Source organism: Schistocerca piceifrons, chromosome 8 (genome assembly GCF_021461385.2).
Source record: "Schistocerca piceifrons isolate TAMUIC-IGC-003096 chromosome 8, iqSchPice1.1, whole genome shotgun sequence".
Classification (NCBI taxonomy): Eukaryota; Metazoa; Arthropoda; class Insecta; order Orthoptera; family Acrididae; genus Schistocerca; species Schistocerca piceifrons.
In genome coordinates, this window is record NC_060145.1 from 249634982 (window position 1) to 249707070 (window position 72089).

The 72089-nt window shown below is 41.9% G+C and overlaps 1 protein-coding gene across 1 annotated transcript; it reads right to left on the reverse strand.

Annotated features, from left to right (window-relative positions):
- Positions 1–28637: 28637 nt before the first annotated feature.
- Positions 28638–44622, reverse strand: LOC124711290 (endocuticle structural glycoprotein ABD-4-like). Its single transcript, XM_047241294.1, has 3 exons — positions 44560–44622; positions 36288–36427; positions 28638–30558 (listed from the first exon to the last, which is right to left on the reverse strand). Exons 1-3 carry the CDS (start codon positions 44569–44571, stop codon positions 30285–30287), a joined length of 426 nt encoding a protein of 141 aa, XP_047097250.1. The 5' UTR covers positions 44572–44622; the 3' UTR covers positions 28638–30284.
- Positions 44623–72089: the final 27467 nt, after the last annotated feature.

A 72089-nucleotide genomic window follows, 5' to 3' on the forward strand; every position in this document is an offset into this window, starting at 1 on the left:
TGTGGGCTTCGCGACTATCTTGACTACAATAATGCGTTGACTATGCTGTTTGCAGTAGCTTACCCGCACTCCTATTTTTTTATTCATTATTAAACCTACTCCTGCATTACCCCTATTTGATTTTGTATTTATAACCCTGTATTCACCTGACCAAAAGTCGTGTTCCTCCTGCCACCGAACTTCACTAATTCCCACTATATCTAACTTTAACCTATTCAATTCCCTTTTTAAGTTTTCTAACCTACCTGCCCGATTAAGGGATCTGACATTCCACGCTCCGATCCGCAGAATGCCAGTTTTCTTTCTCCTGATAATGACGTCCTCTTTAGTAGTCCCCGCCCGGAGATCCGAATGGGGGACTATTTTACCTCCGGAATATTTTACCCAGTAGGACGCCATCATCATTTAACCATACAGTAAAGCTGCATGCCCTCGGGAAAAATTATGGCTGTAGTTTCCCCTTGCTTTCAGCCGTTCGCAGTACCAACACAGCAAAGCCGTTTTGGTTAATGTTACAAGGCCAGATCAGCCAATCATCCAGACTGTTGCCCCTGCAACTACTGAAAAGGCTGCTGCCCCTCTTCAGGAACCACACGTTTGTCTGGCCTCTCAACAGATACCCCTCCGTTGTGGTTGCACCTACGATACGGCCATCTGTATCGCTGAGGCACGCTGAAGCTACGAATTAAATAACGAGAAATCAGCTACCTCGGGTGTGGGAGAAAATGAGCCACTGTCTTGATATTTGTCGTGTAACACATAGTGCTCTCATTGAACGCAAAATAATTTGAACTTTTCTCTTTCCAGGAACGTTGGAGATACGTTTCTATCTTTTGTACTTTGGAAGCAATAAATGTAAGATATCTGTTCAAAAATGGTTCAAATGGCTCTGAAAACTTTGGGACTTAACTGCTGAGGTCATCAGTCGCCTAGAACTTAGTACTACTTAAACCTAAATAACCTAAGGACATCACACACTTCCATGCCAGAGCAGGATTCGAACCTGCGACCGTAGCTGTCGCGCGGTTCCAGACTGAAGCGCCAAGAACGGCTCGGCTACCTCGACCGGCTATGAAATCTGTTCCTTCTTTTTGAATAGCCCTGTATGTTCTAAATTATAATAATACTGTTGATACAAAATTATTCATACCGACAATGTGAAACGAAATTATTTAAAACATATTGTTGTGTCTTAGTGACAAGCCATGGACACACTGAAATCTGCCGCATATAATATTACTAATAGCCTCTATGCAGATCGACGATTTCACCACCTGTATGGTCGAGACTGATCATAGAGAATGTAACTTTTCTCGTACGAAGGTGTGCTGAAAAGTAATGTCTCCGAATTTTTTATTCTCTTTTCGATATTGGTTGAGGTATTGCATGTCATGCATATTAGTTGATCCACTTTCCAGCTTTGCTGTTGCAAGATGCCCTCTGCCGCTAGTGTCCGAATTGTAGCGCAAAACGTGGCGCAGTGTAATGTAACTATGGTGGTGCCTGAGAAACAGCGTGCTGTAATCGAGTTTCTAACCGCAGAAAGCGTTCACATATGGAGCACCCTCTGCTGCTGTATAGCAGTGCCAGGCCACACGCTAGTGAAGCAACATCTGCAACAAACCACTGTCGTCGATCATCGTCCATACGTTCCCAACGTGGCCCCAGCCAAATTTCATCTGTTTCCTAAACTTAATGAACATCTTCGAGGACCTCACTTTGGCAGTGATGAAGCTGTGCCTCCGTCAACAACGTCAACACATTCTGCAATGACGGTATCAACAAATTGGTCTCTTTTGGGAGAAACGTTTTCGTCGCCAGGAATACTATTTGGAGAAACAAATATGCAGAAATGGAAAACAAAGTCATAGAATGTTAATAAAGTTTGTTTTATTTGAAAAGCTTCAAGAGTTTTCACATAAGAAATCGAATGCATTACGTTTCAACAAGCTCTCGTGCTGTTGGAAGCAGTATGAATTTAACGCCTTAATTAGGCAACCTGCGTAGCTAGATGGGCACCGTTGCAGGCTGATTCTTAGGCGCAGTTCTTAATTTTTAATAATCTTTTATAATTCCATCAGTCATATCTATATGAGATGACATTACATTCTATCACTACGTAGAGCAAGATGATATATATATATATAATTTAAACAACGACTGTATTCATTCTCGAGCAAATTATTACTATTAGCAGCAATTGTTTGTCGTATACTTCGTCGGTTATGTTCTATTACATCCAATACGATCGTACTTTACACTAGTCTTACGTTACGCATATGTAGCCATGTAGCCGAGCGATTTGGCCGCCTGCAAGTGGTAGGAGGTAAGATGAATTTGTCCGTTGGGGGCCTGAGGTCCAGAGCGTGGCTTGATCGCCACGGCCAAAGCGCCACTGCTGGACAAGCCGCAGCAACCGCTCGCTACAGGGGGCAGGCGCAATGGTGTCATAAAAGGGGCGGACTTGGGGAAAATCCTGGTATACGGAGTTTGGACGACGCGTCGGTCGCTTAAGAGGGCCTTCTATGCTCCCAGCAATGGTGGGTTCTGAAACAAACTGAATAATGGCTTGTTACAACTATTTGAATGTCTATAATAATTCACAGTCAAGTATTAATGCAAATCTGAATACATCTGTGATCTCATAAAAATGAGGCGTATTCAGTGAGACAACAGTACCCAGTACCAGATTATAGCATTGCATTATAGGTATCATCTCCGACAGCTACGTATCTGTATCTATTTTATGTCTTGATTTATTATGCAAATGTCTGTCAGAACATCACACCTTCCACATTTACACAGCAAATGAATACAACATGAATACTTCACATTTTCTCATACTTTTCTATATATTTAATGTACGGTTCACTCTTTTGCTAGTAACTTTGTTTAAATATTTATTACACTTGATAATACAAAATCATGTTAATTTAAAAAGTAGTTAGTCGCACCTGTTTGCTGACACCATTTTCGTAAAAGAGTGCCAAAACACGCTTCTGACAGCAGGTCAAAATCATTTTTCAAACAATGTTTAACGACAGTCTGCTGTCATTTATCACGAGCACACTCGTACGAGAACATTGGCTTACTTATTTGTGATGGTTCAAATGGCTCTAAGCACTATGGGACTTAACATCTGACGTCATCAATCCCCTAGACTTAGAACTATTTAAACCTAACTAACCTAAGGACATCACACACAGCAATGACAAAGGCAGGATTCGAACCTGCGACCGTAGCAGCAGCGCGGTTCGGACTGAAGCGCCTAGAACCGCTCGGTCACAAAGGGCCGGCTACTTATGTATGAACGAACCTTTATTTATACAGGTTGATTTTTTCCACCGTGTACAAACTCTAGGGATTGATTAATATGAGGATACGGAACGAAGAGAATCTAACGAACTTATGCCCGGAAATGTATGGTTTCGACGCTAGAGACCATTTATTCAAACACAGCTTTGTTGCAGACAATGCGGCGTAATACGCGCTGTACTACGCAGCTACAGTTACTGTATGTGTTGAAAATGGTTTCGATGTTTCTCAACGTATGCATGTAAGTACCGTACCATGTTCTGTCTCACACGTTCACATCCGCCAGGCTGCATCCGAACAGTGTCAGAGGCAGCATGAATACGCTGCTCCAGTGTCTCCACATCTGGAATGGGCTCTGCATACACGATACCTTTTAGATGGCCCCATAACAAGAAATCGCACTGGTTGGTATCCAGTGAACGAGCAGGCCATGCAACTGGGCCCCCTCGTACGATCCATCGACCAGGGAAGACACGAATGAGATGCGTCCGGATGTTAATGGTGCAGCACCATCATGTAGCAGCTACATAACCCTTCGAGTGATCATTGGTACTTCTTCCATCAGGGGAGGTAAAGTCACCCGCAAGAAACGCCGATAGTTCCGGCAGCTTAGAAGGAAGACTGGTCCCAAAATACCGTCGCCAGTTATCACGGCCCACACATTCCAGATGCACCGATGCTAATGATTCGCTGTTACCATGCCAGTATGTGCATACTCTGTACATGCTGGTTCTGCATACTATCCCACAAATGACTGTTACGAAAGTCGACGATGTCACTTTGCGTGGCCTCATCTGTGAGTAGGATGGATCACACAAATCCCGGAATTGTGGTTGCCCGGTGAAGAAACCAGTGGATAACTGCTCCCGATGTAAATAGTCTGTCGCTAGTGAGCCCTGCACACGCTGTAAGTGATAAGGGTAGTAATAATGGTCATGCAGAATGTTATACACGGTGTCTGGTTTCTCCTGTACTGCCAGCCAAACCGACTGGCACTGACCATGCGGCCGCCTTTTACAGTGTTAACCGCATTTTCCTCAAAGTCTGGTGCCCCAACATTTCGGGTAAGTTCTTCATTTCTCTCGCTTTCTGAAACGACCATGTCTTAAACGATGAAACATTTTTGCAAACACTGAATGGTGTGGTTGTTGTCGGCAGGGATAGGCCTCCTGATATGACATTGCTCCTCACCACCCGTTCCCATTTACCTTTCCGTAAGTAAACACCACGTCGGCAGCCTCTCGATTTTAATACGGATCCGTTGTGTACAACGCTGTATCACATCCACTGGAAGGTGAGTCTGCAAGAGAATTTAATCGGACACAACATAACTAGTTACTTTGGCAGGAGAGGGTACTAGGGCATGACGTACGAGGAACAGTACCACCCTCTAGAAGGAAGCCATGCATACTGTAACTGTGATTGCTTGGTACGGCGTATGTTACACCGCAGTCTCTGTAACAAAGTAGGACTGAATAAATGGTCTCCAGCATGGGAACCACGCATTTCCATACATAGGTTCGTTAGACCTTTCTTGTTCCGTATCCTATCCAGTTAGGGATTTGGCAAAGGAAACACTTACGGGAAACACAGTGGGCTAGAAGATCTGGTTTGGAAAGGAATGTGCAGATTCCCTGGAAAGGAGGAAGGAAGCCAGGAACAAGTGGCTGAAGGGGACAAATTTGGCAGAGGCCAAAGCACAATTTGAGGAGCTCCGAAAGACTGCACAAGGAACTCTGAGAAGAGCAAAGAGGAAATATGTAATGGATATCATTATTGAAGAAGAAAGAGACTTCAGTGGGCAAAAGACTAGGGAAATGTTTCTGAAGGTGAAGTACCTCTGCAAAAGTCACCAGCCCAAGCAGAAATTTTCAAAAGATTCCCATGATAAGATCCTGACGAACGATAGCAACATTGCTGATAGATTGAAATAGGTTCGACAGCTGCCAAATTGTGGTGAATCCGAACTGCAGTTTGAACTCCAGAACCCAATTACAGCGGATGCAGATTATACTCCACCTATCCTGTATGAGATAAAAACCAGATCAGCCACCTTTAGCAGAATAAGAGCCCAGGTGAAGATGGGATACAAGCTCAAATGATACTGCCAGGAGGAGAGAAACTTGCAGAAAGAATAAACCGACTGATATTGCCAATATTGACCAGAGAAGAACTAACAGCAGAATGGAAAACAGCTCTGATTTGTCCAATGCACAAGAATTGCGACAAACTGAAATGTGACAATTATCGAGGAATCGCCCTGCTTAACGTTTGGTATAAGATCCTGTCCAATTGTCTCATACTTAGAATGTAGCCAGTGGCAAAATCGTTGATTGGGGAATACCAGGGAGGTTTCGGGCCAGGGCGGTCAACACTAGATCACATCTTCAATCTCTGGCAGCTCACTGAGAAACTGGGACAATATGGTTAAGATTTCCATATTTTATTCGCTGATTTTAAGATTGTATACATAGCAAGAGCCCGCTTAGCTGTTTAAGGGAGTTTGTCATGGCAAAGAAACTCATGAATCTGATAAAGATCTGTCTGAGCGACACACGTGCAAAGGTGAAGATGGCAAATCGCGTAACAGAGAAATTTGAAATTGTGACAGGCAAGGAGATGGTTTTTCCCCTATCCTGTTCAACTTTGCCCTCGAGAATATCGTACGCGCGACCTTCCAAGAGAACGGGGGGATTGAAATCGAAGGAAAGAGATTGGCATACTTAGCCTATGCAGGGGACATCTGTATACTCTCTAGGTCTGAAGAGAAGTTGGACCAAATGATCAGAGCACTAAAGGAGGCTGCCAACAAATTTGGGCTAAACATAAACGAAGCCAAGACAGAGTACATCGTTATGACGCTTGGTCAAAGCCAGACTGCTGGTCATCTACAATCACTGCAGGTGGGAGACCAGTCCTATAAGAGAGCGCTTGAATTTAAATACCTAGGGACACTTTTCACTGAGAACTCGTCATGTGAAGCAGAGATCAGTGCCAGAATACAAGCAGGAAACCGATCTTACCACGGCCTAGCACAACGGCTTCGGTCGGGCTATCTCTCGAGACAGTTCAAGATTCGACTACACAGAACCCTGATCCAGCCTGTTGTTCTATATGACTGTGAGATATGGAGTATCCAGAAACAGGACTTCCATAAGCTCCTCGTTTTTGAGAGAAAAGGGCTTCGGAAGATCTTCGGTCCGGTTCTGGGTGCAGACACAGGGGAATAGAGGATCAGACACAACCCAGAGCTTGACCAACCATATCAGCAGCCCAATATAGCAGAAACTGTCAAAGCCAAACGAATGCAGTGGGTCGTCAATGCGGCCCGGATAGAAGATCAAAGATGGCCAGGGAAGCTCCTGGATTTCACACCAACGTGTAAGAAACCCCGAGAGAGTCCCAAAAAGCGTTGGAGGGATGGTCTCCATGAATATTTAAACCAAGCATCAATAGATGTGGATGGATGGCTTATAGCAGCAATGGACAGAATGCAGTGAAGGAGAAAACTTGTAGCACAGGGCCTGATCACGTAGAAGAAGAAGAAGAGCCTATCATTGATCAATCCTTAGACTCCGTACACAGTAGAAAAAATTGCCATGTATTTACTGTGAATCGCCTGCAACCGAATTTTTATAACATTACTTCATTTAAATATTGTTGTAATTTATTTGCGTAATCCAGAAATCGGTCAGATTGTGTCAAATGATGTGTTTAAGACTTAATAAATATATATTGTTCGTGGGAACGGCCTTCAGCCAATGAAAAAGCAAACAGTAGAGGAGCGCTATGGGAATCAAGTGGAGACTGGTACTTCTCGAATGAAAAGTTCTACTGAGCGATTCTGGACACTTTTATATTTGTGCTCGAAGAAAGACAGACCTGTATCTACAGATAAGTTGTATTCCATCATGGAGGTGTTTGCTTGTAGACAATGAACGGCTGCTACCGTACTTTAACTTCAGAAGGGTCTTTATGTTTCGAGAGGTTTGAAGGTGCTCCAGAAGAGGACTCGCTTTTTTCCACTTGTGTTAGGGAAGTGAGGATAGACAATGCGTTATTAATGTTCATACCACGTGTTATAATTTGTAAATCATCATGTTTAACTCTGAACTGTTTGAAGCCGGTAAATATTTCGGTGAAGTGATTAAAAAATGAACTTTTTCGCGTGCCTTTGATTGCAGTTCACTTTGAGGGTATTGCTACCATTCTTGGAACACTCTCATTGTAACTATACTGTATTGATATGGGTATTTTCTGCTTGTATTTTAAATGATTGTTGCAGGACCACTTTCCCTTTATTTGAGATGTTCTTTCTTGAATAAATGTAATTAAACATAATTCCCTGTAGTCTACAAAGATTACACACGTCGAACCCCTGTTACTGAATTATGTATTTATGTTTTATTTTGTATTTCTATTTATTTTATTAACGCGCAATTCTAGCCAGTGCATATTGCAGGTTTATTTGACTGCAGGATCACAACTACAGGTTATTAACTGCGGGTCGTGGACAGATGTGAGTGGCTCCACCCTATGACTACATCGAGCTATTCTCTTTAAACAGAGTCGTGAACAAACAAAGAACCTAAAGTACGAACAACCGCAGGCAAACATGCAGCAGGTTTCCCTGTATCAGGTGGTAGTTCACACAACAGACTACAGAGATACAGTTGGCAACAGGGATAAATTTTCATTGGGCGTCGTGATACTCCAGCGGCCATGGATTTACATATCTATTGTCATTTTTGTTTTCTAGTTCAAGTTGCGGAGTTTGTGCTTGAATTTATACGGAATCTTAAACTATTAAATATTTTTAAAAGAGGTAGTATGGACGAAAATAAGACAAAAACGTCCAGTTAACATGGCCTCTAAAACGCGTACCTTAAGAGTGATGAGCTGTTGCTCATTTTCGCTGCTGTGAAATACATATTTTCTTCTGCAAGCTCTTTGCTATTACGAATGGAGTAAACAAACGAAGACATATCCCTCAGTAACTGTCCATGGATACAGCGCGTAGTAAACATGTGTTAGTGTTATTGCTGTAAATAGTATTCACCTTGTTGGGTAAATGCAGAGCAAACTTTAGTTCTGAGAGAGCTTCTTCGTGTTTTGATAAACTGACGAAATGCTTTTACAAAGCAGTTTTATCTTTGCCCTTACCAGTATAATGAAATCATACTGTTCCGCACGGGAAATGACAGACATAAATTTCTGTTTTGGACTAATGGAAGCAACCGTAAATATCGCGTTCTGTGCATTAAAGCTCTGATGTTTCAGTAACAAGTTGTCATTTGTTTATTGCGTTTCATTGGTTGTTCGTAATAGCAGTTTGCAGTAGAAGAGATGTGTTTCACAACACTTAAGGTATACATTAGAGCATCTTGTTCTTATTTCGATAAATACTCGTCAAAATATGGAATAATTTTTCAACAGCCTGTACAACTGAAATTTTCAACATTAATTATCACTGTGATTTGTTGGCCCATTTTACCTAATCGCTTAAGCATGTTGCATTCAGAGATGTTCAGTATGATCATATGGTAGTTGTGTAGGGGTTTTTTAATGGAAAAGTTGTTGCTTCTTGTAGAGAATAGAGTAAAAGATTTGTTAACGGCAGCCTACGAAGTTCAACAGTGTTTTCTCCTATTTTCACTGAAGACATGCAGGGTGAAATATTCATATCTCATGTAAACATACAAATGAAAAGAGTGTATGTGAAGTACAAGGTGCTACTCACTTAGAGGAACGTAATACTTCAGCAAGGCCATTGGCAAATCGAGGAGGACTTCTTATTCCGTTATTACTGATGGCAAAGGGGACAGAGGAACGGACAGAGGTTTAGAGCACTCTCTTGCCCTTCGCGTGGGAATCTTCATATAAAGGACGGAACAATCAGCAATGATCTACGGCATGATGTTACAGAAGGCAAAGGGAACCACTGCAAAAGACACATAATGTGCAACCACAGGACATATGGACTGAAATTTATGAAATGTCATGATGGTCTCTCCGTGGATACAAGATTCCTGAATTGCCCCCATTTGGATTTCCGGGAGGGGAAGCCACGGGTGAGCTGACCATATTGAATAAAAAACGAAAGGATAACGTTCCACAACTCTGTGTGTGAATTGTCAGGTGCTTGAACAGGATGCGGAAGTTCGAAAATGTGAAAAGAAAAATAGTGGAGTTAAAGAAATGAAATGGTCAGATAAGGTAATATCAAGAGTAAAAGAAAATGGTAAGCGAGAGTAGGATTCGTTATGAATTTGAAAGTAGGGCAGAGAGTCAATTACTGTGAACAGTTTAATGATAGGGCTATTCAGGCAGCAGACCAACACCGACAACAATGGTTCAGGCATACATGCGGACATAGCAGGTAGAAGAAGAAGAGACAGAGAAAGTACGTGAGAAAAATATTGAACGGGTAATTCAGTACGTAAAGGGAGGTGAAAATCTAATAGTCATGGCGGACTGAATAGCTGTTTTAGCGAAGGACTAGAAGAAAGGGTTACGGGACAATATGAGTTTGGTACTAGAAATGAGAGAGGAAAAAGACTAATTGAGTTCTACAATATATTTCAGCTCGCAATGTGTTCAAGAATCACATGAAAAGGAATTACATTTGGAAAAGGCCAGGACACACGGGAAGATTTGAGATGCATTAGTGAGGCTCAAGTTCCGAAATCAGATACTGCATCGTAAGGCGCACCCAGAAGCAAATTTATACTCAGATCACCATCTATTAGTGATAAAGAGTAGGCTGAAGTTGGAAGTACAGAAATACTAAGGGGAATACAGAGATATTCCTGAAGATCTTCAATTCTGTAGATACTATGATAATTAATAGCAGCGTAGGTAGTTGAAGATGAAAGGACATCTCTAAAAAGGCAGTCACAGAAGTTGGAAAAAATAACATAGATACAAAGAAAGTAACTGCGAAGAATCCATGGGTAAAGGAAGAAATATTTCAGTAGACCGATGAAAGAAGGAAGTGCAAAAAGGTTCAGAGAAATTCAGTAATACGAAAATACAAGTCACTTCGGGATGAAATAAACAACAAGCAAATCCGAAATGGCTGCAAGAAAAATCTAAAGAAATCGAAGAAGAAACATTTGTCGAGAAAACGGACTGAGAATATACAAAATTCAAAACGATCTTCGGTAAAATTAAAAACAAGGATGATAACACTGAGTGTGCAATGGGAATTCCACTGTAAAATGCAGAGGAGAGAGTCGGTAGGTGGTAAGAGTACATTGAAGGCCTGTACACTGAATGCATCTATAAGGGGAAGACTTTGTCTCGTGACGTGACAGATAAAGGAAGGGTAGACTATATAGAAGAAATAGATCACCCCGCATAAGAATCAGAATTTAAAACAGGCAGAAGGGAGGGATAACATTCCATCAGAATTTGTAATATGATTGGGCGAAGTGTCACCAAACGATTCTTCATGTTGGTGTGTAGAATATACGGGTCTGGCGATGTATCATCAGACATTCGGAAAAACTTCGTCCATATAATTCTGAGGATTGCAAGAGATGACAAGTACAAGAATTATCACACAGTCAAAACAACAGCTCATGCATTCAAGTACATGACGAGAACAATAGGTGGAAGAATGGAAAAGAAAATTGAGGATATGTTAGATGACGGTCATGTGTAATTTCAGGGAAGTTAAAGGCACAGAAAGGCATTTCTGTAGTTGACAATAGAAGCATGACTAAAATAAAATAAAGACATGTTGATAGGATTTGTTGACTTGGAGAATGTGTTCGACAATGTGAAAAGGTGCACAATGTTTTAAATCCTGAGAAAAATAATGGTAAACGATAGCGAGAGACATGTACTATACAATATGTACAAGAGCCAAGCTGGAACAATAAAATTGGAAGACCAAGAACGAAGAGATAGGATTAAAAAGGGTGTATGACACTGATTAGTCTGTTGTCCCTCTTGTTCGGTCTATACATCGAAAAAGCAATGACGGAAATACAGAAAGGTTCAGGTGTGGAATCAAAATTCAAGGTGAAAGAATATGGTTGATAAGATTCGCAGATAACATCGTTACCTTCAGCGAAAGTGAAGAAGAGTTACAGATTCTCCTGAATGAAATAAATCGTCTATTCAGCACAGAATATGGACTGAGAGTAAATCGAAGAAAGAAGAAAGTAATGAGAACAGCGAAAAACTTCGCATCTGGATTGGTGATGACAAAGTAGATGGAGTTAAGAAGCTCTGATATCTAGAATATGGTCTGAGAGTAAATAGAAGAAAGACGAAGGTAATGAGAACAGCGAAAAACTTAACCTCTGGATTGGTGATGACAAAGTAGATGAAGTTAAGAAGCTGTGATATCTAGGCAGCAAAGTAACCCACGACCTACGGAGCCAGGAGGACATCAAAAGCAGACTGGCACTGGCAAAAAGAGCATTCTTGACAAAGACAAGTCTACTAGTATCAAATATACCCCTTAATTTGAGGAAAAAAATTCTAAGAATGTACGTTTGGAGCACAGCATTATATGGCAATGAAACACAAACTCTGGGAAAACCGGAACTATAGAGATTCGAAGCGTTTGAAATGTGGTACTGCTAAAGATTGATGAATATTGGGTGGAAAGGTAAGGTAAGGACTGACGAGGTTCTCCGCAGAATCGCCGAGGAAAGGACTGTGTGGAAACACTGGCAAGAAGACGGGGCAGGTTAAAGACATGTGTTAAGAACTCATGGAACGACTTCCATGGTATTAGACGCAGCTATGGAGGGTAAAAGCTGTTGAGGAAGACAGAGACTGGAATACATACAGCAAATAATTGAGGATGAAAGTTGCAGTGGTATTCTGATACTCGGACGTGAAGAGATAGACACAGGAAAGGCATTTCTGATGGCCCCCTCAAACGAGTCAGATGACTGCTGCCCAAAACAAAAGAAAAAAAGGTCGTTCAGCATGTACCGGTGACCCACATGCAAGAGTATAGCGAAAATTCCGTGTACACAGCCTCCGTGCTTATAAGTTTTAGCGGACTGTACTCATACTGGAACGCGATGGAGGTACATGATTAGATACTTGCTTTCGAGTGATTGCAAATTATGGAGTAATGACATTAATGCTGCTTACTAATGAAGCAATATTCACTCGTAACGTATAAATAACAATGGTAACTCAGGTCAGTGGTCTGTCGGAAGTTAACAGTCTTGGTGGAGGCATACACTACGTGGTCAAAAGTAGCAGGACACCCACAAAAACATACGTTTCCCATATGAGGTGCATTGTGCTGCCACTTATTGCCAGGTACTCCATATCAGCGACCTCAGTAGTCATTAGACATAGTGAGAGAGCAGAATGGGACGCTCCGCGGAACTCACGGACTTCGAACGTGGTCAGGTGATTCGGTGTCACTTGTGTCATACATACGTACGCGAGATTTCCACACTCCTAAACATCCCTATGTCCACTGTCTCCGATGTGATAGTGAAGTGGAAACGTGGAGGGACATGTATAGCACAAACGTGTACATTTTGACCTCAGCTGTTGAAAAGGGTCGCAGTGTGTAATAGGCAGACATCTATCCATACCAGCACACAGCAATTCCAGACTGCATCAGGATCCACTACAGGTACTTTGGCAGATAGGCGGAAGGTGAGAAAACTTGGATTTTGTGGTTGAGAGGCTGCTCAGAAGCCACACATCACGCCGGTAAATGCCAAACAACGCCTCGCTTGCTGTAAGGAGCGTAAACAGTGGAAGAACGTTGTGTGGAGTGACGAATCACGGTACACAATGTGGCGGTCCGATGACAGGGTGTGGGAATGGCGAATGCGTATTTAGTGCCAAAATTCGGAGGCGGGGGTTTTATGATGTTGTCATGTTTTTTCATTGAGGGGGCTTGCACCCCTTGTTGTTTTGCGTGGCACCATCACGGGACAGGCCTACATTGATGTTTTAAGCACCTACGTGCTTCCCAATGTTGAAGAGCAATTCGGGGTGGCGATTGCATCTTTCAACACGATCGAGCACCTGTTGATAATGCACGGCCTGTTGCGGAGTGGTTACACGACAATAACATCACTGTAATGGACTGGCCTGCACAGAGTCCTGACCTGAATCCTATAGAATACCTTTGGGATATTTTGGATCGTCGACTTCGTACCAGGCCTCACCGACCGACATCAATACCTCTCCTCAGTGCAGCACTCCGTGAAGAATGGGCTGCCATTCCCCAAGAAACCTTCCAGCACCTGGTTGAACGTGTGCCTGAGAGAGTGGAAGTTGTCATGAAGGCTAAGGGTGAGCCAACAGCATATTGAATTCCAGCATTACCGATGAAGGTCGCCAGGAGCTTGTAAGTCGTTTTCAGCCAGGTGTCCGGATTCTTTTTATCACATAGTGCATTTTAATGAAACTTTCCCTGTAAATGTATAGCGTGGTGCATGAGGTGCTTGACTGTGCCTTTTGGGTAATCACACTGCCTTGGAGGGCCCCGCTAAACCGTTACTGGAAGAGGTCTCGTTAGCTATAAGGCACACGATGCAGCACGTTCTTGTCGTCTAGTGTCACTTCATGTAAACCAAAGAATTCCCGAAAGACGGATCGGCAAAAATGGTGACGTCTCGTAACCACCAAGGTTCCATATTTTACCCTTTGAAATTTTTTGCTGTGGAGTTGGTTCAAGGGAAAAGTCTGCAAATAAAAGGTAAACACAAAAGTCGTACACTTCGTTCTGTTTTCCCATCTATAAAGAACTATGCGTGGTGTTACGAAAAATTTCGAAATTGCTCTGAAGTCGAAAACGGAATTTGTCGAAACCAACTTTGAACTTAATTATGCGACTCTGCTTAACAGGTTCTGTGAACACTTATTTCAGTTGCATTCTAACAGCTGTATCTTTGTTGTTGATGCTGTTGCAGAGTTCTTCAGTCTGAAGACTGGTTTGACGCACCACTCTATGCCACTCTATCCTGTGTGAGCCTCTTCATCTGTAAATACCTAATGTAGCTTATATCCTTTAGACTCAGCTTACTGTAGACATCTTTTGTTCTCCTTCTGTTTGCTTCACCTAAGTATCATCATACTTGGTAACATCATATTCAAACCAATAAAAACGTATTTAAATGCCGTGAAAATATAATAAATCTTGCTGCCTCAAATACCGTAACACTTATTCTGACAAAAAGAAATAATATGCCTAAGCAAAACGTCTAAAATGGCCTGCCATGAGCCATACTCAAAAACACAAAAAGGCAAGAAATCGTCCAATACTCAAAAGAAAACTGGTCAAAACTCACCACATCTTGTGATGTGGGTGGTGGGCTCGAACGTCATTCTGAACAAACGAAGTCCGCTATTCTGACACCAAATGCAGTGGCACTTCTGCCACCAAATGAAACAGTAACACGAAATGTAGCCTGAAGAGGTAGAAGGCACCATATTAAGACTCATGGGAGCTTTCCAAGTGATTTATTGTTTCCAATTACAGTGTCACCGTTCCTCTCGATCTGTGTCACTGGGTCCCACAATGCTGAGGACACCACTTCGCTGTCTTTGAAACGGCTTGGCGCGGAACGGCTGCCTCAGCGATCTGTGCACACACTGCTGTGTGTCAGCCTTTACGCCAGCGGCGTTGCGTCGTCGTCAGGATGCCCGCAGTCGACTCAGTGGTCTGCGTCCCTGCTGACTCAGCGCCGCTCAGTGTCAGCCGCAGGCGGCCAGCTGCGTGCTTCTCCCAGCATGGCTGAGATCACGGCGACAACAAGCGCCCACGATCCGGAGTCCGAATCTGCAGCCCCCGCCTCGGAATGCATTCGGCGTGTGTTGGAACCCAGCATGAATCCCTGTGGTAGCGAGCCATGGAGGGCCCCGCTGCTGGCTAGCTACAGACCCCGCGTCAGCCTCAGAGGGTCGAACCAGCGACCTGCCATGGACTGGAATGCTGGCTCCCATCTGCTGTTGCATGTAGCTGGTGGTGTGACACGCCTTGTCGTCCAGGAGAGCTGCCGCACTTGAGTGGCTGTGCGCCTCTGTTTTGCCATACGTGCTGCTTCGCGACATGTATTCATAACACGCTAGGTTGGCCAGTGTGTCCCTTCTGCCTGTTAACTGCGACATGCAAAACTGCTACGTATACTCTTTCAGCAATTTGACGGCCCTGTGGCCTCTATTCTACTTCACAACTGTTGGTAAGCGTAAATCACTGCAATCCTACCCGCACCTGGCTGTAACTCGTGCTCAGAATATTGCACAGAACTAACTGTTCCTATCCTAAACGGTGGTGCCGCGACAGTATGGTAGCAGCAGTAGAATGGTTCGACACTCACCTTCAAATGTCGGTTCTCCAAATTTTCTCAATATTATTTATCGAAAAGAACGTCAGCTTCCCTCCAGGTATTCCCATTTGAGTTCCTGAAGTATCTCCGTAACACTTATGTGTTGTTCCAACCTACTGGTAACAAATCTAGCAGCCGACCTGTGAACTGCTTTGATGTCCTCCTTCAGTCCGACCTGGTAAGGATCCCAAACACTCGCACAGCACTCAAGAACGGGTAGCACTAGCGTCCAATATGCCGTCTTCTTTACAGGTGATCCACTCTTTCCTAAAATTATTCCAATAAACCGATGTCGTCCATTCACCTTCTCTACCACATTTTTCACGTACCCGTTCAACCTCATATCGCTTTGCAACGTTACATACAGATATTTGAATGACTTAAGTGTTTCAAACTGGACACTAGTAATACTGTATCCGAACACTGCGGGTTTGATCTTCCTACCCATCCCCATTAACTTGCATTTTTCCGCATTTAGGGATAGCTGCCACTCATCACATAAATCAGAACTTTTTTCTAAGTCGTCTTCTATCTTCCTACAGTCACTCAAATTCGATAACCTACCGTACATCACCGCATCATTAGAAAATAACCACAAATTGCTACCCACCCAGGCCACCAAATAATTTATATGTGTATAGAGAACAACAGCGGACCTATCGAACTTCCATGGATCACTCCTGACGATATCGTTGTCTCTGATGAATACTCGCTGTCAAGGACAACACATTGCTTTCTATTATTTAAGAAATATTCAAGCCACTCACATATCTGTGAACTTATTCAGTATTTTCGTTTCTTCGTTAACAGCCTGCAATGGGGCACTGTGTCAAATTCTTTCTGGAAATCTAGAAATATGGAATTTGTCTGTTTCCCTTCACCCATAGTTATCAGTGTATCATGTGAGAAAATGGCAAGCTGAGTTTCGCACGAGCGATGCTTTCTAAAACCATGCTGATTAAGTTACTCAGTCTCAAGAAAGTTTATTATATTCGAACTGAGAATATGTTCAAGGATTGTACAGCAAACAGAAGTTGTGGATATTAGTCTGTTCTTTTACATTTCTTATATACTGGAGTTACCTCTGTTTTCTTCCAGTCACTTGGGACTTTGTACTGGGCGAGAGATTCACGATAAATGCAAGCTAGGTAAGGAGCCAAAGATGTACTTTTTGTAAAATCTAACTGAGATTCCACCCAGACCTGGTGATTTATTTGCTTTCAGGTCTTTCAGTCGTTCCTCTACGCCTGGCATGCTTATTACTATTCTGTCCATACAGGAGTCTGTCCGATGATCAAATGACACTATGTTGGTACAATTCTCCTGTATGAACTATTTCTTGAACTTGAAAATAAAAACTTCGGCTTTCGTTTTGCCATCTTCAACTGCCACAACAGACTGATCAACGCAGGACTGAATGGAACCTTTAGACCCGCATAGGTATTTCACATATGACCAGAATTTTCTCGGATTCTCTGCCAGATCTTTTGCTAAGGTGTGACGGTGTTAATTGTTGTATGCTTAGCGCATAGATTTTTTTCCTAGATGCACGAATTTCTAATAAACTTCGTCTGTTGTTATTTATGCGTTCCCTTTTGAAACGAGAGTGCTATATCTGCTTCCTCAGCATGCGCCGAATTCCGTTATTAAACCGTGATTGGTCATTTCCATCCTTCATCCATTTACTATGTATGTAAATCTTTAGATCACGGTTTACAATACGCTTATACTTTGTCTATAATTCCTCTACATTGATCTTACTGAAACTGATAGCAATTAACTGTCTAAGTCACTGCTATCTGCTCTATCTAGTAGAAACACTCTCCTAGCCTTGGTTACAGATTTATTAACATTCGTAATCATAGTTTCTGTAATGACGTCATGGTCGCTAATCCCCGTTTCTATACTGACATTGTGGATAAGGCCCCACTTGTTTGTAGCTACAAGGGCTAAGACATTTCCATTGTTTGTGGGCTGCCGAGGTAGCTGCTCAAGACAACTTTCAGAAAACGTATTCAAAAGTATTTCACACGACTGTCTGTCTGTACTCCCCTCCCCTGCCCCCCCCCTCCCCAACAACGAATCCGTAGACTCCCAGTCTGCCTCTGGAGGTTAAATTTGCCTCCAACTAGTATTGCATGGTTTGGATATTTACGAGCTATTGACTGTAGACTTTCTTTGAATGACTCTAGAACTGCCACCGCAGAATCGGGTGGCCGGTAAAAAGGTCCACCAATTACTTGGTTTCACCTATACCTGTTATACTCGACCAGATGACTTTACTATCACACTCTACTTCGACCTCAATAGAGACAATATTCTTTCAATAGCAATGAGCACTTCCCCTACTATGGCCTCTAATCTTTCTTTCCCATGTACGTTCCACGACTCGTTAAATATTTCAGATCTTTCCACTCCAGGATTCAGCCAGCTCTCGGTCCCAAGAATAATTTCAGCACGAGGAATTTCCTGCGGGCAGTAAATTCTGGAACTTTATTACAAATGTTTCGACAGTTTACTGATAAAATTGTAACAGTCGAAGTGTCTTTATTCAGAACGTCGTTTGACTTTCTCTCCTGCACATCGACTGCCAAGTGTTCATCAGAGCACCTCGAGGTAATCCCTAGCTTAAAAAACGTGCTGTTCACTCCACTAGTACTCTGCTACCCGAGTAGCTACTTCCTTTGTGTTGTGATCGCGAGACCTATCAAGGGAAGTCCCACAAATCTCCACACGATAACGCAGATCTAGAAATCTGCAGCCAAGACCGTCCCTGGCAGGTAGGAAAGCTCCTGTCCCTGCATGCAGACAACCTGAAAGACAATGGTGACAATGTTCCAGAACATACATCGGCTTCCTACTAACTTCGTCTTTCTGTTTTATTTACAACGTTATTAAAGTGAATGTACAAACAGACCGTGTGTGACTTATAGACAAGACGATCCATTAAGTGCTTATTTGTGCTCTGTGGAAATCCTTCCTCGAAACATGTGCAATGGACAAAGTGGATCTGTGGAGATGAGCACTGTTTCCCAGTGGATGGACCTTACTGCGAAAAGATTGTGATTAGCAAAGGGGACTCATCGTCAGCTGCCGTTTTCCACTTGGTCCCGGCGGAGGTTCGAGTCCTCCCTCGGGCATGGGTGTGTGTGTTTGTCCTTAGGATAATTTAGGTTAAGTAGTGCGTAAGCTTAGGGACTGATGACCTTAGCAGTTAAGTCCCATAAGATTTCACACACATTTGAACATTTTTTTTCCACTAGGAAATTACATTCTTCCACTAAATCGATGCCTCCTTCAGAAAAATAACGGAGAGGGGGCCGGGGGTGGCTGAGATTAATGCATGCGGATGACCATTCTGAAGACTCCTACAGACTTCTCGAGAAAGTAATGTTCTTTTCAATATGCCGCAATTCGTCAACCAGTAGGGCAAAACTCTGGGAATACTTGTTGGACACATTACGTTAGTGATCAAACATAATAGCTTTTAGGGACCCTTAGGATATCTCAGCGGAAAGCTAGCACCCTTTTACGAGGAATCAAGGGGAGGATAGCGGTTCCGGGGTAACCATCTGCTGGCTGGCACTGATATATCATTAGCCGATGTGATGAGGAAACTTTCAGAGCTCTGGAAGCGCAAGGGACAGAAGACCTGGACACAAACCGGAGAGTTGAAAAAGACCATTTTCGGCAGAGTGAAAATATTCGGTGGTTACATTCGATAGACGTTTCCCATGGAGACACTGATAAGTGACATTTTATCTCTTGAGAGACTTCATGTTGTGATTTGGTAGGCCTCACTTGTTCTTAGTGTCGATCCGATCCTGTGATCACTTTACTTATTGTTGTTCTGATTCCCATTCTAGTCTTTACTGGATTTGATTCCAGTATAAAACCTATTCTCATGAGCATTTGACTTCGTTTTCTCTTCAGAAGCCTCTCTTCCATTTCTGATTTGGCGCTGCTTTTGCAGCACAAGTTTCGAATCTGTTGCCACTGAGTCATTCTCTTGCGTACTGTCATCCAGACCAAAACGGATTCTTTGGATGCTGCCTCTGTGGTGAGAAGCACCAGCCAAGTGATGGGATGGGAGCAGGACGGGAGGAGGATATGGACAGATAAAGAGGGGTAAGAGGAGATAGGCAGCTAGAGAGGAAGATATAAATGGGCAGAGAGGGGGAAGAGGAGGACAGATAAATGAAAGAAGAGGAAACATAGCGAGAGAAGAAAGAAGAGGAGATAACCAGTGAGAGGGGGGAGGAGGACAGGGGAGTAGATGATCGAAAGAGAGAAGGGGAGGAGGCGTTAGTGAGGAGAGAAGAGGAGATGAACAGTGAGAGGGCGAGAGGAAATGGAGAGAGGACGAAGGAGGAGATCGACACAGAGTGGGAGGAGGGTAAAGGACGGAGAGATGGAGTATAGGAGATGGACAGAGAGAGGAAAAGGAGGAAGGAGGAAACTGACTAATAGAAGATTGGAACAAGCACCTAGTCGCGCAATACAGGGTACTCAGCTAATTTAGAAATATGCTGGATGAACATTAATGAAACCGATGAACTGCAGGAACAGAATCCTGACTGGAAATGGGGGAAAATGGTCCTATGAATATGTATCCGGAAATGGACAGTTTGTGTGATTTGACAACACATCATCTCAGAACACAGTACAGAGCTGCTTCACATTCACGTCACAACAGCGGTTCAGTATGGACTCCATGGGATAGGAGGTAACAGCACAGCAACAGATGTTATGCAGGAAGAACAACCGTACTTCGGCTTACAGCATGTTGGCGTGCCACTTGCATGGAGCTTTTACTAGGGTTCGTCTAAATATCCGCTACAAACCGGTTTTCGAAACCGGGCGATGCACAGTCCGTCGCCTTCCTGCAGGTTCATCTGTCTGAACGAACCCATGATCACACAAACGCCCAAAAAGGGCTTTAAATGTTGTGTCATGTGGTTGGTGTCTCTGTATAGCCGTGCTGCCTCTCGGCCGCTCCCATCTGCTTGGTCGTACACAAACACCATCTCGGCTTGTTCCCGACGTGAATACCGCACCATTCTGCTGCTTACAGAACACTGTGTCAATCACACAGCCCGCAACACACAAGGAACATACGACGTGTAGTCACAGGAATCGTCATTCGACAGCGCCATCTACCGTGGCAACGAAGCATTTTCGGATATGCAGTCCTATGGAGTCCACTTTGAACATTTGTTGTGACGTGGATTCGATGCAGCTCTGCACTGTGTCCCGGTAAGATTTGTTGTCGTCGCACACACACAGTCCATTTGCGGCAGGAAACTGTCCCCACAGTTTGTCGGTTTCATTAACGTTCACCCTGTATACGACACATACATAGGTGGCAAACTCACGAGATTGCGATATGCATATACAGATGCTAGTATCTCGTGCATAAGGTATAAAAGCCAGTGCACTGCCGGAGCTTTCATTTATATCCAGGTGATTCAAGTGAAAAAGTTTCCGACGTGATTCTGGCAGCACAATGTGAATGGTAGTTGGAGACAGAGGCATAGGATATCGTTACGGAATCCGGTATCCCGAGATCCACAGTGGCACCGAGATTATTAAGTTTTAGGTATTACCTTTCAAGACGGAGAACACAGTAGCCGAATGCAGTGGCGTTTGCATAAAGTTGTCAGTGCTAATAGACAAGCAACACTGCGTGAAATGCAGAAATCAATGTGGGACGTACGGCAAATGTATCCGTTAGGACAGTGCGGCGGAATCTGGCGTTAATGGGCTGTGGCAACAGACGACCGACGCGAATCCATTCGCTACCAACATGACATCGCTTGCAGCGCGTATCCTGTGCTCGCGGCTATGTCGATTGGACCCTAGACGACTGGAAAACCGTGGCCTGGTCAGATGAATCAAGATTTCGGTTGGCAATAGCTGCCGGCCGGTGTGGCCGTGCGGTTAAAGGCGCTTCAGTCTGGAACCGCGTGACCGCTACGGTCGCAGGTTCGAATCTTGCCTCGGGCATGGATGTGTGTGATGTCCATAGGTTAGTTAGGTTTAATTAGTTCTAAGTTCTAGGCGACTGATGACCTCAGAAGTTAAGTCGCATAGTGCTCAGAGCCATTTGAACCATTTTTTGGTAATAGCTGATGATTGTTTTCGAGTGAAGCGCGAACCCACAAAGCAATAGACCCTAGTTGTGGACAAGGCACTGTGCAAGCTGGTGGTGGCTCCATAATGGTGTGGGCTGTGTTTACATGGAATGAGTGGGTCCTGTAGTCCAACTGAACAGATCATTGACTGGGAACGGTTACGTTCGGCTACTTGGAGACATGTCACCGAGCCACGATTGTTCGAGATTGATTTGAGGAACATTCTGGATAATTCAAGCGAATGAATTGACCACCCAGATTGTCCAACATGAAGCCCATCGAAAATTTAAAGGATTTAGTCGACAGGACAGTTCGTGCACAAAATCCTGCACTGGCAACACTTTCGCAATTATGAATGGCAATAGAGGCAGCTTGGCTCATTTCTTCTGCGCGGGACTTCCAACGACATTATGATTTCATGCCACGTCGAGTTGCTGCGCTACATCGTGCAAGAGGAGGTCCGACACTATGCCACGAGATGTTCCATCATTGTTGCCACCATAGTGTAATGTCTGTCCTTGCATAATCCTTACGTAATCTATATGCGCCTCAACATTATGATCGAGAAGATGCCAGAAGTGGAGTATCTACACTACTACGATCAAATGTGCGTTGTGATGAAATACAAATCGATCATTTGAACGTTAATGCCTTCGGGCTGTGATTGTTAGAATAATCGACACAGAAATTTCGTTAGTATCACAAACGTGTGGTTCCTGAAGAGGAGCAGCAGCCTTTTCAGTAGTTGCAGGGGCAACAGTCTGGATGATTGCCTGATCTGGCCTTGTAACACTAACCAAAATGGCCTTGCTATTCTGGTACTGCGGACAGCTGAAAGCAAGGGGAAACTACAGCCGTAATTTTTCTCGAGGACATGCAGCTATCCTGTATGATTAAATGATGATGGAGTCCTACTGGGTAAAATATTCCGGAGGTAAAATAGTCCCCCATTCGGATCTCCGGGCGGGGACTACTCAAGAGGACGATGTTATCAGGAGAAAGAAAACTGGCGTTCTACGGATCGGAGTGTGAATGTCAGATCCCCTAATCGGGTAGGTAGGTTAGAAAATTTAAAAAGGGAGATGGATAGGTTAAAGTTAGATATAGTGGGAATTGGTGAAGTTCGGTGGCAGGAGGAACAAGACTTTTGGACAAGTGAATACAGGGTTACAAATACGAAATCAAATAGGGGTAATGCAGGAGTAGGTTTAATAATGAATAAAAAAAATAGGAGTGCGGGTAAGCTACTACAAACAGCATAGTGAACGCATTATCGTGCCCAAGATAGACACGAAGCCCATGCCTACCACAGTAGTGCAAGTTTATATGCCAACTAGCTCTGCAGATGACGAAGAAATTGATGAAATGTATGATGAGATAAAAGAAATTATTCAGGTAGTGAAGGGAGACGAAAATTTCATAGTCATGGGTGACTGGAATTCGAGAGTAGGAAAAGGAAGAGAAGGAAACATAGTAGGTGAATATGGCTTGGGGCTAAGAAATGAAAGAGGAAGCCGCCTGGTAGAATTTTGCGCAGAGCATAACTTAATCATAGCTAACACTTGGTTTAAGAATCATGAAAAAAGGCTGTATACATGGAAGAACCCTGGAGATACTAGTAGGTATCAGATAGATTATATAATGGTAAGATAGAGATTTAGGAACCACGTTTTAAATTGTAAGACATTTCCAGGGGCAGATGTGGACTCTGACCACAATCTATTGGTTATGAACTGTAGATTAAAACTGAAGAAACTGCAAAAAGATGGGACTTTAAGGAGATGGGACCTGGATAAACTGAAAGAACCATAGGTTGTACAGAGTTTCAGGGAGAGCATAAGAGAACAACTGACAGGAATGGGGGAAAGAAATACAGTAGAAGAAGAATGAGTAGCTTTGAGGGATGAAGTAGTGAAGGCAGCAGAGGATCAAGTATGTAAAAAGATGAGGACTAGTAGAAATCCTTGCCTAACAGAAGAAATATTGAATTTAATCGATGAAAGGAGAAAATATAAAAATGCAGTAAATGAAGTGGGCAAAAAGGAATACAAACGTCAAAAAAATGAAATCGATAGGAAGTGCAAAATGGCTAAGCAGGAATGGCTGGATGGCAAATGTAAGGGTGTAGAGGTTTATCTCACTAGGGGTAAGATAGATACTGCCTACAGGAAAATTAAAGAGACCTTTGGAGAAAGGAGAACCAGTTGCATGAATATCAAGAGCTTTGATGGAAACCCAGTTCTAAGCAAAGAAGGGAAAGAAGAAAGGTGGAAGGAGTATATAGAGTGTCAATACAAGAGTGATGTACTTGAGGACAATATTATGGAAACAGAAAAGGCTGTAGATGGAGATGAAATTGGAGATATGACATTGCGTGAAGAGTTTGACAGAACACTGAAAGACCTGAGTCGAAACAGAGTAGACACCATTCCATTAGAACTACTGACAGCCATTGGAGAGCCAGTCCTGACAAAACTCTACCATCTGGTGACCAAGGTATATGAGACAGGCGAAATACCCTCAGACTTCAAGAAGAATATAATATCCCAATCCCAAAGAAAGCAGGTATTGACAGATGTGAAAATTACCGAACTATCAGTTTAATAAGTCACAGCTGCAAAATACTAACGCGAATTCTTTACAGACGAATGGAAAAACTGATAGAAGCTGACCTCGGGGAAGATCAGTTTGGATTCCGTAGAAATGTTGGAACACGTGAGGCAATACTGACCTTACGACTTATCATATAAGAAAGATTAAGGAAAGGCAAACCTACGTTTCTAGCATTTGTAGACTTAGAGAAATCTTTTGACAATGTTGATTGGAATACTCTCTTTCAAATTCTGAAGGTGGCAGGGGTAAAATACAGAGAGCGAAAGACTATTTACAATTTGTACAGAAAGCAGATGGCAGTTATAAGAGTCGAGGGACATGAAAGGGAAGCAGTGGTTGGGAAGGGAGTGAGACAGGGTTGTAGCCTCTCCCCGATGTTATTCAATCTGTATATTGAGCAAGCAGTAAAGGAAACAAAAGAAAAATTCGGAGTAGGTATTCAAATCCATGGAGAAGAAATAAAAACTTTGTGGTTCACTGACGACATTGTAATCTGTCAGAGACAGCAAAGGACCTGGAAGAGCAGTTGAACGGAATGGACATTGTCTTGAAAGGAGGATATAAGATGAACATCAACAAAAGCAAAACGAGGATAATGGAATGTAGTCGAATTAAGTCTGGTGACGCTGAGGGAATTAGATTCGGAAATGAGACACTTAAAGTAGTAAGGGAGTTTTGCTATTTGGGGAGCATAGTAAATGATGATGGTCGAAGTAGAGAGGATATAAAATGTAGACTGGCAATGGCAAGGAAAGCGTTTCTGAAGAAGAAAAATTTGCTAACGTCGAGTATAGATTTAAATGTCAGGAAGTCGTTTCTGAAAGTATTTGTTTGGAGTGTAGCCATGTATGGAAGTGAAACGTGGACGATAAATAGCTTAGACAAGAAGAGAATAGAAGCTTTCGAAATGTGGTGCTACAGAAGAATGCTGAAGATTAGATGGGTAGATCACATAACTAATGAGGAGGTATTGAATAGAATTGGGGAGAAGAGGAGCTTGTGGCACCACTTGACTAGAAGAAGGGATCGGTTGGTAGGACATGTTCGGAGACATCGAGGGATCACCAATTTAGTATTGGAGGGCAGCGTGGAGGGTAAAAATCGTAGAGGGAGACCGAGAGATGAATACACTAAGCAGATTCAGAAGGATGTAGGCTGCAGTAGGTACTGGGAGATGAAGAAGCTTGCACAGGATAGAGTAGTATGGAGAGCTGCATCAAACCAGTCTCTGGACTGAAGACCACAACAACAACATCAACATCACTGTTTTGCCCGCAGAGAACAGTTATCTCAAGAAGGGAATGGCGGGTTCACATCTCGCCAAGCCTTACAGATCCTCCATACAGTACCGATCTCTCTCTAAGCTATTTCCGCATTTTTGGAGACGCGAGAAAGGATATTTCTAGCCGTCGATTTGCTTTGGACGCAAAGGTGCATGCCTTGGTGCCATCATAGTTCCATACGCAATGACAAACAGTTATGGCGGTTACTATTGAAATGATAAACAGTTTCTTGCTTTTTTTTCCATTTGTACAGATTTTATTTGACTGTTCTTTTTATTTATATTGCTGAATTTTTAACAGTTCGCTAAGTGTTTACCTATGGAATAAGGAACGCATTTGAAACGACCTTTATCGTAACAAACCTTAAAACTACTCGACAGAGGATAGAAACATCACGTCAGAATGCAAACACCCCCTATAACATACAAGATGAGAGGAGCGTTCAGTAAATAACGCAACACATGTTTTTTAATGTCAATGTCGGTTGAAGAAATTTGCTCAAAAAATGGTTCAAATGGCTCTGAGCACTATGGGACTTAACATCTATGGTCATCAGTTCCGTAGAACTTAGAACTACTTAAACCTAACTAACCTAAGGACATCACACAACACCCAGTCATCACGAGGCAGAGAAAATCCCTGACCCCGCCGGGAATCGAACCAAATTTTCTCACTTGTTGTAACCGTGTGTGTCACTTAAGCTCAGTACACCGGCCAAGCCTGTGGAGGACCGATGTACTGAGTAATAGTGGCACACAAGATTACAACAGCCGATCAAATCCGCCATTGCAGAACACTATCTAGGCAGCGGTCGTACTATGGAGTACAACATCGCGGGGAGTCTGACATGTCCTTGCAGCTACTGGGACAGTGTTATTAAGGAAGCTGTTGAAACTAAATCAGCAAGGACCCTTGTGAATAGAGACGGTGGCTATTGTTTAAATTCCGCATGGAATTTCGCTCTCTCTGCTTTCAAAAAACCGAGGGACAAAGTTAATGCTTCTACCTTACCTGTTGATTACTGATTTCAGTATCGATAACTTCCGACATCGGTCATCTTCGTTTGTGATGGCGCTAGCGTTTGCAGCATATATATATATATATATATATATATATATATATATATATATATATATGTGTGTGTGTGTGTGTGTGTGTGTGTGTGTACCCCTCGGAAGAAAATGTTCAAAGCTTTGCCCTCAGCCGTTGAAATTACGGCGACCGTCTTTGCGACTCTGAAGAGGTTATTCTCTTTGATGTTCTCCCTCATTGTGCAGCAATAAACTCTGAATTGTATTGCGCAACAATTAAATTGAAGACACGACTTCATCGTGTTCGTCGTCGTCAACATACAAACGAACTTTTCCTTCTCCGTTTCAATGCAGGACCTCAGACAGGTCTGCGTACCCTATAGGTGTTCACAAAACTTCACTGGACAGTTCTGCCTCATTCACCCTACAGCCTGGATCTCGTACCTTTCGACTTCAATGTGTTTGGTCCAATGGAGGATACACTCTGCAAGAAGCAGCACGCGGATGGTGTGGAAGTTATTGATGCAGCAAGAGGTTCTCTCCGACGTCGACTTGTAGAGTGGGATCATGCGGGCGTACAGGTCCTCCATGTAAGATGTTTGATACATAAGGCAAGTAAATTTGGGAGTGACGTAACATTCTTGTGGATAAAAGGGCATGCAGGCATCACTGGAAACGAGCTATCCAACGGATATGATAAAGAAAGAATTACTCAAGGTACATTCCAGGGAATGAAACTCCCCTGTAGAAGCGGGGTTATAGAAGGAGGCATTTTAAATCACAACAGCCACTAAATACCGAACACAGCAAACAAAATTATACCACAAGTTGAACCAGCTGAAGATTCCTTTGTCAGCATCTGTAACTGTCGTCATAAGTGCGAATGATTTAATATTATACCACATCATAGGAATGTACTTAAAAGACTCGCATTACAGTATTTAATTTCATTCTCTCGAATGTTTATACCTGAAATATCACACCACATGCGTGTACCTAATAGTCTCGGATATCAATATTTGACTTCATTTTTCTTTCGAATGTTTATGTCTGAATATGTAACCATGTATATGTATTTATGTAACTTATACGTTTTAAAAGTACATCTCATGTAGTTCTGTAAACGAAATATACTTGGTGAATTGGTGGATACCATCTAAAATCAAATGAATAAATAAAACGAAGCAAATTTCCAAGATAAACTGTTTGTTCCCTGTCTGCCTAAGCACCCTGATGTCAATATTTAATGATGTTTCTTCTTCCTGCACACGTCGTATGAAATGGTAAGTTTCGTTTGATTGATGTCGATCTAGCCCTGCACCTAGTAATCAAAATAATCATTTTTTTCTCTATCACCAGTAAAATTTTGACATCCAACATTGGCTCGTTATTTAGTGACTTACCACTTTGCAGACATTGAGTGTGTGTTATATAGGTTAATCACTGAAAGCATTCCCAATATACTAAGGAATGAGTGCGCAAAGTGGAAAGTATTGATACAGTAGCAATTATTGACTACAATCTACTTCATTGAGAGTGAACTGTCTAGTACGTCGACGAAAGTTGTTCAGTTACTAAGTACCTTTTATTTCGGAGGATTGCACAACTACGTTAGAGGAGTTGCCCTCTTCTCTTATAAGAGTTCTCAATTTTGTTACTCATACTTTTATGACTATACTGTAGTGTAGTGTTCCTAATGGTTATGTACCTGTTACAATTCACCCTGATTATGACGGTATCGTTTTCACAGGCACAGAAATATCGGAATATTTTGTTTGCATTCTGTTTGTGACAAGTTAATACAGATTTTCGTTGTGGAATAAATGTTGGTTTTCATAGTTCTGTAGTGCAAAATTAAAGGAAGGCAGTGGAGACGTAGAGCGATTTAAGTGCATGAAAATAAATCGGTAGACAACATTTTTACAATAATTCCTGAATTTATTTCATCAAAAAAATATAAATATATGTAGTTTCAAACATACGTGTTGTACAAAAAATGGACTAAGAAATGGACGCTTCCATCTTGATAAGCACATTAATAAACTGAAGAAAAATGTCCAGAGCTATCCACACGAGATAAACTCTTGAGAGATGTTACGTCCATTCGTACGTACACAGTCTAGGTATACGTTAACCGGAATGACGCCAGAAATTTTATCCAAGTTGAAAGTGCCTGGGTTTACAATAAATGTAACTCCACGAAACACCCCAATCAGTAGTATAAAATTTCGGGCGTCAACAAGCAAGAGCTCTTAAGCTTCAGTACAATATAATAAATTAAATGTGTTTAGCGCTGGAAGACTGCCACAGAGAACCACCGCATTTCCTACAATTCTTCGCCACCGTTCGCAGCACATTCTGAGGTCAGAGGACTCGCAGCAGAACAGTTCCCCAGCGGGGCAGCTTGTGTTTATTCTGTTACATGGCGGCAGTAGTGGGTTTACCACTGCAGCAGTATCCGCCTGAGTCATCGGCTCTAACGAGAGGAGCGGCGAGCCACGCTGCCGCCGTCCGTTTGTATGAAAAGCGAGGCAGGAATTAGAAATTTTAATTACGTATTGTCTGAAGGGACCGGCTACGTCTTATTGCTCAACGGAGCTGGAAGATTGCTGCCACGAGCTCGCTGCGAATTAAGGACGTGCGAGGTGAAGCAGAGAGATACGACGTTTGCTTGACCATGAAAAATAGAAGAAGGTTTGTGATATTTAATAGAGTCCTTGGCACGTTTACTTTCCTTGCACCGGTAGGTTGAAACTACCATCTGGGCATGCAGAAGCTTGTTTCTGTAGTAGTAAGTGAAATGTGCAGAAGCAGAAGCGGAAAGTAAGAGACTACTTCACAGTACAGAGCTAGTATGCAGAGTCGCTATCACTACCATCTACAGAGAAGAGGAGCAAAAACAATAAGCATTTTTGCTGTAAGATCGAAAACCTACTAGTAACGGAAAAAGGAATGGAAAGAAACAAGATAAGAGATAGAAAGGGAAAGTGGGAGGGAGACCGTAGGATTAATACAGTGCACAACCAGATACCACGGAAGAAACGAAGAAACAACTCACAAGGAATTGTATTATTCCTGGAGCAACTCAGTTTCCAGAAATTTTACTATGCAATGCGATTGGAGACACTACTTGTAATAGGGAAGTCTATAAAATAAGCAAAGTAGAAATCATCGAACTAGTTACTAGAAGACACATGATCTATTCACAAAAAGGAAGAGAGGAAGACAAATGGGAAGAGACAGTGAAAGAGGAAGGAAGAGAAACACAACGTCCTACCATACATTATAGAGGAAACATTCTAAATACTCTGCCCTTACTTACAACTGAATGAATCATTATGCTTCTGGAGCAGTTCGAATCCAAGAAAGTAACTTGAACTTTCGATCCGTTTGAATGAACAGGTTAACAGGTGATGGTCGCCTGAAGTGGTCTACATGTGCCTCGGTCCATATAGATGGGAAGTTCTGGGGGCTGGTGGTTTACTGTAGATGCTTCCAAAGCTGTGTCGTCTGAGTCCGTTGTCTACGTCGTCGTCGTCACCGTCGTCGCAGTCGTGGTCGCTGCTGTAGACACGACCCCGCCTACTTCCTGCCGGCGTTCTCGGGCTGCGGCGGTTGGCTGGCGATGAAGTCGAGGGCGCGCTGGATCGCCGCTGGGATCGGTGGTGGGGTGGGCAGGTGGGCTCCCTGAGGCTGGAAGCCGTTCTCGTCGGCCGTGTAGGTGACGGTGTAGACGACGCCGTCAGGCCCGGTGTACGAGTACGACCCCTGGGCCACTTGGGTCTCCTGGTCGACGAAGCCCAGGTTCTTGACGAAGCCCTTCTCCTGGGCCAAGATGCCGTTGCCTGTCTCGTATCTGCCACAGAAAAGGTCACAGTGAACAACTGCTCGTGCGACATTCTCCCTTGTCGTAGGTGTCATAATACAGCTTTTGGGGAAAGACATGTAATACAATTAAAGTGGAGCTATTCACAGAGGTCCAGTTCAATTATCGTATGGCAGCGAAACTTCGCTGATATTCTACTACGTTAATACGGAACCGATTTACGCCCGAAAAAAATAGTTCCTATTTTCGCCACGAGGTGAAAATCTGGCGCTGTGAACTCGAGAAAGATATATAAAAATTTTTTCGTATGTAATGCATTAGGGATGGGACATGGGCAGATAATACCAAAAAAGTGAAAAAGGCCTATTGTTGATTTTATTATTAACCGATGTTTACACAGTTTGCTCAATATCAATATCAGCACCGGAGATTTTAACACGGTGCTGTATAGCGCCAGATTTGCACCTGGTGACCAAAATTGGAACTACTTTTTTGCGGCATAATTTGGTTCCTCATTACCGTATTAGCATATCAATCGACTTCCACTGCCTTACGATACTTACAGCCAAACCTGGATCTCCGTGGCAGCTGTATTTTAATTATAACCACCAGGTGCAGTTGTTGTTGTTGTTTTTGGGGGGAAGGAGACCAGACAGCGACGTCATCGGTCATCGTGCCGTGCCCTTTGAAAGGAACCATCCCGGCATTTGCCTGGAGCGATTTAGGGAAATCACCGAAAACCTAAATCAGGATGGCCGGACGCGGGATTGAACCGTCGTCCTTCCGAATGCGAGTCCAGTGTGCTAACCACTGCGCCACCTCGCTCGGTCCAGGTGCAGTATGTAAAAATAAAGAGGCCCCAAAAAGAATGGAAGAGGAAGATCCAAATACTAGATTAAAAATAATTTGTGGCAAGGGCAGTCTTCCCTCCCTAATGTTCAACCTGTACTGCAAGGATCTAATGACGGACAGGAGTGGGATTAAAATTTATAGTGGAAGGATATCAATAAGATTCGCTGGTGAAAGTGAAGATCAATTAAAAGGCCTGTTGAATGGGATGAAAAGTCAAATGGGCAAATAATACAGATTGACAGTAAAACAAAGGAGTAGGGGAAATGTTGTTATGTGCCAACTTAACATCAAACGGCATGAATATCAACAAAAGTAAAACACCGATACTTAAATGTTGTCGAATTACGTAAAGGAACACTGAGGAAATAAGATTATAGAATGAGGCAGATAACAGTAGAAGCTTTAGCAATATCTTACTACAGAAGAAAACAAGATTAGACGAGTGCATCTGACAACTAATGAAAAAGTACTGAATAGAAATGTGGAGAAAAGACATTTATGATACAGCTTCACTGAAAAACAGGATCATTTGAAAGAATACAGCCTCGAGCAAAGAGTAGTAGTGAACTTGGTGATAAAGGGAAGTGTTGGAGGGGCAGATGGTAATAACGTTAGCGTGGGAGACCATGATCTGATGCTAAAACGGTTTGAGTGCATGTAGTGTGAGAAGTGATACACAGATAAAAGTCATTAATGTAACTTCTTCTAAATAGTGATAAATGTGAAAAGATTGACTGAAAGAATACTTTTCACAAGTAATTGCTTTAGTTTCTGCTTTACTTCATAATCTTCCTCTCGCTAGTATATATTCAAATCCTACATCAAACAGTTTACTTAAAAAGGAGTAATTCCAAAATTAGTAGCCGGCCAGAGTGGCCGAGCGGTTCTAGGCGCTACAGCCTGGAACCGCGCGACTGCTACGGTCGCAGGTTCGAATCCTGCCTCGGGCATGGATGTGTGTGATGTCCTTAGGTTAGTTAGGTTTAAGTAGTTCTAAGTTCTAGGGGACTCATGACCTGAGAAGTTAAGTCCCATAGTGCTCAGAGCCATTTGAACCATTTTTGAACCAATATTAGTAGTAAGTCATTAAGATTACTTTAAGTAGTTATACACACAGAAAATGTTAAAAAACGAACAGAAAATTTAAACAGAAATGCAAAAGAGGGCTCCGAAGTAAACTGTCTCGAGTATTGCTAACGCAATTGGAAGTTGAGCGGTTAAACATAAGCGTTATGTCTCGTACTTACATTCACGACTCAGGTCACAGGCTAAGCACTTCTTTCATTGAAGAAAGCTGTTAAATCTTTTTCAGGCAGACAACAACAAAAGCACCCTGTCGTCCGAAGACATGATTGTACGAGAAACGCGATTTTTTCTTCCTTCGACCAACTTAAATACAACTGCCACAACTACGTCGTAAGTGAAACTTAGAGACTGAAGCTGTGTCACTGCAAATAACATAGCACTTCCTTCTAGGGTAGTAATTTATTAGTCATGGTTCTCACTTTTCGTTGGTCATTCGATAATTTAAAATATTCAAATGAAGTTGAGGTGTATTAACCTCGTATGTGATTGCGTGGATCGGAAAATAAGGAAACAGTCGCACTGTTGCTCTCGCCCTCCTGTTTAATCAATTACCGAGGACTTGCCTCTTTTACAGGGAAGATGAACTGCTTTCTCAATCGTTTTCGGGCTCATGATTTCAAATATTTCTTCACCCTGCCAGGTATGTATTACCGAGCTGTTGACGTATTACGAAGTCATCTTCTCGTTCTTGTAGCTGACCTAAGTATGTCTCAATTGCAGACTTGGTAGGTTTTTTAAAGGTCGCCCGAGACAGTGTTTGTGGTAGCAGAAGAAGCGTTTTATTGAATTACCCATTGGCTACGGCATACACCGACGGCTCTCTCGTGACTTTCGAAAAAAACCGCTTGTGAAAGCACGACTCTCAGCCCTACATTTTCTTCCACACCTGTCGGATGATTTTTTTCAGCGTAAGCAAACACTACTGGCATGTTGTTGTACTGTGTATCGATGTAAGGTTATCGACAAGTGTTGTGGTGAATAATCACATTAGTGTCGCTTGCTGTGTAGTGCGATATATTGGTCTGCTGCTACACCTGACAAATTGTTCCAGCTTTCACTTCACGGATCGCACGCATAATGTCAGCAGCACACTTTGGAAAACTCTGGACGGTAGACGAAACAATCTTATCTTGCATTCCGCAGTTTCTGAAGCTACCCAAAGAATACGTACGAATCGGCCTCGGGTGTTAAGAGAACATAGTGGGTGTGAAACGCTTTCGCTTTACCACGCGGAATCGTGGATGGGTCAACAGTGTTCACCTCTCAGCTGGAAAAGCGGTCTTGTGAATTGTCTTACGTCAGTGCGCATCCATAAAGAAGCAAATAACGGCCGGTGTAGTTCGTTACGACAGGTACGCGTCGAAGCCCCCTGCGGTTTGTAAGACGATCTGCCCAGAACGTAATCTGCAGTAGCCTATAGCGTGGTGGGCCAAGAGAAAGTCTTACAGAAGGAGATTTCTGTGACTCGAAAATAGATTTTAAGGATTGGGAACGTGGATATCCTTTTCCGGAAAGACACAGTGCCTCCTTTCTCGCCGCTGACACTCGTAGAAGTCGCCCGCTTAATTCCGGCAGACTTCTACAAGTGTCATCTGGTATGTAAGTATTCCTTGGAGAAAGTTGCGCTACACTGCAACGCTGTACATAAATTTCACAGCTACCACGCTGAAGTTCCGTCGTTGTAAGTTTCCATCTGGAGGGTCACATATTTCCCAGCAACTTTGCCGAAATTTCACAGCTGCACCGAAATATCAACACAACGACCTCATACGTTACCGTTGCAATTTAGTTCGACAGCGGGTATCAGTATCCTGAAAATTGTTACTACTAATCGACAGTGATTGCTTGCCATCGCAATTTCTTCCACCATAACAACACGCAGGACAATGAATTTAATTTTGTTTTTAACAGTTTAAAAAAAAGATACAAATACTGCTAACAGCTATCTGATTGTCTTACAACAAAACACAACAAAACACTGGCCTAAGATACAGCAACACTTTGTTTTCCACTCCATTGTCAGTTGTGTACTTCTTGGACGCAAGCTAAAATTCTCGTTACTGCATTTATTTAAGTCCGTAGCGCTTAAGAAATATTAGATATTTTTAGCTTGATAACGAGATTTGTAACCATAAATCAGCTCTACAATGAACTCTGGAGGCCCAAGATTTTCTGCTGTGGTTCACCAGCAACTCAGGTCAATTCCTATCACAAAGAAAAGCTATAGGAGACACCGATTTCTCGACCTCTAGGAAATAGAAACTATCCGCTGATATAATAGAACAAGAACTGGATGCCGATTTGTAGGGCACAGATGATTGATATTAGACAGAGTTTATGAAGACTTGCAACAAAATAAAGCAGACACCACAGATAACGTTTATTGGACGCCACAGATAACGTTTATTCAGCATGGGATCTCTTCATCGCAGCTCACCCAGTTAGTAAGAGATGTTTGTAAATTATGCACAGAAATCCCTCTAGTGAATTACTCTTCCTGTAACTCAAAACTACATCAAAATCTCAATAGCAGTTTCTGAGTTTTCTTACGGATTATGAATCCGATGTAATTTTGTAACGGCAAAAATATTTTTATGTGATATAATTACAAATTAACATTTCACTTAGGAGAAGAAGAACTCTTCTTAGCCAGTAAAAAATAAAATAAAATAAAATAAAAGTTTTCTGTTGGTAGCCGGTTTCGGTAAAACTAAGTTACCGTCTTCAGATATTCAGAAAGTTTATTACAAACATCTTGTACCAGACATACAAAAAGCCGCCAAAACATCGTTTCCATAACATAACTCGCCTTGCCTACCAGGCTGGCAAAGAGTTGTGACGTACGCAGAAATTTTAATTCTGACGTGCCAATGCGTCGCTCAAAAAAATGGTTCAAATGGCTCTGAGCACTATGGGACTTAACTGCTGTGGTCATCAGTCCCATAGAACTTAGAACTACTTAAACTTAACTAACCTAAGGACATCACACACATCCGTGCCCGAGGCAGGATTCGAACGTGCGACCGTAGCGGTCGCGCGGTTCCAACCTGGAGCGCCTAGAACCGCTCGGCCACTCCGGCCGGCTCCAAATGCGTTGCTCAGTTCATGTTTTATGTATCTATAAATTAAGTGGGAAGATTTTGTATCTGGCTTTAGATTTTTGTAATAATCTCTCTGAAGATCTGAACATGTAAAATTAAGTTTTACCGAAATCGACTGTTACAATTAAGTTTTTATAGCGATCTCGGTTAAGAAGTTCTTCTTCTCCTAGGTAATCACTACAGATCGCCCCCTCTAATTCAACATAGGTAATAAATTGACCATTTTCAGGTTTCTTCCTTTACTTGTGCTCTGAAACCTTCCTTTTACCTATATTTCAACGGGATGGCTTTAATGAGTGAGTTTGCAAGTTACACAAAATGGGCCTGTATTTTGATCGCGTTGACCTACATCGTCAAGGGACCAAAGACTTTAGTATGTGGAATAAGTTTGAACTTGATATTTCTTCTCGTTCCTGACATACAGTGGTCTTCACAGACAGACAGACAACGAAGTGATCCCATTAGGGTTCTGCTTTTACCATTGAGATACGTAATCATAAACATGAGGATATTCTCGACAGAGTTGGGAAGGAAAGGAATAAATGGAAAACACAAGGAGTAGAGAGTAGAATATAACCAACTAATAAGCGAAGACTTATGTTTAAGACGTAGTGTGACATGAAGCGGTTGGCACAGGAAAGGAAAATGTGGCGAACCTCGATGTTTGTAGAGTTGGCGTATTCTCACTCGCTACACGGAGCATACGTGTAGGGGTCTTACCCGTATTCGTAGGATCCGTCGGCGGCTGCGTGCGGGACGTTGTTGTAGGCGATGATGGGCACCGCCCTCAGGTCGGCAGGGCTCAGGTTGTACCTCTGGGCGGTGGCAACCGCCAACAGGGCAGCGACGATCAGGGAGACCTGCACACATAGAGAGGCGTCTAGACTTGTCGGCGAGAAATAGGGACTGCAGAAAATATCTAGTGTTCTGTAGTTTAGGAGTTTGTAATGTAGATGGTGGCGATGGGCCCTGACTGTGTTGCTCATGAGAGACAAGAATTCGTGGTACGTTATTTGGGCACATAAATGTCTAGAATAGACCAGAGAGAGCTTAAGGTCCCCATGAAACTAACAGATCTCTAACAACAGTGTCAGGATTTAGACTTTGGTGAACAGTTTATGGATTAGTATGAAGTGTACGCCTCCAAAACTTGACTCTGTAAACAACCAACGTTACAGGAATTTAAAACACTGAGATTCATTGACGAATATGTACTATGAAAGTCACCACCGTTGCTCCCTTGCTCACCAAGTATTGGTTTGGAAGATTCCTCAGACCTTTACGGACAAACATTATCTGGTTGAGCGGCACCATGTTCCCGTCAGTCAGTTGACGTTGTTTACAAAAGCCTGCTTTCTATGACCTCAGCCACTCATTACTGTTTGTTCAACAAATGAAATGTTTGAAGACGACTGAGTCAGCCACCTGTGTACAACTTTTCGGCATGAACATTTCCACTTACGGCTGTCAACAAATTTCATCTGTAGCAATTACAGTTTAAATCATCATTATAAATCATCGTCCAGCGAACTCTGTGTATGCCAAAGGTGAGATGCCTGAATCGGATGTGAGTCAATGGCGGCATTAACATGAGAAACTGTTGTTGTTGTGATCTTCAGTCCTGAGACTGGTTTGATGTAGCTCTCCATGCTACTCTATCCTGTGCAAGCTTCTTCATCTCCCTGTACCTACTGCAACCTACGTCCTTCTGAATCTGCTTAGCGTATTCATGTCTTGGTCTCCCTCTACGACTTTTACACTCCACGCTGCCCTCCAATACTAAATTGATGATCCCTTGATGCCTCCGAACATGTTCTACCAACCGATCCCTTCTTCTAGTCAAGTTGTGCCACTAACTTCTCTTCTCCCCAATCCTATTCAATACCTCCTCATTAGTTATGTGATCTACCCATCTAATCTTCAGCATTCTTCTGTAGAACCACATTTCGAAAGCTTCTATTCTCTCTCGTCCAAACTATTTATCGCCCATGTTTCACTTCCATATATGGCTACACTCCATACGTATACTTTCAGAAACGACTTCCTGACACTTAAATGTATACTCGATGTTAACAAATTTTTCTTCTTCAGAAACACTTTCCTTGCCATTGCCAGTCTACATTTTATACACTCTCTACTTCGACCACCATCAGTTATTTTGCTCCCCAAATAGCAAAACTCCTTTCCTATTGATGATGTTGAAAATCTGTTGGCATGTGTGTCTGACGAAACTAAAATTTGTAGACGCCCATAAGCGGGAATGATCATGTTCGAGTCAAAAGTGCGTCTATAACATAACTGATGATAAGAGAACAGTGATCACACACGAATGATGGGAAGCTGAAAGACCGAACTTCATGCAAAATGTCCTGTGCCTTCAGCAATAACGTAGTCTGAGACGCTCTGAATTTACAAGAAAATAAAATGTGGGAAGTTAATTCCTATTCTCTACATTATAACCAAGATTTACGTAAAATTTGGCTTCAGAGGCGTGTGAATAAATGAAAGAGGGGACTGAAACAAAAATTGAAAAATATGATCAAACTGCACAATTTTTGTTTCGTTGCTTATTACTCTGACTATTTCTCAAGACTACTCCTCCTTTTGAGAACCAAACATTGAGACCGCGTAGTAGATTTCGCATATCTTACATACTGATAATGATTGCAGCTACTGTTTTCAACGTATCGTATTACACTTGGACGTTAAAGCAAACGACTGAGTAGAGTACAGCACAAGTGTAGTGACAAGCTAGAAGAACGAAAGATACGCTTTTCACATACAGTCAGCAATACATCCTACCAAATCACCTGGCGAAAGTTTAGTGACCATAACAGACAAAGCTTTCTAAAAGCACAGTGATGTCGAGAAATGCCCATAAAATTAAGGGAATGAACGTCTATGTGAAAATGTTTCTACATTTGTTGCTGTTTTAGTTTTCAGTCCCAAAATTTATTTATTTCTCTATGCTAGTTTATCCCGTGTAAGCTTCTTCATCCCCGCACAACTACTGATACCTGCATAGTTTTGAACCTGCTTTCTCTATTCAAACCTTGGTCTTTCTTAATAATATTTGGCCTCCAAACTTCCCACTAGTCTACTATTAACGATTCCTTCATATCTCAGAATATGTTCTGTCAACCGATCCTCTCTAATCAAATTGCGTCGTTAACTTCTTTTTTCCCCTATTAGATTCTATAGCTCCTCACTAGCTTCTCGATTTACCTATGAACCTAAGCATTCTTCTGTAGTACCACGTTTCAAGGCCTTCTTTTCTCTTCTTGTCTGATTTACTTACCGTTCACGTTTCATTTCCACACAAGGCTACCCTCTAGGCAAATATTTACAGAGAAAAAGTCCAAACATTTAAATTTAAATTAGATATTAAAATATCTTTCGCTTTCAAAAAGACTTCTCTTTGTGTTGCCAGACTGCGTTTCATATCTTCTCTATTCTGGTCATTGTCAGATATTTTGCTGCCCAAACAGCAAAACTACCACTTTTAATCCACTCCAATTTCATATGCATGACCTGATTTATTAGCAGTATACTCTATTAACCTTGTTTTACTTTTACGCTATTTTAGAATAATAATTTAAAAATTTAATTTGGAGCTACTTCTCGAATTTTCACAGCGTAGTGCCCAGGTGGCGCAGCGGTTAGTGCATCAGCCCAGAGAGCAAGCGACCTGGGTTCCAGTCCTAGCCTTGGTACCAATTTTAATTCATTGCTTCAGCCTGTTTTCATTATCAAAGATAAGTTGAAAATTATTATGTCTCTGGAACATGTAAATTATCTGATTAATTGTCGATTTGTGTTTCTTTCGAAAAACGAATGACGTTCCAGTCACTGGGCCAAATTATAATCCCAGGTCCTTTTTGAGTCCATCTGCCCAATTTCGTGAATGTTGGACACATTCATTAGTAAAGGAACTGGAGGAACTTTGTCGAAAGCAGGCGCAGTAGCAGCTCACCCCCAGCCGCGAGACAGCTTCAACCTCGACCTGGGAAGACAGTACTCATTTCGCGGCGTAAATTAGTTTTACGTCCGAGTCTAGGACCTCGTCCCCCTTGGTGCGGTGTGTTCCGTCAGTGGGTCGCTGTGCGTTAATAATCCGGCCTTCCGACACACGTGCGTTCAGCCGACCGCAGACGCCTAACGGCGTACTAAGGGACGGATTTATGCGTGTCGGGTGATAAACAGCGACACGTAATGCGTTTGCCACTACCTACGCGTCTGGCTTAGCGCCGCGGTCACTATGGAAGTTGGGAAGAATTAAATAAACGAAACTAAGAAGGTCCTCCTATATGTAAATGAGTATCTTGCTGGCACAATTTGTTTAATTAATCGCTCCCGAAACCGGTTTCCTTGTCCTCCTCCAGATGCATTATGGAAGGATGGACGAGGTGTCCAGGTGTTCCGGGAGAGCTAATTTGAATTTTTAGTGTTTGCGCGCAGCGACACGTCCTGTAAAACAAATGGGCTGTCCGGATTTCCTTACATGCAACAGACAAATTCATCCACCAGAATCAGCGAGTAATATTTTCTCTAATATAAGCACAAATCCAATGAGGTGACACCTAATCTTCCTTGTACTGCTGCGTTAACCATTTACTCGTAGTACTGTCGCAAGTTAATATGTCAGCACACGGATATTGCTTGCCCATACGCGGGTATGAAAGTAGTTTCGCCTTCCTTTCTGGCTCTCAAAGCCAGCACAGGAAATACACACGAATACGTTTGAAGAGTTATCTATTTTTTTTCTCACACTCATATAAAATATGTTGTTTCCTAAATCTTAAATGGGTTTAGTCAGACAGGCGAAGCCTATGTTCAACATCCTTGCTCGCTCTTCCTGGTTGAGGTTTGTAACGGTTACCCCAAATCGCCTGAATGTTTTGCGGGTTGGTTCCTTTAGTAACACTTCCTTCTCTTTCCCTGCACCGTCCAGATAAGGGGCTATTGACCTCAATATCAATGCGGCTGTAAGCTCCAATCTATTTTTCTGCCCTCAACTCCCAGCCGTGATGCACTTGAAGTGCAATAAAATGCCAATATTACCTGAAACGTTTAGTAATTTAAGGTCTTTAAAGCGCTAGTCTCATAGCCTGTAACCGAGATCAGTAACGTGCTCTTATGTGATGGCACTGGAATCAGACGTAACGTGTTCGAATCCTGGAGGTGGAACAACTTTTCACTACCAACCTATGTCCGACAAATGGAGGAGACGTGGTGGTATAAATTTCCTGGTAGGCAGTTTTTCCACCGGTGTCCCTGGTTTAAAAGTTCCAAATCTCTCTTTGTATTTCATGGCGTGACGATATGTGGCATTGTTGATGATAATCCCACCAACAATGATTTAGGACATTCACATTTTCCTGTACCATCAGAGATGAACATGAGTTAAAGATCGTGTAACTTCTTAAATTACTTACGTTTATTCTTACGTTTTAAAGGCCTTCATCAGTGTTGTATATATAAATAAATAACCCCGCTGAAGGCGATTCGCAACAGTGGCCGAAACATTGTTCTATACAAGGGTCTGACGAGGCAGCTACGTACTCCATAAAAATTTTTTTAAGAAAATGTCAATCGCGGAATCCTTTGCTGTCACGTTCAGTGGGTTGGTAATTACAGCCTAGCTGAAAACAATGAAAGACGTTCCGTTGCTATGCCTTAATCTGCTGACAAAATATCGAATTTGCTGCTAGAAGCATTTGATAAAATTTGTTTCAGGACGCTCAACGGCAGTCTTTCAAAATATGGAGTAAGTGCTTAGTCAGAGTAAACTCATCCCTTGTATGGAATATTCTTGGGAGAATGGCTGATGGTCGTATATTAACGCCGTGAAAGGCTTTTTGGCAGTGAACATTACAGGGGTTGCTTATCTATTTATAAAAGTGGATAGTAATACGGTACATGGGGGCGTACATGTCTACATGCACTTTTATACTCTTTCCTTAGATTGGCACTTGCATTAAGAAATATTTCTCGGTGTTGGTAGTCAGTTTTTGTTACTCCTGCTTGTGCATGGTAAAATGCATGAGATAAGCGTTCTGATTAAAATTTACAGATGTGGTCCCTCATCTGACTGCGAAGTTTGACCAGCACAAGTCCAGAAGAATACAAACAACAGTAGTACGATCTACAAAAGAGCTTTAGGTACGAGTCAGTCTGTCGGTAACCTGAAAACTTGCAGTCAATTTCCTCTGCGCCTCGATTTTAATTACACAATCGAGCAAGACAATAGTGAGCTGTAGATGACACATTTGGAAATTTTGGTAACTGCTGTTGATTGAGAGACGATCAGAAAACAGCGCTGCAGACTGTATCATACGCGTCTGCGGGAGCCCTCGAGATCTCGAAAGACGTCGTCTTGACCCCAGTCACGCCGTTCTCAGCCACGAGACGAACGCGACTCGTAGTGGGTGAGGCAGTAGTGACCTACGCGTGGTCTCCCATTTTGCAAGGGGCTAGTCGGACGCGATGCTCAAGGCTGAGCTACTTTTTGAGGCTACTGTTTAGATAATTTGGAGCAGAACTGGTCAGCGACCACTTTGGCTTCACTGAAAGTCTCTTCCTCACTTAAAGCTTCACGTCGATGCCTGTAGGGTAACTATCCTTAGAACAGTGGCAATTACCATAAATGGAAACAATATCTTGCGAATTCTATAGCCACCCGAAACCCCCATATTCCACTGAAAAAAACAAGTAAGTACATAGCAGAGGAAGTCAGAAGGTAAATATCCGTAAATCATAAAGATGGGTTAGACTGAATACATTGCCTTATGAGAGTAGACATGAATTTTGGGAAAACATAAACTCTCAAAAGCCAACTAGAATGCTGGGACTCCAGTTTAAAATGGTTCAAATGGCTCTAGGCCCTATGGGACTTAACATCTGAGGTCATAAGTTCCCTATACTTAGAACTACTTAAACCTAACTAACCTAAGGACATTACACACATCCATGCCCGAGGCAGGATTCGAACCTGCGACCGCAGCAGCCACGTGGTTACGGACTTAAGCGCCTAGAAACGCTCGGCCACAGCGGCCGGTGGACTCCAGTTAGCAGCGTGAATATAACATGCGACTAGCGAGTTACAAACCCACGTCGAAAATTTTATAAACATGTAAACCAACCGACAACCTTCGTCTTTTCTTCGACCGTTTCTCAGTCTTTGATACATCTGTCAACAGTCACGTTCCCAAAAGAGTTTCTGTAATACAGACTGAACAGTGAATGTTTTCATATTCCGGAAAAAAATTGTCGGTTGTAATAAGTACGCGTCAAATCTTAGCTTCGTTGTGTTTTTGGAGATAACCAGATTTGAAATTGTTGCCCACTTTACAACTATGCAAAATTTGCTAATTTACAGTAGTGGTATCTGTCGCTGTCAAGCTTCCCATGGCATTTCTACGGCGTTACACATGATCGCTAGGCTGAGATATCGAATTAAAGCTATCGAATTAATGACGCGCTGATTGTGACGATACACTGAGTTTGGATGGCTTCATATGTCCAATCGAACATGTGTTACGTTTTCTGTGTTGTTCCCTAATTACTTGAGGCGAACGCTCGATTCTTTGAACAGACACGGCCGATGGAGTCCCTCCCACATACACTATTTGGCACGTTAGTCTACAACTCCAATTATCTCGACAAGGACGGAGAGTTATCTTTCTTTCTCTTCCAGAGCTCTTCGTGGTCACGTGTCTTACGTTACACCAGTTGTTCTAATTCCATACGAATCCTTGTTTCATGATAACTCATTTATTCCATCTGACGTCTTCGTCTAATTTCCAACTTTTCTACGTTTTCTCGCTGTTCTTCAGTCTCCAAGTCTCTGTTCCGTACTTACTCAGGTTCCTTACTCCAGTACGTCCAGCTGAAAACTTTTCTTTGCACATTGTCAATAACGAACAAGAGTTTCCTGTCTTACGTCATCACTGCCAGCAGAAAATTTCTAATAAAATACATTAGATGGAACGACTAAATTTAATCGAGATGACAACACACTAACACAGACTGGGTGTCCGGAGATCCCAGTTCGGCTATAGAGACTGTTTTTAGATGTTTTCCAAAGAAACACGTGATACGTTACAGAACGATTCTTGAAAAATGAGCTCGACAAAATTTCTTTTCAGTCATTCACAAAGCAACCTTCCGTTCTGAAACAGGAAGAGACCACAAACTCAAACCTTCCTACCTTAGAACTGAATCAGGTGCTGTAATTGATATTTCCTCAGGGATACTTCGCACTAGAATGCAGCGTCGTGTTATTTCAGAAACCTTCTCGCAATGATTTCGTATCGTCTGCACTGACCTATTTAGTGATGGATAGGTAAACTAAGCGAAATATCGCAGTGGTTGCGACTATCTTCGGTACCATCCACTTTCTACCTATTCGTTTTATGTTACCGAAACCAGAAGACACTTTAAAATCATCCCTGTGAAGAAGCGGCCCTAAATATCGTTGTCCAACTAACAAAGATCCGCATCTACATTCGATCACGAGGTGGTCTTATTAAAATCCGGCCTCACTTGAAATGTAAACAATGACTACAGAAGGTAACATCTTATGAGTTTCTACACTGCGCCATGTTCCTTTTGGAAGTTCTTTAGTAGTCGACATTTAGAACCTTCTGCTGCGGTTTTCCTTCAGGACTCTTCTATTATTCCCGATGTTTGGGCATCCGGATAGACTGAACGAGTCCTGAAAGTTAGCAGAGTGCTCGAAACATTAGCGCTTGAAGAAGAAGTTTGAAGAGATCCATGACAGGGTCTAACAGCTCAGAATAAGTTTACCTTTAGTGACCAGGAAAGCCTGTTGACATATAATAAATACCGAAGTCGTAACGGCATCGCTATATAATTCTGAATATGCAAGTCAAAAATCACATATACGTTAAAGCAGAAATGTATCCGAAAATGGAGTGTCCCACGAGTGGGTCACAAGATAACCGTATCAGAACAGTGGTCGAGTTCGTACCAGCTTCATCATGTCTGCGGCTGCGGCTTTGGAGCTGGGTCGTAGGTGGAAGGCGTCGATGTGGACTGTACTGCCGAACGTGTGGCGCGCGTATTTATACCCGGCGGGCGACGGGGACGGCGGCGGCGGCAGCGGCGACGCGGGGGCAGGTGTCCACAGGAGAGGTGTGGGGGCGGGGGGCGTGATGCAACGCCGGCGCGTCTTCACTGAGGAGCGTCCGAGACCGCACCGCCCCCAGCCACGCCGCTCCGGCGTTTTTCGCAACCCGCCTTCCACCCATAAGCCGGTCGGACCCCTACACCACCGACACCGTTGCCTCTCGTCGTTCCCTGCACCGCGCTAACAATTTCCTCCGCCCAAGGTTACTTTTAATTCTGTGCGCGTACTTCAGAAGGACACCACGAAAATCTTCCCTCTTCTCTGCGGGACTGTACGGAGCGTTACGAGGTAACCGTCGAGAAGGAACCGGCATTTTAGGAAAGGCATTCTGTCTCACACAGACATGCTGCTCCCGCAATAAACAGTGACGGACGCAATAAGTTTAGACTTCTTATAACGAACCAGAGCCTGGGGATTTTTGATCAATAGTAGATTACGAAAGTTTAGGGACTTCTTATAACGAACCAGAGTCTGGGGATTTTTGATCAATAGTAGATTACGATACTAAGTCAGTATGACGATATTTGCAATTCCATTCTTTTTTCAGACGTTTTACTTAAAATTGCAAGTCTGAATTATAAAAAGCAAGCCTATGGGTTGGCGTATTGTGTGGAAGTCCACACATATTATTAGAACGTATGCGTGTGTGTGTGTGTGAGTTGTAAGTAGGCTGTTTAAGTTTTTATATTGGTAACGCCATGTTGCGCTCTGTATGAAAATCACTGGATGTGCTGTGTGCAGTCTGTGGCTGGGTGGCATTGTTGGAATAGTCGCTATTGTAGTGTTGGGCAGTTAGATGTTAACAGCGAGTAGCGTTGCACAATTGGTGAGCCGCCAGCAGTGGTGGATGTTGGGAGAGAGATGGCCGAGTTTTGAGAGCGGATGATCTGGACGTGTGTCCATCAGAGACAGTAAATTTGTAAGACTTGATGTCATGAACTGAGATATATATATACGTTCAGTTTTGCTCAGCTGTTTGAAAAGCAAATAATGTAAGAGGTTTATCAGCACAGTCATTCATAAATTTTTCTAAGGGGACGTTTCAGAGTGTGTGTGTGTGTGTGTGTGTGTGTGTGTGTGTGTGTGTGTGTGTGCATGTATTGCACGTTTGATTTTAATACATTATATATATATATTTATAAAGGGAAACCAGCACAGATAGTAAAGAATACAAAAGGTCTTCGGGTATATGGCACAGCATTTGTGATACATAACTCATTCTCTACTAAGGTACTAGAATTTAAATCTAAATCACCAAGAATATCATTGATAACATTCAGAAATAAAAATAAAAAGTACACACTTATAAATGCCCATGCACCAATAAATAAAGACAACCAACAAAATCCAGAGAAAGTGCAGACATTTTGGGAGGAACTGGAAGAAACAATAGGGAAGATCCCTGAGCAACACACTACAATTCTGTTAGGAGACTTTAATGCACAAATTGGAAGAAACGAATTATCAAAAAGCACAGGGAGGTTTACAGCACACACTAAAACTAACATGAATGGCCAGAGATTAGTAGAGTTTTGTGAGAAATTCAAATTGAACATTATGACAACTATATTCCAGAAGAATCCCAAAAAACAAACAACATGGAAATCACCGAACAAATTACTTGGCGAGTTCCAGATTGATCACGTGACAATAAGTTATGATAATTCAAGGGACATTCAAGATGTACAGGTGGTGAAAGGGGCCAACTTTGATTCTGACCATTATCTGACCAAAATTAAGATGAAATTAACACCAGAAAGAAGTCACAAGAGTGACGAAACAAAAATAGCCAAATATAGAGTACAGGACTTAATGCTCAATCAGCAAGTCTTAGACGACTACAAGGAAAAGACAGATAAAATCAAAAGTCACAAATGGGAAGAAATTGCAACCTCAATACGAGACGTAGCAGAACAAACAATTTTACTAACCAAAAAGAAAAAGCATCCCTGGTGGAATGAGGTCTGTGAGAAAGCACTACAGAAAAGAGCCAGAACTTGGGAGAAATACAACTCAACCAAAAGGCCAACTGACTGGGAGCAGTTCAAAACGCAAAGACGTGAAACGACGAAAATCATTAAAAGTGAACGAAGGAAATATGACACACAACAAATACAGAAAATACAAGATGAATTTTCTAAGAACAATACACGCAATTTCTTTCAAACATTCAGAACTACAATAACAAGATATAAACCACCGACACTCTGCTTCAAAGATGAAAAAGGAAATCTGATCACCAGCGTGGAACAAAATTGCCAACACCAAGCGAACTACTTTGAAACGCTGCTAAGCTGCAAAAGACCTGATGAAACCTTGACATTTGAGAAGCCTAAGAATAAGCTACCAGACTCTGAACCACCTAATAAAGAAGAAATTAAAGAGATCTTGAAAGGATTGAAAAACAATAAAGCATCTGGTAAAGATTCGTTAGTCGCGGAACTACTGAAATACGCAGGAGAAAACTTAATAAATAATTTCGAGGCGCTGTTTGAAGAGATTTGGAATACAGAGAAGATTCCGGAGGAATGGAAGACAGCATTGATTCATCCGTTACATAAGAAGGGTGCCAAGACAAATGCAAATAACTACAGAGGTATCTCATTGTTATCAGTGGCCTGTAAGATCCTATCCAAGGCACTACAAAACAGGATTGAAAATCAAGTAGAGAAAGAACTGGGTGAATATCAGGCTGGGTTTAGAAAAGGAAGATCATGCAGTGAACAGATATTCAGTCTACTCTCCATAATACAACTTCGCGCACGCACATCGAAAAATCTAGTAATTACATTCATAGACTTCAAAAAAGCATATGATTCTATTGATAGACCAATCCTGATTAACACATTAGAAGAATTTGGGATTGATGATAAAAGCAGAAGTGTAATCCAGGAAACCCTTACGGGAACAAAATCGCAAGTGAAGTTTTTGGGTAGATTGTCACAACCGTTTGTAATTGGAACAGGTGTTAGACAAGGGGATGGGCTCTCCCCACTGTTGTTTAACATTGTTCTTGAAAAAGTGGTCAGGGAATGGAGAAAGAAGATGGCAGAAGCTGGAGTGAAAAATGGGATAACGTTAGGAAGAAATAAAACAAAAATTGAATGTCTGGCATTTGCTGATGACATGGCAATATTGGCAGATGACATCGAAACAGCAAAGATTCAGATAGAAATGCTGCATGAGATCGCTGAGAAGACAGGTCTACAAATATCGTATGAAAAGACAGAACTGATGATACAGGACAAAACAGACCCAACACAGACATTGCAAACTAAATATGGAATAATTAAGAGAGTTCATAAATTTAAGTATCTAGGGGAATGGATTACACCGACAGGGTTACCAAATGTTTCACTACAGGAAAGAGCAATAAAGATGGAAACGGCATACCAGCTATGCCGAAATGTATACAATAAAAAGTCGATCTCCATCAATGCCAAGCTCAGGCTCTACAATGCGGTAATAAAACCAGAAAGTTTGTATGCGATTGAATGCATCCCACTGAACAGAAAACGTCTGTTGGAGAAATTGGAAATAAAAGAGAGAAAAATACTGAGAAAGATCTTAGGACCTAAAAAGGATGGACAAGATTATAAATTGCGATCCAATAAAGAGTTATACGAGAAAATTGAAAGACTGACAACATCCTTTAAAAAGAGAAGACTGAGTTTCTATGGGCATGTCAAAAGAATGGCACCAGAAAGAACGGCAAAGAAAATCCTGGAATACATGGAAAGCAGAAAGACACAAATTAACTGGCTGAAAGAAGTAAAAGAAGACATTGCAGAAATGAACATTATACCAGAGACAGTTTACAACAGAATGGAATATAGGAATGCCATCAACAAAATACAGGGATTCAAAGACCGAACGCAATCAAAGAAGACGGGAACAACCTGGTCGCAAGAACGTAAAGAAGCCCACTCAGAAAAAATGAAGAAGTACTGGGAAGAACGCAAGAAAAAGCACAAGAAATGACTGATGCTTAGCGTAGTCCAAAGTTGACTGTAACGAATAATAATAATAATATATATAATGACTTTTGAACACTATTAAGGTAAATACATTGTTTGTTCTTTATCAAAATCTTTCATTTGCTAACTATGCCTATCAGTAGTTAGTGACTTCAGCAGTAAGAATCTTTTATTTAGCTGGCAGTATTGGCGCTCGCTGTATTGCGGTAGTTTGAGTAACGAAGATTTTTGTGAGGTAAGTGATTCATGAAAGGTGTAGGTTATTGTTAGTCAGGGCCATTCTTTTGTAGGGATTATTAAAAGTCAGATTGCGTTGCGCTAAAAATATTGTGTGTCAGTTTAGTGTTGATCAGAATACGTAAAGAGAGTAATGTCTCAGTACGTTCAGTTTTGCTCAGCTGTTCGAAAAGCAAATAATGTAAGAGGTTTATCAGCACAGTCATTCATAAATTTTTCTAAGGGGACGTTTCAGAGTGTGTGTGTGTGTGTGTGTGTGTGTGTGTGTGTGTGTGTGTGTATTCCACATCTCCTCCGAAACCAGTGGGGGGGGGGGGGGGGGATTTCAACCAAACTTGGTACACATGTCCCTCACTGACAGCTAACAATCGCTGTCGGAGTAAGAACAACCTACCTACCATAGATCAGAGGAGATATGACGTCATAAACAATGAGAAACGTGAGCAAATTCCGCATCATGCTTGACGTTTATGTATTACTTTGTCCTACTAACTGTATTCACAATAAATTTCACGGGTAGTATCCAAATACGCCACTAAGTAAACCTACAAATGTTCATCAGGATACCACGCATACTTCTGAAGATATGACGTCAAAAACACTGAGATGCATGAAATACTGCCGCAGCATGCATTACGTTTGAGTTTATTACTTCTTTGTCACCACATTCGCAACATAATCGCAAAAAGTATCCACATATGCCTCAAAATGTATCTACACACATATATAATTGTGTGACACATAGTTCAAAAGATGTGACGTCATAAACACTGAGATACGTGAAAAAATTCCATATCATGCGTGAAGTTTTAATACGTTTATTCTTTACTATTAATACACTCCTGCAGCCAGATAGTTTAAGGACGTCTCCGACATCTGGTATCGGTTTTGGCGACTTTCAACAGCGAAGCGCAAACGCCAGATGGTGAAACTCATTGTCCTCTATGACAGCCATGAGTAGGGGTTGCCGTAGAGACGTTTACAAAATCTGTTGTAAGACACTTGAAGCAGATTCGCCCAGAATACAGTAACTGTCCGGGATCATGTTTCTTAATTTGGTTACTGTGCTTACGTGTTTGTACATCATGCATATTTCTTTGTATGACTGTTTCATAATTTCAAAGATGTCTTAATGAATAAAGGGAAATGAAATTTTTTAGACGCTAGAAACACAGTTCGCTTTTTTTTTCGTCTCTAATAGAAAACTGACAAAACGAATACTTGGGAATTTCAGGTTTGTCAACCGGTATTTATTTAAATTTCATATTTTCCCTGGGTTTTTGTTTAATGGTTTGTAAAAAAAATTTTGTTTTTAATTTTAAAGGAAGTTGATTAGCCTTAAAATTCCATTTGTTTTATTTGACCATGAATGGTATTTAGTTACCACTTTAAAATATTTTGATTACGGATTTCCTCATAACATTTTACTATCTGTTAAACCAAGAACTGCTATAATTTTTCAAAAGCAGCCTCAGTTTTCAGACATATGGAAGAAAATATAAAATCTTTATTATTTTGGCGATGAGACACACACTGTAGTTTCAACAAAACTCTGTTTCAGATTTATGTATGATAATATATAATTATTTTCTTGTTTATAAATTTTACTTATCTCAAGAGAGGTATTTATTTGTTATTGATCACTCACGTATGCAGAAAATTACGTATAGAATTTCATAAGACTAATCGCCGGTTCTAGAACAGCCTATAACCCCATATTGTAATATATCGTTTGTCATACGCATCAAAAGTATTTAGTCTTTGTCAAGGCTCGTGTGGTACAGTCGTCGTCTTGATGCAAGGTAGGGAGTGAGCCTTCGTGTGGTATACTGAACGTGCGGCAAGTACGACTTCTTATGATGGAAACTGTAATTTGTGTTGAAAATCCTTTTGCAGTGTTTTATCTACTTGTTGACTGAGGCCAGTGAGCAGTATAAAATCTGTGTATGCCTGAGAGAAAACTCTCTTTATCAGTTTGCAGAAGACTGATGCATAAATGTCAGTGGTTTGCCATTCATGGATGGCAAATGGTTCAAATGGCTCTAAGCACTATGGGACTTAACATCTGAGGTCATCAGTCCCCTAGACTTCGAACTACTTAATCCTAACTAACCTAAGGACATCACACACATCCATGCCCGAGGCAGGATTCGAACGTGCGACCGTAGCAGCAGCGAAGTTCCGGACAGAAGCGCCTAGAACCGCTCCGCCACAACGGCCGGCCTGGATGGTACATAAAACAAAATGCGACGAAAATGTAAATAAGTATCTTCACTAATGTTCGACAAACCCGGACTCTTACTTCATTCCATAGCAAGAAGAAATTTAGAGCCATAAGTATGTTCACTAATTAAGATGAGTATCAAACTTTTTGCTCATTACATCATCCATTGCGGGACTGCTTTTTAACATTGCCTTTTCCCTTTCTATGTAATGACCCATTTGCATAGCTACATGACTAGGTGAAGAAATGCAGTTAATTATTATCAATATTCGTAATTATGACTTTTAAAAGGGCGTAGGAAGCAGCAACTTTAGACTCTTTTCGATTACGCTGGCGTCAGTGGAGATGAATCACACGTTCAGCACAAGATGGATAAGCAAGTATTTTGTGATTCTTCAGTTTCTCCCGGTGTATTTCTTGCTCGAACAGTGCACGGGTGTACTGCCGGTCCATAGTGTTCAACGGGCACAATATTTCGGCAATCAGGTGCGCTGTTCGCGGGAGCACCTGACGATGGCGACATGTCTGATCGCCGAAATATTGTGCCCGTTGAACACTATGGACCGGCAGTACACCCGTGGACTGGTCGAGCAGCAAGTATTTTGTTCTAATTTTTCCTTGTTTTTAAAACGCAAGTTTTGAATCATTATTGCCACAACTATCATCATCATCATCATTTCCAGTCATACCCTGCACAAAATAATGAGATATCTCCATGTGAAATATCGAGGTGCATTGTCAGAAGTTGTCCTCAATTAAGGTGATCTTACGTTGTTTCTTCCCATTGTTTCGAAAGGCTTTAAGGATGATCTAATTTCATCGGTCTGGTGACCTCCCCCTAGGTCTGTTTTCTGAATTCCACCGCTGCACCTGATCGGTCCATGTCTCATAGCGATTTTCCAAGTCAGCCCACTCCCAGCTGACCTTAGAAACTAATCACATGTCAGCCGCCCTTTTTCGTCTTCCTCTGCATACATTGTCTCTCTCTCCTCACATTGGGGCTAAATCAGCGCGTATTTATTCGCCAATATATCTTTTTATTATTATGAAAGCCAACATCCATCTTCACTATACAAGGAATCGAAGAAATATCTGGGGAGAGGAACACCACGGTATTTAGTCTTAATGATACAAATACCCGACATTCGTCTGAAGTGCTTAAGGGATGCCTTAAAGGATATGAATCCGGACCACAGAACGACATTATTTATTTACAGGACACCATCGTATTCAATGTGAGCTCTATGTCTCAAATATTAAACATAGAAGTGCTAAATTAGTTTTCGACTGTGGTTAGAATAAGTACACATTTTTACAACAATCTTTCATCAAAAGTGGTTCAAATGGCTCTGATCACTATGGGACTTAACATCTGAGGTCATCAGTCCCCTAGAACTACTTAAACCTAACGAGCCTAAGGACATCACACACATCCATGCCAGAGGCAGGATTCGAACCTGTGACCGTAGCAGTCGCGCGGTTCCGGACGGAAGCGCCTAGAACCGCTCGACCACCGCGGCCGGCAATCTTTCATCAAGACCTATTTTACGGAACTCTGCACTGGAGTAGTGGCTTTCGTGGCCAAGACTAAATTTTAAATTGAATGTTGTTTTTTTTCCTTCAATAAAATATACAGCAAATATGATTGACATAGTGGGAAAATATTTTCCTTCCTTCAAGGAAATTACCATGCACTTGTCGACAAGATCCACCTCATCTTTTTCTCTCATTCCATAGACCAAAAGCGACTGTAAAAACTAATATTAAATGTTAGGTGAAATTTATTTGTAATATGTTAACATTAAAACAACTATTTCAAAAAAAATTTGACCTTTCGACGTTACCGGAAAGAACTGCATCTTCATAGTTTATTCCGTAAATTATCCGCAAATAGCATAAGACTTTCCTTCATGTCACGTTACTGAAACTTAATGCTCGTCTGCTGGTTGAAGCTAGTAGACAGTTTCTATGCTGGAGCTCAAAAACCTCTGGTTTCAGCTCCACACCTCGATTGTTTGAAAACTTTAAACTGTCCATCGTTTCGCCTTAATAGCTGAAATTCTTTTCTTACAGCGTTGAACTGTTTATGCAAAGAAGACTTTAGTATGTAAGCTAAAACTTAATACCAGAAGAATTCCTTGTTAGACAGTCGATATGAGAAACAGAGTTATTCTTGAACAGGGTACTCAAAGGTCAGTTTTGTAAGTCTGTAACTTTCTATAATCGATTAGTGTGAAGACACGCAACTGGTTTCATTTTAGTCGGATACTCTCTGCTCGTAAAATACTGCTGTTCTTTCCTTTCCATAATGTTAGTTGCTCGAGGCGTCACAGAATAACTTTTTCATTCTATTAGTCCCATGAAATTTTGGAGCAGTACATTTTTAACGGATGAAATATTCGTAAAAGAGGTATTCAGAATGAAATATCAGTTGTTTACAGGAGAAACATTCGAAATAACACCAAAATTTATTCGTCTAATTTTCCTCAGAAAGCCTTTTAGATATCAAATTCGGGATTCGTACTTGTAAGCTGATGGCAGAGAGAGATTGTACCGTTCCTGATAACTGTCAGTTAATAGACAAAGATGTTTTTAAGACTGAAGTGCTTTTGCTAGCACGATTATCAGTTTAGATGCGATATCCCCAGTCTCTTTCATCATCGTAAGTCAGACTTGAAAGGGTTTGTAACTATTATCAGAAAAGTAAGATTTGGATGTCCTAATGACAGAGCTGTTCGGAGCGTGAACATCAAGTAACACGAAGCAGCTTGATGTAATGCATACATCGTCTAATTCTTCATCTCAACTCACCTTCAGAAGTAAGCATGTGTCACCGTATCGCGAGCCGGAAGTTGTGAGACGAAAACGAAATTTATGTGTCTGCACCAACCAGTTTCAGGATTTCGTCATTGCTTAATATTCCTTTTCTCCAGATGGCTGGGATGATCTGATGCTCAGTTCATGGTGGAAAGTCCTGCTGTTTCCATAAATGCCCAAATATAAATAACTTTTCTTACGAAAGCTTTAATAATTTAGGGATTGCCTCGTATGTCGAATCATAATTGTTATTAACATTCATCCAGGTTGCTAGGAACATATTAGTGATTGACATTTCCTAGAATCTGGGCGCGCCGTAGTGGCGTTTTTAGTACTTATAAAAGTAATTTGTGAACTCTACTCACACATGAAAATTGCCATAAGAATAATCGTACTGTCTGCAACTAAATATCAGATGAGTATCCAAATAATTGTTACCTGATTGGGTTACAGAAATATTCCAATAATCCAGTAGAAAATATGGAACCATGATAACAAAATAAGGGTTTTATCTCAAAATCTTTGCTGCATAACTGTCACTGGACTCACACATTAATGATATCGGCATCTTACTGTAGAGAAATCATCATATCTAAGACTGTTACAGTAGTACGAAAGACCACCAAAATGGTTACTGAACCTGAATAACACATCCAGTGCCTACAGTTCCACGTGATACGTTACTGTGAATAGACTTAGTCACAGTTTGTAGCTTATGTTATGAACCACTTATTAATTGTGCGGCGTGTATTCTGGTAAAGTAATTCGCGAGTTCTAACTGCGTACATGGGTAAGAGATTTGCACTATCGTACCTAGCGATTTCTAACAGCCATGACACAAAAGAATGAAATAAACTTCTCACTGAAATTGAACGTGATGCTACATAAATCAAATGTTTGACTGAAATATAAACTGGGAACCTTTTTCCGTAGGAACAAAATGGAGTTATGAGTAGTTTAATGTAGTTATACTCTCAGCGAGTTTTGCTATATGTGGAGTATAAGTTTGTTTATAATAGTTTTTTGGGTTATGTCATTAGAATATGTGGTAGTAAGAACAACAGCCAAATGTTTCCAACGTTCGGGTAGTTCTCCTGCTGTGAAAGCATGTCCACCGGATTCACGGTAACATCTCAAGTACTGTAACTGAGTACTAATCGGAACAATAAAAGTAAATAAAAAAACACAGTATAATGGCCTTCGCCAAACAGTGCTCCAACAGTGTGTGAGTGAGAAAGAATCTTGTTGTAATTGCAGATTCATTACAAATTTATTATAAACATATTACAGCTGCACCAGAGAGAGGAAGTGCGATGACGGAATGATTAGGTAGTTGCACTGCTGTTAAGGTTGAACGGGTTTCAAATTCTGTTCATTAGTTTTAATTTGTCTGAGCTTTTAGTAAGACAGTTCAAGTAAACTCTGAAATACTTCCTTGTACATTACCGATTTCTTTCCCGTAATTATCAAGCTGAATCGGAGCTGTCTGTAAATCTAATGTCACCATTATCTTCCTTACTCCTTTGCTTACATGAAGCACACGGTTAAAGTCGAAAAAACGTGCAATAACTATTCAGGCCAGGCGTGAACAAGATCTCGGCGTACTCGGCAACAAGTGTGGACACCCAGGCGAGTCATAAATCTTGGCCAAGTATCTTAAGGCGCGTCGAGTAGCAAGTGCAGTCGTACAAGCTCTCTCATGAACCAAGTTCCGGAGTCTGCAGAACAAACATAGCGTGTTGTAGGATAAATTAGAGCGCTGTCTGCGGAAGTACGTAAATGTTGTGAATAACATTGCTCTAGACATTTGAGCACTTTGCTCAGTCGTACAGAAGTATCTATCTGATAGAATTACTAATGCCGAAGTAATATCCTAAGGAGGCGCCTTCAATCTTTGTACAGTTTTTATTTTTGCTTTCAGCTCTTCTTACCTCACTTTAATCTCCAGAGCGATGCTTCGTTCATCATAGCTGTCAGAAATGGCACTACGATTTCCTTTGACCACGTGACTTATATAGTCGCATAAATCATTTGCGAGGGAGAGCGTGCAAAGCCATCTGCGGCCCAGCTGCGCCTTCCGTCCGGTTTTTGGTTTGTTTCTTCAGCCCCACTCTTTGGAAAAAGTACAAGCAACGTTTAGAAATTTAGAAAACTTTCTAAACTATAGGAAGCAAGATTAGCGGTGAAGTCCCGTCAACGGAAAACGTCATAAGCAGTGGATAATAGATACGGGATGAACAAAACGGAAGGGGGGGTAGCGGGGTGGGTACTGGTTGCGGAGGGGGAGGGGAGGGTTATGAGAAACAGCTCTTTCTTTTCGATCGAACTATCCTGTATTTCACACTAACGGGTTTTATACTTGAAGATCGTGGCATGACACTGAATTAGGACAGTAGGTTTCAAACGAGAAAAGAATAATTCGGTTCATAGGGGAAGAGGTAACACATTTTCGAGTATTTCCTCTTTTTACCAGGAACCAACAAGTAGATCAAATCTCGTTCTGACGATTTGAAGGCATTTTTGAAATTCTCATACATGTATTTCAGTTACACATACTCTGTGTGTATAACTAGTTACGGCTTTGTGTTAAATGTTTGTATGAACTGCTGAGGTAACGACTGTTTCTAGAATCTGTCACACATTAATATTGTCGGAGCGGTTCTCAGACCATTAGGTCTACATTGCGATAGAAACGTCATTACCGTTAACACTTTCGGGCACCTGCCATGAATCTTCTCATTTCCTGTTTCGCACAGTTTTGTCATAGACATTGAAAAGCTTGTATGTAAGGAGATTCATAGCGTTCAAGTGTTCGATATCAATTTTTATTCGTTTAAACTAGAGAGAGAGAGAGAGAGAGAGAGAACGCTGTCACATTCTTAGAGAAATTGGCTAAATGCGTAATACTTAGTAATGACTACTTAGAAGATCAATAACGACCTTATAGAGAAATTAAAGTTAGCCATACATTAATCGTAGGAGTAGGGTGGGAGGGAAGGGAGTGTGAGAGTTACCAAAGAAAAACTCTTGTCAAATATAATTCTGCTGAGACCTTTTGACAAAAAACTGATTTGATGCAAATTGTGACAAAATATTATTCACGACCACAGTGCACACCTTCTAGTAGTTTCTGTTGATTTCATTCGGATAGAAAACAACACATTTGAAGAAACTTGTTGTTTCGCGTCCTTCAGTTGGTAGGTTACCTTCAGATACTTGCTTAACTTGCATATGGCGCAGTTCACTTTAACCGATGTTTTTTATGTGAGATCATATAATTTATGCTTCTTGACTCTGCTTCTTCACTGGAGAACCAGGTCGCATCAGCTTTCGGCCTCCCAAAGAATGTTGTTCATGATGTAATTCGATAGTACACAGAAGAGTAAAAATTAAATTGAATTTCCTCGGCTACTTTCGTTATCTGCAGCTGCTTAACACAAGATACTTTGGAAATGAAAGGAACCTTATATTTCTTTTGGACCTACATCGTCGTTTCAAAGAATTAAAACAGAGGAAAGCTTTTCGAACTGCGCCTCTTTTGTATTGTAGCTGTACCGAATTTTTCTTTTTCCGGAGGACTATTAAATGCCGAGTTTACTGACTGAAGGGTCAGAGGTTACCGAGACGGGCAGTGAGGTCCCTTGTTATGCGTGCACCAGGTAGCAAAGTGTTTTGTAACAGCCTCGCACCAGTGGTTTGCGGTAATCCCTTAACGACTGCACTCCTATCCATGTGAACTGTGTCACGAAATACATTTCAGAGCTGACATCGACCATCATGTCATTAATAACAGAAGTAACTGGTATAAGAGTGTGGTCGGTTTTCAATTATAAAAGTTGTTTACTATTCTTTAGCTCTTACTATATGTTTTCATCAGTTTCCTTTCGATCATACCACTACGCACCATCACGTACGCTAGCCATCTGTCTTCTGTGAAGTTGCATATGTTGTTGGGCGCGATCTGATCTTTACTGATAAATACAAATTTTTGCAGCCAAGATCGCATGTTGAAATGTTTTTGTTTGCTCACTAACCGGACAGCGCTAGAGCTCCTTACTGATGGGCGTTAGCTACAACGGACAAACTCCCCTCCACTCCGCAACACACTGTTGGTGCTACGTACTTTCTAATTACTCTATTTTATGTATTTGACAAACCAATGTGGTGCCTCGGTCGTACGATTCATGTACAGTAATAACAATTTCGGAAAATCCGAAAGGGACAGCTAAACCATAAACCTGTCGTGTCCGGTCACTGAAAAAATAAAAGTATTTCAACACGCTGTCTTGGCTGCAAAAGTTCTTGTTTGTCACATCTCTCCTTTGTCACACATTCCTATGCCGGAACTAAGAGGCGAGTTACATAAAGTGGTTCCTTCAGAGTTCATTCTACGTTTAATTTTCCAGTTAAAGCTCCTAAATATTCTTTCTCTTGCCATTGAGTCTCAATAAAGAAAATTTTTTTTTTCCGTTCCACTTTCGAACTTTTAATTCGGGAGATCCAGTTAAGATATCAGCGTTAATGGAAGTCCAAAAGAAGTAACTTAGTGACGGAACTGGACATTGTAGATACGGAAACAAGAGTAACATGAGAAAATGCTGCATTGTGTGTGTATGATGCTAACCGCATATTATCACTTTATCATGAATATTCGAAACAGGCAGTATCTTCCAGAAAAATCAGGGGTAGAAATTTCGCTAGAATCGCGAAACTCTGTCATGAGAAGGTGTGAATTGTGGTTCACCAGGCATATCACCTAGCAATATTATATTATGAGTTCGTAAGCCGGTTTTCATCTGGAATTTGAGCTGATTTCAAGTGAAGGTCTATCCAGGGAGTGACGAACTTGTCCGCGAATTTACAAGCAACTGAAGAATATCCACAGCGCCCAAGGAGAAATCGTCAATATTACGTGATATGACAGGCACGATGATTCAAATCCAAAAAAATCGAGCGAACACTGGCTCCGAAATACATCGATACTGTGGAACAAATTTCTGCTACTACAACTTTCTGCTTTCCATATTTTTAAAGGTGGAAGTATGAACCTGAACAAGAAACTATGTCCAATAAATATTGGCTCTGAAGTTCATACCTTAAGAGCTGCGACCATTTGCTTATCTTCGCTACTGTGAAACAAATCTCTTCTATTGAAAAAAGTGTTCATAGCCCTTTAGGTACATATATTAGATCTCATGTCCATGAGACAATTCCAGTAATTATCAAGAAACGGAGAGATGGTTCAAATGGCTCTGAGCACTATGGGACTTAACATCTGAGGTGATCAGTCCCCTACAACTTAGAACTCCTTAAACCTTACTAACTAAGGACATCACACACATCCATGCCCGAGGCAGGATTCGAACCTGCGACCGTAGCGGTCGCGCGGATACAGACTGTAGCGCCTAGAACCGCTCAGCCACCCCGGCCGGCTGATAAGATTTCTTTAGGAAGAATCGTAATCCTGTAAGCAGAGAAACCCATGTATAACACTGCTGCACGGTAGTTCCTGACCTGTGCAGAGAGAACGGGTCATTTACACGGCCGTGCTAGGCACGCACAGTAGCCGTAGCTCCACTGCGTCCGCAACGAAGCATGCCGCCGGCGCGTTGGCCCACACTCCGTGTAAACATCCTGTCCAGCCGGCCTCAGCCGTGAGCCGTGGAGGATCGCACACCGACAAACGCGTCCCCATCTGATACGGCCCAACCACGCCGTCGCTTTGCTGGCTGATGAGAGAAAGTTAGACAACTTCTAATGCTTCCAATTCATTTCATGTTTTTAGTTTATTGAAGTGGTCGAAACAACCCAAGTTGTATTAGAGGCTGAGAAGCCTCGTTCCCTCTACCCCCTTTTCCAGCACTTCTAGTAAACAACTGGTCATTAAAACAGCAAAACCATGAAGGCAGCATGCAGCAAACGACGAACAAGCATGAAGTGTGTTACGCGCTTGGATAGGCAAATTGCTAGTACTTCAGAGCAATCGCGCATAGCAGTGCCATCTACATATATGGTCCATGAAAGTAGGAGGAATATATTCTCTCACTATTACATTGTTCTTCTCAACACCACCAATATTATTCTACAAGTATTAAGGAATTACACCTTTAAGTCCAGTTAGATTTAGATCTAGCTTTAAATATAGTGTATTAAGACATATAACTATGAGACAGGAATAAAAGATATAAGCAGTTATTGTAAACAGCATTGGTAAGTGGCCACATGCTGGAGTCCTAGCCGAAAATGGTGGATTGGAGCGTGTGTACTACATTAAAGGGCACTCAAAAAGTCTATTTATAAAACTCTATTTCGATGTTGGCTGCTTAGAAAGGACGGTTCCATTATATTTAGATGTGGTATACTACCCGTACAACAATCATTTGCAAAGCATAAAACCAAAAGAATAACAACGAAACCCCCATCTGCGTGTGCTGGTGACGTGGCTGCATGTTTCATGGAATGCTGCAAGTGTTTCATCATTGCTGCTTCCATGTGATAACCTGTCCTCATTTTAAAAAATTAAGCTGTATCTTGCTAAGACCATTTCAAGCCTAAATAATGACAGAGTTGTTTACAGAGTGTAAATTTATAGGTAGAGCTTAATAAACATTTTGTACATGTATATTTGTTTCCACATTCCCTACCCTGCCAAAAGTCCTAAACAGATCTCCTATTTACGATGATCCACATGCATGGGAGTCAGGTAGTTGGGTGAAATAGGGAAGTAGTCAAAACTGGGTACTTTAAAGTATAGTAACTCTTGTTTCTTGTCTATATGAACAATATTCCTCCTTTCACAGTCATCCAATGTCAGGTTTTTCCATTCCTGATGCAGAAAGTTGTAATTTCTTTCACAGAGGTTTACAACAAATTCACTTGTTACCTTCTTCTTTACTCAATCCAAGCAACTCAACATGTGACTGAGATATATGTAAAGCCAGCGAAGAAATGACAGTCCTCACTTTAGAATTATGTGTTTTAAAAACATCACACACATTAAATTACTCTCGTTTAGCATGATTGCAGACATCATCAACTCGTGGCTTCGCTGCAGTACAACACTGCATGCAAATTACTTCTGCTCGTAGGGTGGGCAGCTGAATTTTCATGCAACTGATGAACGGGGGCACTAAGCTTGCAGGTGCAGAGGATAATCGGTGGCATGGTGGGGGTAGGGGTAGGGGTGCGGCGACGAACTGGGCATTAAGTGCAACAGGTGAGGGTGTGGAACAGGGTACTGAAGGGGGATGCTGGGATAAGCGTGGTCTTCACAGGGCAGTGATGCGATGATGTCACTTGAAAATGAGGGAGTGATGCTGAAAAGAATGTGTTAATGGCGATGTCAGTGAAATTCCTGCCAGGGCATGCACTTCCCCGCTACTAGCTGGTACCAGCATGTGTTATAGCCTGACAAAAGAGTCCGCAGCTCGTGGTCGTGCGGTAGCGTTCTCGCTTCCCACGCCCGGGTTCCCGGGTTCGATTCCCGGCGGGGTCAGGGATTTTCTCTGCCTCGTGATGACTGGGTGTTGTGTTCTGTCCTTAGGTTCGTTAGGTTTAAGTAGTTCTAAGTTCTAGGGGACTGATGACTGGCCAGGGCAGCAGTCGAACATTTTCTGTACCTGGGAAGGCCCGTACTGGACCTGCAACATGCGGTCGTGCATTATCCTGCTGAAATGTAGGGTTTCGCAGGGATCGAATGAAGGGTAGAGCTACGGGTCGTAACACATCTGAAATGTAACGTCCACTGTTCAAAGTGCCGTCAATGCGAACAAGAGAAGACCGAGACGCGTAACCAATGGCACCCCATACCATCACGCTGGGTGATACGCCAGTATGGCGATGACGAATACACGCTTCCAATGTGCGTTCACCGCGATGTCGCCAAACACGGATGCGACCATCATGATGCTGTAAACAGAACCTGCATTCATCCGAAAAAATTACATTTCGCTATTCGTGCACCCAGGCTTATCGTTGAGAACACCATCGCAGGCGCTCCTGTCTGTGATGCAGCGTCAAGGATAACCGCAGCCATGGTCTCCGAGCTGATACTCTACGCTGCTGCAAACGTCGTCGAACTGTTCGTGCAAATGGTTGTTGTCTTGCAAACGTCCCTATCTGTTGACTCAGGGATCGAGACGTGGCTGCACGATCCGTTGCAGCCATGCTGATAAGATGCCTGTCATCTCGACTGCTAGTGATACGAGGCCGTTGGGATCCAGCGCGGTGTTCCGTATTACTCTCCTGAACCCACCGATTCAATATTCTGCGAACAGTCATTGGATCTCGACCAATGCGAGTAGCAATGTCGGGATACGATAAACCGCAATCGCGATAGGCTACAATCCGACGTTTATCAAAGTCGGAAACGTGATGGTACGCATTTCGCCTCCTTACACGAGGCATCACAACGTTTCATCAGGCAACGCCGGTCAACTGCTGTTTGTGTATGAGAGATCGGTTGGAAACTTTTCTCATGTCACCACGTTGTAGGTGTCACCACCAGCGCCAGCCTTGTGTGAATGCTCTGAAAAGCTTATCATTTGCATATCACAGCATCTTCTTCCTGTCGTTTATATTTCGCGTCTGTAGCACGTCATCTTCATGGTGTACCAATTTTAATGGCCAGTAGCGTATATATCCACAATAGAAGTTAACATACGTTATCTTTCCCAATGTTGGAACATTAATGGCCAGCATTGTAGAACATTGATTGCTAATTAAATTAATGTACGAGGAGCGTTCAATAAGTTCAAAATGACTCTGAGCGCTATGGGACTTAAAATCTGAGTTCATTAGTCCCCTAGAACTTAGAACTACATAAACCTAACATCCATGCCCGAGGCAGGATTCGAACCTGCGACCGTAGCAGCAGCGCGTTTCCGGACTGGAGCGCCACAACGGCCGACGTTCAGTAAGTAACGCAACACTTCCTTTTCTCAGTCAACTCGGGTTGAAAAGTGCGGAATTTGCTGTCGGACATGGTAGAAAACTGCCGCTTTAGCCCCTACAGTTTCATGGAGATCCGATAGCTGGAGGCGCTATATATAGCCTTCAAATTTGCGTCTGTGAGAGAGGTGCGATCCAAGCAGACAGCTGCCACTGAGTCTCTTTTGGAGGAAACACAGAGCATAGCAGATATGCATAGGCACTTGCAGAATATCTACGGAGACTTGGCAGTGAGCTGAAGCACATTGAGTCGTTCGACGAGGCGTATGTCACCAGTTGCGAACAAGGTCGCTCAAACCTGTCCGATCTCCTGCGTGCCGGACGGCCGCACTCTGCTGTGACTCTTGCTACGTTTGAATGTGCGGACATTCTCATTTGAAGTAACCGACGTGCGGCTATCAACACCTCACTGCTCGGCGTTTCTATTGATAGCTCTGAACTCATGCAACTGTGGGGGTACTCTGTTACATCTGCTCCTCAGGAAGTTGAAGGAATGACTCCAGAGGTTTCATCACTACACAAATGCGAACGATCTTCTCCTTCTCCATGGCAGCGCAAGGCCTCATACAAGTCTGCACATCCGAGAGGAGCTCACATAACTTCTCTGGACTGTTCTCACCCATCCTACAGTTTGTATCTCGCACCTTCCGACTTCCAAACTTTTGGCCAAATGAAGGACGCACAACGCATAAAGCACTATGTGAACGGTGGGGTGTTTATTGATGCAGCAGGAAGATGGCTACGACTTCGACCGGTAGACTGGTACCACTCGGGTCTATTAAGTCACCTTAAGGGGACCACACCCTGCCTACCTAACCCATGTTAATTTAGGCAAGTATTTTACCCATTTCTGAAAAAAAACTATTTGATGCAGGACCTTAATATTCTTAATGTATGTTACATGATGCTAATAGAGTCAAATCTACTTTATCCATTCTATAGTTTTTAAGAAATATCTTTTTAAATTTATTAACAAAAAATATTAAATTTTTTCTGCAGAAAACATTTTTTTGCGAACTTCCTAATGGGGGAACATTAATGAATGTAGTACCAGAGGTGGATTTTTATGTTATGCAGAGACTCTGAAAACTTCATTCATTTATCTATGATAGTTTCTGACGTAATGGGGTATGTGTATTGAAGATTTTAGATAGCGGGAAATTGACTATGAAGAAAATACTTTTTAAATTTGTTGCTTACAGTTAATTAAAACTGTCCTGCTGCATATGATTGCCCATCTTTGGCCTTTAGCAGGTCTTTCAGCTTCTTTTTCACCTTCCTGGATGTTTGCCTTGCTTTCTTGGCCATATTAGATGCAAATCTGTCTGCATCGGCTATCCTCATTTTATCGCAATGTTGCGATGTTTTCACCAGGATTAATTCACAGCTTTTTCAATACACAACACTTTCCAATACTACCACAATTGAACGTAATAACAGCATCATAAACTCCTAGTTTCATTGTATGCATGCCTGCTTATAAAGTTTTAGGAAGGTGGTTCCAAATTATGCTGCTGAAACATTCATTTGGGTTCTGTGTCTGCCCATGCAGACATTTCATTAGAAGGTCAGGATGAGCGAAGTCTCTGAAAATGGGTTTAATTATTGTAATAACAGCAGCAGGAAGAGAATGCTGGTGAGAATAAGATTTTCCAGTTGCCTGAGCCCTATTGTATTTGCACCATGAATTTTCTCCTGATGGACACAATCCATGACATGGCTTGTCATCAGTAGAGGACTTATGGAAGAACATGGCCGAAACATCTCTCGTCATTGCCTCCAGATTTTCTTTGTTTATCCTAATTGTCTGCCCATAGTATACCTGCAAGTTTTCTATTTCAGTTTTAGTTAACCGACCCTGTCCGGCCAACAATTTTCCATCTTCTAATTCTTTTCCTCTCATATCAACAGTTAGTTTTCCCAGCCTTGTTCCCAATCGTTTTTGAACATGACCTACACATTCTATTTTGCTAATAATGGTATCTCCTTATGGCTTGGAGTTGACAGTGGGTGGGTCGACAGTAACACTGCATAAGAATCGTGTGTAAAATGAGCTACCAAAAATCCTAGTGTTGGAGGGAAAACCCCATGGTATGACGAAAAAGTGACGGTGTGGCCTGGATTTAGATCACTCGTGATCGGACCCTTTTCCTTCGCGGAAACTGTCAGCTTGCCGGATGCGAGATACTCATGCCAGGATAAACACCTGCTTGAAGAAACGACTTTTATGCACGATGGCTCTCAACCTCATATTGCAACAAGTGTGAAAGGTCTCTTGAGCACACCGTTTCGTGAGGATCACGTGCTAAGCCGTCGATTCCGTCATACTTAGCCTCCCATGTCCCCAGACCTCATTCCGTGTGATTATTAGTTATTGGGTTACCTGAAGCCTTAAGACTTCCACGATCGTCGGTCCTAATAGGGATGCTAAAAGACAACATCCGACGGCAGTTTCTGAGCACACCTACTGATATGCTGCACAGTGCTGTTCACAACATTGTTCCTTGACACAGGTATTGTTCGTAAATAACTACCGACACTCTGAGCATTTATCATAATGAACATCGTCTGTGCTAAAAATCAGCTGCTATGCTCATTATTGGTTTCGTATCATATGAAGCGCCATCTGTTGGTGATTTTGTGCACTTGTTTTTGTTCAAATAAAGCTGCATATCATTTCAGACACATGTGTGAATTTTTACCTCTCTACTTACATTATTCCACGAAGTACTGAATTTTCCAATTTGAACGAACTTTTGAGTTCCCTGCACTTCAAAATTTAGTATCACTACTTTTGAGACCTTTCGTCTCCCGAGATGATCTGCTCCAAGTGCATAAATTCTTTCATGCTACCATTACTCACTTCGTTTGCTGCATAAAGATCAGGGTTCCTTCAACTTTGTTTGTCTGTCTTCTCAGACATGTTTGTTTATTCTCTGTATGCCCATGTTGCCAGAGATGGTTGTTGGACTCGGCTGTTCCGTACAGAATGTTAAATCAAAAACTTTTCAGCCATCTAATTTCTAAGCTGTTAATTTATTGGGCTACCATTTTAGGCGATATATTACACCATATTGAGGCCCGCAGACCGACGAGTAGGAAGATCCCAACCTCGGTTCCGGTGGAAATATGGACCAGAATTCAAAGACTGGTATCTCTAGATTTCTCAGATCGTCAGGGGGCCTGAAGATTGGGTAATACATCACCAAAACTGGTAGCCCAATAAAATAATAGCTTAGAAATTAGACGGCTGAAAGGTACTTCATTTGACTTTATGTTTGTTTATTGTTAACTACTCTTCTTACTAAAAGAAAAAGAGTCTATATTTGTGTCCTCTCATATTTTAATATATTACTGAAGGTAATCTGTGTTTGACAGACCCTGTGCAAGTTGCAAATTATAACAACGTGATTCGTCCTCTCGTCACAGTTTCCAGACCGTCCTATAAGTAACACTTGCACACTAACCTTCCTATTGTTATAGAATAAATTGTGCGCACAAAATCGAAATCTCTAGCTATATCTGTAATTGTAGATCTTGGTCGTCCCTTCTCCAAGACAGGAGGTGTACTTTTCCCACGAGTGCATGGACAGTGAAGGAGACGTTCAAATATCTTACGATCCGGACAACGCCCTCAGTACATCCTCGTGTAAGATAAGAGCCAGCGCTGCATTTCCGTCCACCATAAGTGCACTTCTGCCATCCTGTAATTTTGCATATCGAACGTGAAACACAACATTCGATGTACCTTTCGCCCCAGAATAGATTGCTGTGTTTATCTCTTCAGCCACCTACGGAAAGAAAAGCGTTCACGTGAACACCCCTGTTTTGAAGGCCATAGCTCGGAAAACGAGTACTTCCGGACGCATGTTGTAATGAATTTTTTTATTGTCTACATAGGAGGAATAAATACCTTAAAATATGCCCATTATTTTTTAAACATCAGATTTCAGTTCTTATCATCTATACACGAGTAAACTTCAGATCACCGGCACGGAGTTTTCCAGTGAAATGCGTAACGTTTGTTGGAATGGTAAAAAGGTCTACATCTACAGCTACATGATTACTCAGCAATTCACAGTTAAATGTCTGGCAGAATGTTCATAGAAGCACTATCAGACAATTTTTCTAGCGTTCCACTCGCGAATAACATAGGCGGAAAATATGAACACCTAAATCTGTATGTGAGGGCTCTGGACCCTATGTAGATGAGAAACTTAGAATTAAAGTGTAAATATTTTGACATTTGGAGGAGAAATTTGGTGATTACAGCTGTGTGAAAAGATCTCGACACGAAAAAAAAGGTCTTTGTTTTGATGCTTACCACTCCGACTAGCTTATCACACCCGTGGCACCCTCGCCACTACTTTTTCATAATACAAAGCAATTACTCTTCTTCGAACCTTTTTCGATGTCCTCCGTCAGTCCTGTCGGGTAAGGATCCATCAGCGCACCATTACTGTAGGAAAGATATTGACACGTGTAATGTATGCAGTCTCTTTAGTTGATTTGTAGCAACTTCTAAGTGCTCTGCCAACAAATCGCAGTGGTCTCCATTTGATGTAAATAATTTAATTTATTTGTAATCCTTCGGTATTTAGTTGATTTGAAAACTTATAAATTCTTGTTATTTATAGTACAACAAAATTTAATGGCCTTTCTTTATCTATTTACCGCACAGGGTTATTTGATACTTCTCGCAGTCTATAGGTATTCTATTTAATTCATTTGCACCATCTGCAATCAGCCTAAGAGGGCTCTCAGACTACCGCCTAAATTTGTGTAGATTAAGGACAGAACAGGGCCTATAACGTTGGGGAACCCTAGGTATAACTTCCGATTCATTAGATGATTTCCAATTACTATGGACTATTACGTTACACAAGAAGCCACGACTCCAATTGTGCAGATGAGGTGATAATGTTATTGGTGTTGTGGTCTTAACCCTGAAAATTGGTCTGCTGCATTTCACCATGCTACCCATTTCCGTGCAGGCCTCTTCACCTGCGAAAAACAGCTGCAACCTACACCCATTTGAACATGTATACTGTATTCATTCCTTGGTCTCCCTGTACAAATATTTCCTCCCCACGTTTCCCCCTGTATGCAAACTGACGGTTCCTTGATGCCTCAGGATTACTCCTATCAACCGATACTTTCTTTCAGCCCACTGGTGCTGTAAATATCTTTTTTGATTCAGTACCCCCTCATTAGATATTTAGTGTATCCATCTAACTTCAGCCTTCTTCTGTGGCACCATACTTCAAAATCTTCTTTTCTCTTCGGGTCTAAAATACTTTTCGTCCACTTTCCGTTCGACTACAAGGCTGCACTTAAGGACTAAGTAAAATGTGGCCTCAAATGTGGAACAGAGATTTCAATTACGTGTCATGTTTGAAGTGATGCATCACATGATGTTCATACGCTTGTCCTTGATAATGACATAAACCTCAAAATCTGCCGATAGTACAATTAATGAATAAAGATATGGCCAGCTACGAACCACGTTTCCTTTCACAAAAAATATCTACAGAAAAGACTTCCTACTACTTGAATTGATATTAGGTAACAAATTCGTCTTTTTAGGAAATACTTTTCTTGATATGGTAGGTTAGGATTTTACATTCTCTCTGCTTCGGCTACTGTCAGTTATTTTGCTGTCCATATACTGAATCTGGTCTACTACTGTTAGTATCTCGTTTCCTAATCTAATTCTCTCAGGATCACCTGATTTAATTCGAACACATTCTGGTGTCGTTGTTTTCCTTTTGTTTATGCTCAGCTTAGTATCTCTGCTCCATGCATCCCTTTCAATTGCTCTTCCGAGACCGTTGTAATCACTGACATGAATAAAGTGTCATCGACAAACCTTAAAATTTTAAAATCAAGCAGACTGGAAAGCCTCTGTCGACAGCAGTCATTACTATATGTGTGAAATAAAAGCTAGTTGGGTTTCACAGGAACGATGTTTTCGATACCGTGTGTCACTGACTCGGTGAGTCGTGGTATTTCACACACCCACACACACCCACACACACACACACACACACACACACACACACACACACACACATTTATTTATATATATATATATATATATATATATATATATATATATATATATATAATTGAACATCTTTTAAGGCATCAGGGAACGACTTCCATGGTACTAGAGGGTTTATCGATGTGTCGTGTGCAAATTTCCAGTTTTTAGGTAAGGATTTACATCGTGTGAGCGATTGCACAGGAGTACTAAAATTTCAGAGTAGTACCCACGCACCGATGGTCCGTTCAAACACTTAATTACGTATAAAGATGGTTCATCCATTCATCCCGAGAATCGATCATTTTGACGATTTTTGACTGTTATAGATATCGATAGTGCCAACATATCAAACTATGTGACAATAACGGCTGTGTCTTTTGATTGCATTGACGCCGAAACACAATTTTTTACACTGTCAAGGGATAGTAAATCTTACTATTTCACATGAATTTGAACTTGATACACCCATCTACTACATGAAAAAGGGGTCATAACACACGGACAGGCAGACAAAAGGTTACGAAATTACAAAAAATATTTTTGTGAGACATAATTACAGATTAACAATTTTCGGAATTTTTCCTTTACTTATGTTGTGAAACCTTGCTTTTTACGAAGTTTCATGATTCTGTGTCAACGGGCAGTATCATACAGGTTTTGGTGAGTGGATCTGCGAGTATCAAAATATTGAACATAAATGTCGTGTCTGTTGATTGTCTTGATTGATTGTCTTGACGTTGAGATTTGGATCTTTTACACCGCCAAGGGATCGTAGATCTTTGTATGTGACAAATTTCATTGTGAGGCGCCTACTTATTCCTGAGATCAAGGATTCTTAACAGTCGGACAGATGACAAATAAGCGAACGGACAACAAAGCGATTCAACAAAGATTCCGTGTTTACCGACGGAGGCACGGAACTCTAAAAATGGAGCTATTCCCTCACCGTAGTCTGAAAGGGACCTAATTTGTATACAGTCTTTACCAAGTGAAATAAGTCTCTTCACTATTCCGAGAGGGTGTTTCTCCGAATTACTCATGTCGTTAGCTGTTACTGATTCAAATTCTGGAAAATTTACGGCATCGTCTTTGTTGAAAGAATTTCTGAAGACGTGTTTAGTAATTCTACCGTAGTGGTCCGCAGCTCGTGGTCTAGTGGCTAGCGTTACTGCCTCTGGTTCACAGGGTCCCGGGTTCGATTCCCGGCCGGGTTGGTGACTTACTGTGCCCAGGGGCTGAGTGTTTGTGTTGTCCTCAACATTTCATCATCATTCGTGACAGTGACTAGACTGTACTGTGTAAAAAACAGGACTGTGTAAGAACTGGACTTTTTGTGGGTGATGATGACCGCGCAGTTGAGTGCACTACACACCAAACATAATCGTCATCACTACCGTAGTGACTCTGTGTTCGGTATCAGTACCACTGTTATCACTTGGTGAAAGTAAGGATTGTGCCGCACCTCTAGCACGCATTACATACGATCGAAATCTCTTTGTATTTTCTCTCAGATTTCTAGACGTTGATTCGTTATTGACACTATCAGTGACATCTCACAGTGAAGTCTCCACTAAGTTTCCAGCATATTTAACTGTAGCCAAATTTGGAGATATTGCTTTTTTTAAAAAAACTGGAATACGATTTTCGGAGCTTTTGACCAATTTTGAAATTTTGAGTTCTTACCTAATACTACAGGAGGATTTGAAACGGCGTGCAAGGAAAAAATAGTAAACAAATCTCTGTCAGATACTCACTGACCTAAACTTCGTTGCTAAACATTGATGCAACGTGCGCTGTGGTAGCGGTTCAGAGTAGTAATACTGGTGATGACGGTTATCGAGGTGGTGCAGAAGTCGGGACAGTCTGCAGGACAGTGGTGCGGCTCATCCATATTTAGTTTTCCACGGTTTGCGTAGGCCGCTGAAAGCAGGCTACTTTGATACGAACACGGCACACGTGGCAACCTGGGTCACTTCTTCGCTCGTAATGGCGTCAACGCCGTCGAGTAGTTAAGCGCTGCTCTTTCTTCTTTCCCCACCGTAAATGTTCAACTTAGGCTTAATAGCTGACATGAAAGAAGGAAAGAGGCTTCATTATCTAGTCACTGGAGAAGTGACTCCTGACACAAACGCAGGAACACACAACACAGCCACAAACACACACGTACACACACTCACGCTCGTATTTTGGTCTGAGACAGTATGGTCTGAGAAGAGTAAGGTGAGAGAAGTTATTACGCGTACGTCAGGACGGTTGCATCCTCTCATACGTAACCCAGCTGGTAACCCATTAGGCCCAGCTTCAGGTTTCACTGACTGAACCGCGATTTTTATTGCGAACACTCTTTCCGTAGGCGCCGCACATGAATACAAAGAAATATTTTGGAATGTAATTGTTAGAGGGACTATCTTCAGGGTAGCTCTGGCGACCTATGCCCCCCAGCTATTTTTCTGGATGGACGACTCTTCGACTCTCTCGCTTCTTCTGCAGTTTTTACCCTCTAAAGCTCCCTCTAGTACCATGGAAGTTATTCCCTGATGTAGCGACACAAGCCCTATCATCCACGCCCTTATTCTTGTCAGGGTTTCCCATATACTCTTTTCCTTTCGATTATGCGGAAAGCTCCCTGTTCCTTACCTCATCAGTTGAACTAGTTTTCAACATTCACCCATAGCACCACACCTCAATTGCTTTTATTCTCTTCTATTTCAGTTTTCCCATATTCCATGTTTCACTGCCATACAATGCTGTGTTGCCGACGTACATTCTCTGAATTTATTCCTCAAATTAAGGTCTATATTCGATACTAGCAGACTTCTGTTGAGGAGGAATGCCCATTTTGCCAGCACTAGTCGTTTTTTATGTATCCTTTCTCCTCCGATCATGAGTTATTTTGCTTCCAAAGTAGCAGAATCCCTCAACTTCGTCTACTTTGTGATCCACAATTTTGATGTTAACTTTCTCGCTGTTCTCATTTCTACTACTTCTCGCTACCTTCTCCTTTCTTCGATTTACTTTCAGTCAATATTGTGTACCCACACGGTTCTTCATTCCATTCAACAGATCCTGTAATTCTTCTTAACTTTCACTGAGGGTAGCAATGTCATCAGCGAATCTTATT

Coding starts and splice junctions, on each gene's coding strand:
- LOC124711290 (XM_047241294.1), bottom strand. Junction 30,559..36,287: donor GACGGATCCTACGAATACGG/GTAAGACCCCTA, acceptor TTTCTGTGGCAG/ATACGAGACAGGCAACGGCA.